Source organism: Camellia sinensis, chromosome 12, assembly GCF_055761805.1.
Source record: "Camellia sinensis isolate YWXY chromosome 12, ASM5576180v1, whole genome shotgun sequence".
In the NCBI taxonomy this organism is placed as follows: Eukaryota; Viridiplantae; Streptophyta; class Magnoliopsida; order Ericales; family Theaceae; genus Camellia; species Camellia sinensis.
In genome coordinates this window covers 148,459,496-148,531,584 of record NC_138972.1, presented here as the reverse complement: position 1 = coordinate 148,531,584, position 72,089 = coordinate 148,459,496, and the positions used below count along the sequence as shown (strand labels likewise).

Genomic DNA, 72,089 nt, shown 5'->3' with positions numbered 1-72,089 from the left:
CATAGCCCTTCATTAAACCAAAGGGCTCTTTCAGAAGTAGAGGACAAGCCACAAAAATCTCTTAATGAGAAACAGCAAGAGAATCAAGAGCTTCTTATCCGATGTATTGGACAACACCTAGGCTTCGCAGGGAACAGACCAATTGCTGCTTGTATCATCTACAAATGCCTTCTACAGTGGAGATCTTTTGAAGTTGAGCAGACTAGTGTGTATGACGGAATCATTCGAACCATAAGCCATGCTATCGAGGTTTGAATAATCTAATCCTATATGCTACTAGTGTGTCTTGTTTTCGCTTTTTGTCATAATTGGCTTCTCATAACTAAGTATTAGAATTTGGATTAAAGACCCAGCATAACAATGACATCTTAGTCTATTGGTTGTCCAATTCCTCATCTCTTCTGCTGCTACTCCAGCGTACATTGAAAGCAAGTGGTGCCGCTAGAATGGGCGCCGTCGATTATCCTTGGCTACTCTGTTTGGAAGGATGACACAGGTAATTTAAAGCTCCCATTTGAATTTCCATGTTCTGTCATCAAACGAAGTTTTAGTCCTTTCGTTATTTCAGATGTTTGCTATTATTTTTATTTGCAGAGTTTCCGAGGAACTCCACAAGGAGTTAATCTTTCCTTTGTAAATGATGGCCTGACTGGTGGAGCAGAAGCTTTACACCAAGTTGAAGCCAAATACCCAGCTTTGCTTTTCAAGCAGCAACTTACAGCATTTGTAGAAAAGATTTATGGAATGATTTGAGATAGCCTTAAGAAAGAGATTTCTCCATTGCTTGGGTTGTGCATCCAGGTAATTGAATCTGTTGGGTAATATGAGTCATTCATCTGCCCAGGTAAGAAATACTTCTTTACATATTTTTGGTCAATTCTCAGATCATGTCATTGTAGTTAATATACATTAATGGATCAAATTGATGGTTCTCATCACACACATACTCATTTAGTGTATGCTAATTCTTGAAATGGTGTGTGGCCTTGCTACATTCGGGGAGGTTTCTTCTATAACAAATATATGATGCACATCAGCAATCATTGCATTATTAATATGAATGATTGAAAATGGATTTTTTTATTTATTTATTTATTTTGACTATGATAGAATTTCCTTATTTTTAAGAAAAGGATTAAGAAGGTTTTTTTTCTTTATATGATAGAATTTCCTTGTTTTTATTATCAATTGACTTGAAGCTTCTTTGTTGACTCATTTATTTGGTATATTTTAATTTTTATTAGCAATGTCAAACATTATTTAGTTTTGTTATTTTAGTTAAAAACCTTCTTTATCCTTTTCTTTTTTCCTCATATTTTTTTCCCTCCAGCTCATTTGATACATGCTTATGGTTCTTTGAGTAACACAATTTTCTGCAGAATTCCAATCTTATAACATATTTCTAGATATTCTGTCACTAGTTCACCTTCATTCTTGAAAAATTCTCGTCACACTTTTCTGATCTACCTCGTAAGAAAACCAACAGAGCTAATTTTGAAAACAGAGAAATCTTTTAATGTTGAATACTTAATCACTACATCATATGAAGCTTGATTGTAGGGAATAACTTGCCAAAATATATTTAGTTTATGCTTTTCTTTCCTGTCTCAATCATCTAAAAATATTCTTTGCATACCTTCGGTTAAACATGGCGTTTTGCTTTTCACCCCTTGTTCACTTGGAATCTCACAACTACTTGGTAAAATTTAATTTAATTTTTGAACTTTCCTTCAGCAACCACTAAGGTTTTGGCTTCAGAACTCCCAAAGCACTGGAACAAAAAATGCACTGTCTTATAGCCTTCTTCAGCAAAAGCTAGCACTGAGATTAGTATGTGCAATGTTTCTGATTTTATGATGGCCCTTTCTTGTCAACTAAGTGTTTTTCCATTGCAGTGTTTATTCGATGTATTACCAGAGGACTGCAGACTTGATTTCTCTTCATTCTGGTTTGTATTTCTTCTTTATTAAAAAGACTACTGAAATTCAATTAAATCATATGACCTTTTTGGTTGCTTTGAATATCTAAAGAAAATAAAGGTAAAACCTTGGGTTTATATACATAAATTTGTTCTGCTTCTTGACAGCTTTTAGGAAACAATTGGAGCATTGGTAGAAAATTCAAAAAATTATTCCTCGTCTAGAGTCTCCAGAATTGATTACATCCTACAGAATTGATTACATCCTATATATGGTTTTTAAGGAAGTGGTTGTTTGGAAGAAAAAGTTTGTCTACCAAGAGAAGAACCAAGAAATAGAAAAGGCTCTAGGGGAATTTAGGAAAGCCATACAAGAATTGGCAAACAGTGATGGTTTTATTTCTTGTTCTACTTTTGTGATGCAGATAATCAAAATGAATAAGAAAGTGTGGTCTTTGTGATAAACAACTCTGTTAGATAGGCCAGGTTATTGGGACATTGTAATTCTTAAATTTGCCTTGATTTTGTTACTATTATTGACAAAGATAATTCTTGTACAAATTATGTATTTCTTAAATTTGCATCAATTGTTTTGGTTATGTACATTGTCTTAATTAGAGCATATTGGGGAAAATAATTCATGTAGCCCACTTGATTGAGACACAAGGATAGGCTTGGTTTGGTTTGGTATATGCATTATCTTATTTATACTTGAGCCTTTTATCAGTACAAAGCTTAACTTTGTGTTTCTTTGTTTGAACAGGCATTCATAGATTTAGAGCAGAAATACAACCATAAGGAGATGATTTACCACAAGTATTTTATACGAATTATATAAATATATATTTGCTTCTCTCCCAGCATTGGTTTCACCGTGTTGAGCATTTAGCAATGTACTTGCATAGTAATTAGTATCATTTATTTATTTGGATATGATAATGGTTGGTTTGCCTTATCTCAATTTGATTCTAAAAGGCAGATTTCCGTTATTAAATTCAATAACAAATGCTAATGTTGTAATTCAAATAGTTTTCTCTGTTTACTTAATTTTTTTGTAAATGTACTTGTTGAAGTTTTTAGATAACTGGATTCAGTTGTGGATAATAAAAAAATACTAACTTCACCAAGGTTATAATGACATAGCAGTTCTTTTTTCTTTTATTTATTTATTTTTAATTTCAAATTAGTTGGATTATGAATCAATGGAGTCGAGTTAAGTTGAGTTCTTGTCTACCAGAAACACTCTGTTTAGAGTGATTTGGTGAGAAATGAAAGAGAGAGGGGGGACTCTTTTTGTTATGTTTGGTTTATAATTTTAGATTTGTTGATTCTATATATATTTGGTTTTATGACTTTAAAATATATGGCCATACATTGAAGATTTTCATTTTGGATTTATTGATTCTATGTATATGTCATATTTATATATGGTAATACAGACATTTTATACTAGTAACAATCAAAGTCGTTATTCCTTCTCTATTGATACAGGAGATGAAGAGTCAGTGTGATGAGAAAATGTCTGATTTTGTCTTTTATAAGACAAGAACAGTCTCTACAAAAATAGTAAGTTTATTCATATGCTTCTAGTGATTTATGAATTAATTTGTGCTTTTATTTTTTAGGTCAAAAATTTTCTGGAAAGATGCAAAATATAGCGGTCCCGGTATTTCCTGTTGTTGTTTAACTATAATCCGGACTCGGTTCCGTAGATTCGTTGTTGTCTTATCCTCATTTCTATCCCTTACTCTTTTAATTAGAGTTTTGGGTTGTGTTGGGCAAGTTGGGAATAAGTTGGTCGTGTTTTAAAACTTAGAAATTTTGCCCAGGTTTTGGTCTCTCCGCTCGAGCGGCGATTTGACGCTCGAGCGGGGTTTTGTTGCTGCCTTTCCGCTCGAGCGGCAGTTTGGACGCTCAAGCGTGAATTTCCTTCTCTCAGCATTTTGGACATCCGCAGAAAATTCTGGGAGAGTGCGTCCGGCGCTCGAGCTGATCTTGGGACGCTCGAGCGTGAACCTGTGTCTGACGCTCGAGCGGGGTGTTGTACGCTCGAGCGGACCTATTTTTATATCAGTCCGTGAAATCACTTTTTTTTTTATCACTTTTTGATTTCCTTTCTCTCTCTTACTTTTTCAAAACCTCCATTGAAGAGCACCTCACTCTAAAACCCTAACTTCTCTCTTAGGATTGATCTAGTAGGAGTTGTTTTCTCACCTTGGGCCTTTACAAAAGTTGTGTTGATCGTAGAGGGCTATCTTTTAATCTGAAAATTTTAGGATTTGGAGCATTTCCGTTTCTTCATCTCCTTCGTTGAGCCCCATCATTCGAGGTAGGGATATCCTACTCCTCTTTATGAGCTTTGTCTTTGAATTTTAGCATTTTGATATGTCGAGGGTTGTTGGGTAATTTTGAGAAAGTTTGGGCCTTTGTGTAATTTTACAAAAGTTGGGGTTTTATTTATAATAAACCTAGAAGTATGTTTGGTATAGAGAAATGGAATAAATGTTGAATCATTGATGAAAATGGGACCTAAGGGTTGGGATGGTAATTATGGAAAATGACCTAATTACATTGTTTGATTAATTGAGATAATTAATTGTGAGAAATGAGGAAATGAAATGGAATTGTTGAGATTGGGAATGTATGGAAAAAAGGGTGTAGTTGAATTATTTATCACTCACCGAATTGAAATGTTGATTGAATATCCATTTGTGCATTTATTTCCTGCTTAGAAATAATTGCTTTGGGCTACCGGTAGAGGGTAGTGTTGATTGTTGTAGACAATGCATGATGATTAGGCAAACTAAAACTAATCAATCGGATGTGTCATAGAGTATGACGGTTGATAGAATACATTAATTTTATGTATTGAGTGATTGTGTATATGACCAATGTGTTTATATGCATTACGTGTAGACGGTTGGTAGAATACATTAATTTTATGTATTGATTGATTGTGTATAGAACCCTTGTATTTATATGCATTGTGTATAGAGGAGGAGATAGGGGATGTACTCCGCGGTTTAGGGGAAGATGGGGGATGTACCTCTAAACCGGATAGGATTGGGAGGAGATGGGGGATGAACTCCGTAGATACAGCTCATACGCTTGTCTAGAGAAGTGAAGATACAGCTCATATGCTTATCTTTGTGAAGTGTAGATACAGCTCATATGCTTGTCTAGTGAAGTGTAGATATAGCTCATAGGCTTGTCTAGTGAAGTGTGGATACAGCTAATATGCTTATCTGTTGATGTGTAACATGCTTATCTATTGGAAAGTCTGTTTGATTTGATATAGCATTAAAATGTATATCATCATCGTTTGTGAAGTATGGTAGTAGTTTATGTGTTATTGATACAACACCAAAATGTGTATCCACCGTGAATGTTGAAAATGTTCTAGTGATGAACTATAATCTCATCAAAATGTTTTGGCCAGAGTACTGAACCCCGTTTTCAAACTCAAAGTTGAATAAGAAATGAAAGATGAATTGTAACATAGGTTTGGTTGTCATGGAATTGAAATAAGATGTAAATGGAAGTGTAAGTATCGACCATCTATCAGTTGCTAATCTTTTAATCATTGTTCATAGTTGGTTTAGTATATCTCTGCTGGGCTGTGGCTCACCCTTTATGGGAACATCATTTTCAGGTACAGGTAGCATGCCGCCTCTAAGGACATAGCTTGGGAGGCTAGGGGCAAGACATACTTTTGTTGCCTTATTTTTCCTTTTGATGTATTACATGTAAATTCAAGCCAAGGGCTTAATGTGTAACCGAGTTAATACTCTCTTTTGTAACCAAGTGATAACTTGGAAAGCTGTAAGCCCGTAGGGCATTTTCTTTTGTTGTTGACGTGTAATACTTTTGTAATGAAGTACTCTGATTATTTGAGGGAATGTGGATCTTTTGTATATAAATGTATGTTTATATTGATGGGTTTAATATTATTTTTTTGAGGGCGTGACAACTTGGTATCAGAGCGTACCGGGTTCGAATACTTTGGGTACGTGGGAAGTGATTAGGATCACAATGGGTTTGTCTCACTTGATAGAGACTTAGATGTAGTGTCATATGCTATGTGCTTAATTAATAACATGCTTATGTGACTATGTGGGTATGGGATTTAGTTTCTAGGATGTTGATTGGATCCTTGGGTTTCTGCGAGTCCTGTTGGAAAGGCACTTGATCAATGCTGTTTCTGACCGGAACTCTAGTAACGCCTCGGGACTATCATTATCCAGAAATGAAATTCGTAAGTGCTTATGTGTTTATGTGCTTACGTGGAGTGAATTACAGTTGTCCATGTATTAGGACGTAAGTGTTTAGCTTCGGCACATGTATGAGTGTGCTAACGTGTCTCTGTTACTTTTACTAGGATGCCTAGGCGAGGAAGTTGTGATTTCCCTCCTTCCGCTCGGGAAGAGTTGCGGAAACAGTTTGTGGAGTTACACCAAGGTACTACACCTTTGGTGCGGTTCGAAAGGTGGTTTGCTAATCTGTCGAGGTTTGCTCCAGAATTAGTGGAGACGGAGGACTTGCGTTGTTTCGAATTTGAGAGTAAGCTGCGTGACGACATCCGTGTAAGGATAGTAGGGTCTTGGCATAAAAGATATAGTGTGCTTGTTGAGGCAGCTGCTCATGTAGAGGTTGCGGTGCTAGCAATGGGGCAGAGTGGGGAGGGAGCCATCTCAGCAACTCCCGTGACTCAGGGTGTTGGTAGACCTTTTAAGAGGCAAAGGGGTTTAAACCCGCAACAGGGAGGTCGGGCTAGAACCACCCTTCCAGTGTCGGATTTGGGTTCGGGAAAACGTAAACAGAGGGATGTCGTTTGTTTCAAATGTGGTCTTCTGGGCCACAAGGTTTCGGGTTGCCCACAGAGGAAGATGGCAGGGTTAGCAGTTCAACCAGTAGTCGTACCACCAGGATCATCCAACCAGCCGGGTTTTGGGTCGATCAAATGCTCAGTGGGGAGGCAGTTGTTGGGGTCTTCATCAGCCCAGATTCTGAACCAGTCTCGTGCTCAGGCACCGCCTACTTGTTGGATGTGTAATCAGCCGGGTCATATTCGGCGTTTCTGTACTCAGCCGGGGGCTTCTTTAGGGGTTTTGCAACCTAGCCAGGCTCAGTTTCATTCGACTGAGCAGGAACAGTATCGTTTTGGGGGACTAGCAGGCCAGATTGCGAGGGCCTCAGTAGAGTCGAGTTCCCAAGCCCCAGTTGGGGAAGTTCGTAGTTGTTCCAGGTGTGGACAGAGGGGGCACGTCGGTAGTTCTTGTCCGTGGTTAGTAAACTCGTAGGTTGTCTTGTGTTTGGAGATGACCAATTTTGGCGGTCCAGCGAGGGACGGCAGTGGTGGTAATACCGAGGGGTTGGTTTCGTTTTGGCTAATCCGTTTTGTAATCGGTGAATTATCGTTTGTGATCATTGGGTTCCGTTGTGTAACCAATGTGTTTTGGGAATGTTGAAACATCTAAACTGTTTGTTTGTCTATATATATACATATATGCTTGGTTTGTCAATTTCCCTGGAATGGGTGAATTGGAGCATGTTGTAGCTCTGAAGTTTTATTAATGTATAAAATTGTTGTAAAACCACAAATTTTTTTTTTTTTTTTTTTTTTGGTATTAGGCGTGTGACTTGATTGGGAAAGATGAAGGCTGAGGAACCATGTTTTCAAATTTGAAAGAACCACCGAGGGGTGCGTGTCCTAGCCAAGGCAATATTGGAGAGGATGTGAAGTGTGCGATTAGTACTAGATGTAGCACGTATTTGATATGGTGTCCTACGGGGGCATAGCGTATAATTTTGTTAAGGTTAGACTTGTACCTTCGTGGTAAGTAGCGTTGCCGAGACAACAGGTGTACTGATTGGCTGTTTTAAGCGAGGGGATGTTAGTCCCTATATAAGGTCGTGATTGTTGTGTCGAGGAGTGTTGTATTGTAAACAGTTGGTGCTATATTTCGGGCAGTAGTATATGGGTATTTCCTAAGTTTTGGGGCTCCTTTATTTTGATCGAATGTGATAGGTTTGTACCTTAACACTGGTTAGGTCGGGAGATGCCATCGTAAGGGTTGATTGGGTATACAGTCCGTAGTTGGGGTGTGATCCGTGGATGGAGTCACAGTAGTATGGTGTTTGCGGATGGAGATGTGGGTTAATGGCAAGGAGAGTGAGAACCTTTACTCTGCTGGATAGTTAGAAGAGTGAATCCTTGAAAGCCTTGTCGGCGACCTGTAGTGGTGTCGGGGTTTGGTTCATGATGGTTGCCTAGCGGTAGTTTTGACTAGTGGTTTAGCACGGAGGCTGGGCCTCTGGAGGGTACTCTCGGGATGGGTGGCAAGTAAGATGTGGAGATTTGATATGATGGTTAGATGTGATGGTTGCGAGAGTTGCGTGGTGTTGGCAAGGTTATGTGAGAATGTTCGAGGAAATGTGAGATTTGTATCTCGGGTTAGTGGAAATGGTACCTGTATGTTGGTTCGTGTTTTGGACTTTGCGAGTTAGCGAGTCCATGGTGACCCCATTGGTTGTATAGGGGTAACGTTCGTGTTGTGATTGGTTATCAACCGTTGGGTTTGGGTTGTGAGTGGATGCTGGCAACATTTTTTTTTGAAGGAAGAGCAGTTCATGTTCTAAGGTAATGAGTATAGCGTTGGTCAAAGTGGTCCTTCGTGTTTGGGTTGGGTTGTTGTGATTGAGGTTGACCATGTCGGTCTTCGATCAAGGAAGTGAGCAGGCTTGCTAGATAGCCATGGCGGGAAATGATGATTCCCTTGGACGCAGTGTTGATGCGGTTCAATTTTGGGAGATCCGGAGAGATTCCAAAATTTGTGGTTTGTGTAGAGAACTCCGTGGTTGGGGTTAGTGGTTTGAGTGGCACATCAGCGTGTGGATTACTGAGTATAGAGTTTATTGAGTTGATTAGTCAGCTTGCCGGTATCGGGTTTTGGGTTGGCATTGGTCACCTTGAGTTTAGTCTCGTTCGTTGTAGACTTCGTATGTTGATTTGGGAAAACTGAAACTAATCAAACATTTGTCGTTGAATCTGACGGTTGAAATAATACATCTAATATATGTATTGATTGATCATTGTGAATGATTGGCTTTTATACATTATGTATGTATGATGTTTGGTTTGATATTGATACAGCACTATAATGTGTATCATTTGTGTATTTCTAAGCCATGTTTATGATTATAAAGTGGTTAAGTAAAGGGAGGCGGGATAAAATTGAAAAACCATGAATTTCTTATACCTTATGTGTTGATAGTACTGTTGTTATTTCTATTAACTATCATTATAGAAATGTTGTGTCCCATGTTAGTTGTGGCATCACCATGTGAGTGATGGTTGTTGATAGTATCACTTTGGAAAGAAATGGAAAACAAACTTTTCCTAGTGCTTGGGACCATCTAGATGCATTGTTGAAAAGTTGATTTAATTCAAGGATTTTAAAGAACTCCCGATTAATCTTTTGGGCAAATAAACTGTGGATGACTCTGCGTTTTGGGTAACACCGTATTTGTGAAAAATGTTTGCAAAGCTTCTGAGTTTTCGTATGGAACATGCAAGATTTATTCCGGAACGTTAACGTTGAAAATTTAAACATCTTTGGGAAATACCTCTTGAACAAGAAAATGTTTTCTTATTATCTACTCTAAAGATTTGCTTTGGTCGTGTTGTTGAGTAGTGACTTAGCTTGGAGTGCTAGTCGGTTGTTAGTGAATTGTTTCGGGGGAGGTTTGGTTTGTTGAGGCTTGCGTACCTAAGGTGTGGTCGTTTAGAATGTGTTTCCTTGGTTAGTATCTTCCTTGCTAAGAGTAAGTCGGAGGTTTGTTGTGAAAGTAATTTCTTTCCTTGGGGCTCGATTGTTGAATGCTCTGTTATCAATTGGCCTTGTGTTTTGGCGTACCCTTAATTTCGCGGACGAAATTCTTTAAGGGGGGGAGGTTATAGCGGTCCCGGTATTTCCTGTTGTTGTTTAACTATAATCCGGACTCGGTTCCGTAGATTCGTTGTTGTCTTATCCTCATTTCTATCCCTTACTCTTTTAATTAGAGTTTTGGGTTGTATTGGGCAAGTTGGGAATAAGTTGGTCGTGTTTTAAAACTTAGAAATTTTGCCCAGGTTTTGGTCTCTCCGCTCGAGCGGCGATTTGACGCTCGAGCGGGGTTTTGTTGCTGCCTTTCCGCTCGAGCGGCAGTTTGGACGCTCGAGCGTGAATTTCCTTCTCTCAGCATTTTGGACATCCGCAGAAAATTCTGGGAGAGTGCGTCCGGCGCTCGAGCGGATCTTGGGACGCTCGAGCGTGAACCTGTGTCTGACGCTCGAGCGGGGTGTTGTACGCTCGAGCGGACTTGTTTTTATATCAGTCCGTGAAATCACTTTTTTTTTATCACTTTTTGATTTCCTTTCTCTCTCTTACTTTTTCAAAACCTCCATTGAAGAGCACCTCACTCTAAAACCCTAACTTCTCTCTTAGGATTGATCTAGTAGGAGTTGTTTTCTCACCTTGGGCCTTTACAAAAGTTGTGTTGATCGTAGAGGGCTATCTTTTAATCTGAAAATTTCAGGATTTGGAGCATTTCCGTTTCTTCATCTCCTTCGTTGAGCCCCATCATTCGAGGTAGGGATATCCTACTCCTCTTTATGAGCTTTGTCTTTGAATTTTATCATTTTGATATGTCGAGGGTTGTTGGGTAATTTTGAGAAAGTTTGGGCCTTTGTGTAATTTTACAAAAGTTGGGGTTTTATTTATAATAAACCTAGAAGTATGTTTGGTATAGAGAAATGGAATAAATGTTGAATCATTGATGAAAATGGGACCTAAGGGTTGGGATGGTAATTATGGAAAATGACCTAATTACATTGTTTGATTAATTGAGATAATTAATTGTGAGAAATGAGGAAATGAAATGGAATTGTTGAGATTGGGAATGTATGGAAAAAAGGGTGTAGTTGAATTATTTATCACTCACTGAATTGAAATGTTGATTGAATATCCATTTGTGCATTTATTTCCTGCTTAGAAATAATTGCTTTGGGCTACCGGTAGAGGGTAGTGTTGATTGTTGTAGACAATGCATGATGATTAGGCAAACTAAAACTAATCAATCGGATGTGTCATAGAGTATGACGGTTGATAGAATACATTAATTTTATGTATTGAGTGATTGTGTATATGACCAATGTGTTTATATGCATTACGTGTAGACGGTTGGTAGAATACATTAATTTTATGTATTGATTGATTGTGTATAGAACCCTTGTATTTATATGCATTGTGTATAGAGGAGGAGATAGGGGATGTACTCCGCGGTTTAGGGGAAGATGGGGGATGTACCTCTAAACCGGATAGGATTGGGAGGAGATGGGGATGAACTCCGTAGATACAGCTCATACGCTTGTCTAGAGAAGTGAAGATACAGCTCATATGCTTATCTTTGTGAAGTGTAGATACAGCTCATATGCTTGTCTAGTGAAGTGTAGATATAGCTCATAGGCTTGTCTAGTGAAGTGTGGATACAGCTAATATGCTTATCTGTTGATGTGTAACATGCTTATCTATTGGAAAGTCTGTTTGATTTGATATAGCATTAAAATGTATATCATCATCGTTTGTGAAGTATGGTAGTAGTTTATGTGTTATTGATACAACACCAAAATGTGTATCCACCGTGAATGTTGAAAATGTTCTAGTGATGAACTATAATCTCATCAAAATGTTTTGGCCAGAGTACTGAACCCCGTTTTCAAACTCAAAGTTGAATAAGAAATGAAAGATGAATTGTAACATAGGTTTGGTTGTCATGGAATTGAAATAAGATGTAAATGGAAGTGTAAGTATCGACCATCTATCAGTTGCTAATCTTTTAATCATTGTTCATAGTTGGTTTAGTATATCTCTGCTGGGCTGTGGCTCACCCTTTATGGGAACATCATTTTCAGGTACAGGTAGCATGCCGCCTCTAAGGACATAGCTTGGGAGGCTAGGGGCAAGACATACTTTTGTTGCCTTATTTTTCCTTTTGATGTATTACATGTAAATTCAAGCCAAGGGCTTAATGTGTAACCGAGTTAATACTCTCTTTTGTAACCAAGTGATAACTTGGAAAGCTGTAAGCCCGTAGGGCATTTTCTTTTGTTGTTAACGTGTAATACTTTTGTAATGAAGTACTCTGATTATTTGAGGGAATGTGGATCTTTTGTATATAAATGTATGTTTATATTGATGGGTTTAATATTATTTTTTTGAGGGCGTGACACAAAATATGGTCAAAGAATTCAAGAACTTAGTTTTTTCAAGTTTTTTTCATTTTTTAATATATGTAATCACAGTTAAAAACTTTTTATTAATTCCTTTGTATATACTTTTGAACATTAACTTTTATTTATGAAATATAGGACATTATTCCATTCAATATATGGTTGTGATTCAAAATGTAGTATATAGTGTGTATTACATTCTTTAAATACACGTACAAAAATAATATTGATTATTCTTCAAATATGTCAAATTTTTTTTATCACAGGTTTTATTAGTTATTAATCATACTTAAAAGATGTGATCTAAATGTTATTAAATGTTTTTAATCACACTTTAAAAGATGTGATCTAAATGTTTTTAATCACACTTAAAAAATGTGATATAATTGTTTTTAATCACAGTTAAAAGATGTGATTTAAATATTTTTAATCACATTTAAAAGATGTGATGAAATCATTTTTTAATGACACTTAAAAAATGTGATTAAAAATGACCCCTTTTAATCACACTCCCAAAGATCACACTTTAATAAAACTTAAAAGGTGTGATTAAAAAACATACATCACACAAAAAAGTGTAATTTTTATCTGTATTTGCAGTAGTGATTTAATCAAGTTTAACTTTTTTTTAATATAAATTATTAAAATTGCACTAAATATATATATATATATATATTAAACTAATAATTTAAAGAGATATTTACTAATAAATCCCGTCTTACAAATAAGTATTCCAATGATTCCCAATTTTTTTCTATTAATATGTTAAGTCCTATTAGTGGAGAGTTTCTTTCTGTGTGGTCCTATTTTTTTTTATTTTGGTGGTGTATTTGTGGACAGCTATACCTTTTATTAATATGACAGGCATTGAGAGGGTAATTTTTGAGAAAATTGGGCCGAGCTATGAGATGGACTATATGGCCCAAAATACGAAAGACTGGATAAAAAGGGCCGAAAGGTTACTCCGGCCCAAGAGAGATAAGGTTACTCCGGCCCAAGAGAGATAAGGTTACTCCGGCCCAAGAGAGATAAAGTTACTTTGGCACAGAAAAAATGTTATGTTACTTCGGTCTGGACAACTTGGAGTTAGTCCGGTCTCGGAGTTAGTCCGGTCATGACGTGTTCTGGATAGATCGGTCAGGACCTGCTACTCGGTAGTTCGGCCCAAACGCACCATGGTTCATACAAGGGAGAATCGAGATAAGGTGTAACGAGAGGCAGAACCGAACCAATGATAGTACGGCTTATTCTGTGGCTCAGCATAGCTATGGGTACTTCGGTCAAATGGTAGTTCGGCCATGGTAAAAACCATCCCACTTGGTTTAAGCAGTGGGGGGGTGTAAAAGGATAAGCATTATCCTTTAGGAGTATGAATCCTAGGAGGACTCTGCATGGAGGAGTAAAAGTCCTACTAGGATTATGCCACTCGAAACCTATAAAAGCTCACAAATACCAACTTGAAGGAGGTAACACAACACACAACTTTGCTTTCTGAATACAAAGAGCTTTGTCTATTTGTCAAGTTTGCTGACTTAGGCATCGGAGAGGTTTCCGGCACACACCCGCCGGCTAACTCACGTTTGTGTTTTCAGGTGACAAAGCGACGTCGTACGGAGGAGCACAGACTTAGTCAACAGGATTATACGATAAGATTTATTTCTTTCCCGTACAATTGGCGCCGTCTGTGGGAAAAACAGACAGAACAAAACCTCTTGATTAAAGCTTCTCCCCTTTATAATCAATGGCACACATTGAAGAATTGCCGCAATCCGCCGTCGACGGGCTAACTCCAGATGGAGGTGCAAGGCGTGAAGGATTACCTTCTGTCCCTCCCATGGCGGACTTGGAGTCCCAACGACAAAACTCCATGAGAGATACTAGGGGAAGACGGACTCACAGCCCCCGTCAATCTCATTCTCAAAGTCCCGACAGGCAAAGGCGGAGGATTGACCCTCAAGCTCTGGAAGATCGCGTGAAAGAGCAAGATGAATTGATAAGAAAGATGGCGGCGGACATGGAGGCCTTGAAACGCCAGATGAAGAAAAAAGAAGTGGCGACAGGAGAGGGGCGCAAAAACAACACGCCCCCTCGCCATTCAGAAAATCGTAGTAGGAATACTACACCCTCACAAGGAGAGAGCAGAAGCCTCAGGACAGGCGACACTCAATCCTGGTCTTCCAGAACTCGTCACTCCAGGTCTGAGAGAACGAGGTCTGAAAGATCATACACTGAAGGAAGCACGTATTGGCCCTCGCATTCGCACCAAACCAGGTCTAGACAGACGGAATTACCCAGATCATCCGACTTACGAACCGTGCTCGAAGAGAAAGCACGATGCAAGGAGGATGCCAGGGCGCGGGATCCACACAGAGTTTCTGCCTTACAGCGGTTGGCTCCTCGGAAGCATGGAAGCGTCGAGGTTGGAATGCCAATACCGCGCCCTGCCTACGAACCAACAGACAAGGCATTAGCAAGGCTACAGACTTCACCGTTTGTTCCGGCGATTGAAAACACGCCCCTACCATCAGGCTTCTTTCAGCCAAAATTCACTACATATGAAGGGAAGACGGATCCCTACTCACACTTGAGCCACTTTCGCCAAGTCATGGCTGTATACAGGCGAAACGAAGCCTTAATGTGCATACTCTTCCCATCAAGTCTTGGCGACCTAGGCTTGACGTGGTTCGAGAAACTACCAGAAGATAGCATAGCCTCTTGGGCACAATTGGCAGAAGCCTTCGTGACAAGGTTTCGAACAAATACTAAAACCCCGGTAGAGATCGACCAGCTACTCTCCATCGACATGGGCGATAAAGAGACCCTAAGATCCTACAACAGTCGCTACTGGGAGACATTCAATCAGATTGGGGACTGCCCCACCAATCTCGCCATCGCACAGTATAAAAGAGGCCTTCCAGTCGGGAACAGGCTACGGGACTCAATCACCATGACGCCACCTCTCACCATGGAAGCCCTGATGGAAAGAGTGCATCAGCACATCAGGGTAGAGGAGGATGGCGCACGTGCCAAAGCAAAATCTTGTGCGACCGCAGTACCAGAAAAGAAAACCTCAGCAAAGGTCAATACAGTGGATCGTTAGAATAGAAACGGACGTGGCAGACGAGATAACGGAGACGACCCGGATAAAAGATGGTTGAGAATCCGCACTACCATAACCACGATGTTCAAAAAACCGATATATCAGATTCTGAGCGAAATAAGAGATGAGCCTTTCGTCAAGTGGCCATCCAAGCTAGGAGAAGCTCAGAAGGACTATGACGAAAGATCGCGGTGCACCTTCCACAAAGAAAAGGGGCACCGAACTGAGAATTGCACACCATTGAGACAGCACCTGGAGGAGTTGGTGGCGGCAGGTCACTTGGACAAATACATTGAAGGAGGGACGCAGCCAGCCCCCCAGGATCACAATAACCCCAACGGAATGCCAATCGATGCCCCACCACAAGGCATTATCAATGTGATACATGGAGTCTTTGAACCTGAGCGTGTATGCGAGCTCAGGGGATCAATCAAAAAGGCTGAGCACTTTAGAGAGGTGCTAAGTGCCCAACCTGCCATCAAGAAGGGGAAAACAGAGGCAACAAACGTCATGTCTTTTTCGGATAAAGACTTAGATCGAATATACTGTCCTCACAATGATGCCCTAGTCGTCACTCTCCGAGTCAAGGATTTTGACGTCAAGCGGATTCTGATTGACCAGGGTAGTTCATGTGAAATCATGTACTACGAGACATTTAAACAATTAAAATTGCAAGACAAAGACTTGGCGCCTGCCGTATCTCCCCTAATTGGATTCAACTCCATGCCAGAATGGCCCGTCGGTAAGATAATTCTCCCAATTAGAGCAGGAAGGGTGACAAAATAAGTGGAGTTTTGGGTATTGAAGGTCCCCTCAACTTACAACATCATCTTGGGTAGAACATGGCTGCATGCCATGCGATCGGTGGCTTCGTCTTACCACCAAGTAATGCGGTTTCCCAACGACACCGGAGTAATCGAAGAAGTCTATGGAGATCAGATCATGTCAAAGCAATGTTTCGCCACGGTGAATGGCAGCCGCACTGCCAAAGGATACGTTCATTCGGTGGAAGAACCAGAAAGCAATGAATTATTCGCGGACATCGGCAAAGAGGCTGATCAGAAAGCGGTGGAGGACTTGGTGGAGGTCAAAATAGATGAAAAGAACCCGGATAAGTTCTTCTTGATCGACTCGTCATTGTCCAGCACAGAGAGATTAGAGGTCTTGGAATTCTTGACCTCTAACATCGAAGTGTTCGCCTGGACACCCTACGACATGCCAGGCATTGACCCAAACTTCATCAGTCACCAACTCAATGTCCACCCATCCGCCAGGCCGGTCATTCAACGCACTCGCCGATCGGCACTTCATCATGACGAAATAGTGGCGGAAGAAGTAGGTAACCTGCTGGAGGCAGGAGCAATTAGAGAAGTGCACTACCCAAGATGGATCTCCAACACGGTTGTAGTGTCAAAAAAGAATGGCAAATGGCGTGTCTGCGTCGACTACAAAATAGTCAACAAGGCATGCCCAAAAGACAATTTTCCTCTACCACGGATAGATCAACTGGTGGACCTAACGGCGGGGCACAACCGACTTAGCTTTCTGGATGTATACAGAGGCTACCACCAAATCGCCATGCATGAGCCAGACCAGGAGGTCACATCTTTTACAACTCCAAGAGGACTATACTGTTACAAGGTCATGCCCTTTGGCCTGAAAAACGCAGGGGCAACATTCCAACGGATGGTCACCAAGATGTTTGAACCATTGTTAGGCAGAACAATGGAGGCATACATCGACGACATGGTGGTCAAAAGCAAGGATGAGAATGACCATCTTAAGGACTTGGGGGAGATGTTTGAAATCTTGAAGAAACACAAGTTGCGCCTCAACGCTTCCAAGTGCGCATTCGGAGTAGGATCTGGCAAATTCTTGGGCTTCCTGGTGACCAACCGAGGTATAGAAGCAGACCCCTCCCAGATCAAAGCAATCCAAGATTTGGAGAGACCCAACTCTGTGAAAGAAGTGCAGCATCTCACCGGCATGGCGGCTGCACTCAACCGATTTATCAGCCGGTCGTCAGACAGACTACGACCATTTTTTCATGCCTTAAAGGCCAAGTTTGAGTGGGATGAAGAATGCGACCAAGCTCTGGAAAGCTTGAAGGAATATATGTCTTCCCCACCACTGCTTGTTACCCCAGTGCCTGGTGAAGAACTCTTCTTATACCTGGCGGTCTCTCAGCACACAGTTAGCGCAGTGTTGGTTCGTGCAGAAGGAATCCAACACTTGCCCATCTATTATGTCAGCAAGACGTTGCTGGGAGCCGAAACAAGGTATTTGCCACTGGAAAAACTGGCATTAGCCTTGATGATGGCCTCCAGGAAATTGGCACACTACTTTCATGCCCACACCATAGTCGTCCTCACAGCTTTCCCACTAAAAGCTTTGTTTGAGAGGGCGAACTTTTCTGGGCGAATTTTGAAGTGGGCAGTAGAGTTGGAACAATTCGACCTCAAGTTCCACCCCAGGACCGCAATAAAAGCCCAATCTTTGGCAGACTTCGTCGCAGAGTTTACTCCTAGAAGTCATCATATCTGCCCAGTCGACCTAACTGACACAACCGAACTAGGGACGGAAGTTGACGCCGGAATAGCGCAACCCCTAGTAGAAGGTACTCAGTCAGACCCCAAGGCAGACCAGACTAAAGACAACAAGGAAGAAACAAACCAAGGCTCACCAACAGTACAATCAGATGGCGAGCGGCAGACAACAAGCATGGACCTTGAAAAAAACACCATTCTTGACCCCACGACATCATCTGACCCCCCCACTTGCTGGAAGTTATTTGTTGGTGAGATGTGGAAGCTCTTTGTGGATGGAGCATCCAACCGGCATGGTGCAGGACTCGACATAGTCCTCATCTCACCAGACAGCCTGGTTATAGAGCAAGCAATCAACCTTGGCTTCCCAGCATCAAACAATAAAGCGGAGTACGAAGCGCTTCTCGCAGGACTCAAATCAGCATATTACATGAAGGCCACCAAACTAATGGTCTACAGCGACTCACAGCTGGTGGTAAATCAAATTTCTGGCGACTATGAAGCAAAGGATGTTAGGATGGCCAAGTACCAAGCGTTGGTCAGAACAAAGATCAAGAAATTTGAAGTAGTAAGGATAGAGCAAATCGGCAGGGAGGAAAACAGCAGAGCAGACGAACTAGCAGGCTTCGCCTCAATGGCAGATTCCTCCATACCTCATCCACTACTAATCGACTACCTACCTAGACCAAGCATAGAAGACCCCGAAGCAGAAGAAGTATGTTGCACAGAACTAGGCCCCTCTTGGATGGATCCCATCATCCTGTTCTTAAAAGACGGCATCCTACCAGAAGAGAAAAAAGAAGCCAACAGAATAAGAGCGAAATCGCAGCGATTTTGGCTCTCCCCATCCTTGGCATTATACAAGAAGTCATTCTCAGGACCCTACCTAAAGTGTGTACATCCCAGCAAAGTAGAAGCATTCTTGTACGAGATACACGAAGGGGTGTGTGGAAGCCATCAAGGAGGAAGATCGCTAGCTTACAGGACCATTTCACAAGGATACTGGTGGCCATACATGCAGGCAGACTCAGAAAAATAAGTGAAGAAGTGTGAGAAATGCCAAAAATTCGCACACCAAATACATCAACCAGCAAGAGAACTCCTACCATTAACCAGCCCATGGCCTTTCGCAATGTGGGGCTTGGACATAGTAGGACCACTTCCAACAGCACCCGGCGACAGGAAGTTCTTTCTTGCAGCAACTGACTACTTCACAAAGTGGGTGGAAGCAGAAGCATTGGCATCAATCAAAGAAAAAGATGTGAAGAAGTTCGTTTGGCAGAATATCATCACTCGGTTTGGCATACCAAAAGCCCTAATCTCGGACAATGGCACTCAGTTCAACGGCAGAATCTTCAGAGGCTTTTGTGAAGAGTACAAGATAGAGTTCTACAATTCTACACTGGCATATCCTCAAGCAAATGGCCAAGCAGAAGTATCAAATAAAGTCGTCTTGGATGGACTGAAGAAAAGGTTAGAAAAGGCAAAAGGCAAATGGGCGGATGAACTTTCTCATGTTTTATGGGCTTACTGAACCATACCTCGGCGATCGACAGGAGAAACACCATTCTCCTTAGCCTACGGAATGGAAGCAGTAATCCCATTAGAAGTTGGCCTCCCCACAATTCGAAGCGAAAAATTTTGATCCAGACTTGAATGGAGAAGCCATAGCATTAGAACTTGACCTTGCGGAAGAAAGAAGGGAAAGAGCACTGGTTCACATTGCCTCCTACCAACGAGAGTTGATCAGAAAATACAACAAAACGGTGCATCCAAGACAATTCAAGATCGGAGATTGGGTACTGCGCAAAGTGATAGGAAACACCTTGATACCAGGAGATGGAAAGTTAGGGCCGAACTGGGAAGGTCCTTACAAAGTGGTTGGGTTAGCAGGCAAAGGGGCATACCACCTAGAAGACAAGGACGGCAAAGCAATCCCTAGGCCATGGAACACGGCCAATCTCAAGTTATTTTATTTTTAGCTTTTTTCCTTTCAAACATGTGTAATTTCTTTTTCGTCAATAAAACAATCAATTCTTTTCAGCATGAGTTGTTCTTTGTAAAAGTTAGCTTTAGTGAAGTTAGGAATATTGCAAACATTATTATTCTAAGTTGGCTGAAAAAACTAACTTAGAGGTTGGCTGGAATAAACCAACACCCTTCCTAAGCCCAAGATAAGGATCCAAGCTGCAGGACGTTTGGTCGGAATAACCAAACATTATTCTAAGTTGGCTGAAAAAACTAACTTAGAGGTTGGCTGGAATAAACCAACACCCTTCCTAAGCCCAGGATAAGGATCCAGGCTGCAGGACGTTTGTTCGGAATAACCAAACATTATTCTAAGTTGGCTGAAAAAACTAACTTAGAGGTTGGCTAGAATAAACCAACACCCTTCCTAAGCCCAGGATAAGGATCCAGGCTGCAGGACGTTTGGTCGGAATAACCAAACATTATTCTAAGTTGGCTGAAAAAACTAACTTAGAGGTTGGCTGGAATAAACCAACACCCTTCCTAAGCCCAGGATAAGGATTCAGGCTGCAGGACGTTTGGTCGGAATAACCAAACAATATTCTAAGTTAGCTGGAAAAAACTAACTTAGAGGTTGGCTGGATTAAAACCAACTCTTTGTACTCCTCAGCCGAAGTAATTATGTCGGCTAAGGAGTGGTTGGCTGGAATAAACCAACTCCTGTTACTCTTCAACCGAAGTAAGGGTATGGCTGAAGAGTGGTTGGCTGGATTAAAACCAACTCTTTGTACTCTTCAGCCGAAGTAATTATGTCGGCTAAGGAGTGGTTGGCTGGAATAAACCAACTCCTGTTACTCTTCAGCCGAAGTAAGGGTATGGCTGAAGAGTGGTTGGCTGGACTAAACAAACTCTTTGTACTCTTCAGCCGAAGTAAGGGCGGCTGAAGAGTGGTTGGCTGGATTAAACCAAATCTGTGTACTCCTCAGCCGAAGTAATTATGTCGGCTAAGGAGTGGTTGGCTGGTAAGCATAAGTTAGTTCGAACAAGCAAAAACCGAGATAAATGTTGGACATGAAAAGATCAAATACAAGTGCAACCATACAAATCAAAACCGGAACAAGAGTTCAAGCAAAATTTTCATTCATGGAAAAGCAATTACAAAGGGGCTTAGCCCGGTTACAAAGATAAAAGGTAACAAAAAAGAGAAAAAGTACAAAATCAAGAGAAAATGTCTTCAATTTCGGCATCAAAAGCTGCATCGGCATCAACACGAAGACCGGTTTCAGACGGGAGCTCGCTCACGGTCGCAAGGGTGGTTTCAGTCGGAACCAGGGTTTCCTCAGGAAGTTCAATAGTCAGGTCTTCCACCATGGGCTCCAACCAAACCGTCTGATCCACGTTGACAACCGGAGTATCCTCAGAGGCAGAGTCTTCATCAGAGTCTGAGCCTTTAAGAAACTGCTGTTGCATAGCATTAGCATACTCCACAAGGGAGTTCGGTATGAAGTAGGCTGGAGGGTTGAAAACCTCGGTCTGTGGATCATGACCGAGCTTCTCAACGGCTGCCCTCCAGCCGCACTTAAAAAACAGTTCCTTGGCGGCTTCACACTGCTTGACATATACATCCTCTGCCTTCTTGAAGCCTTTCTTTTTGGCTCCTTTTGCGCTCTCTTTCAACAGGTTTATCTCGAAATCTTTCTTCTTTTCAAGCTTCACCAACTCGCGCAGGTACTTGTCCTTTAGAGCAATGGCAGCCTTCTGCTTTTCTGCTTCGGCCGAACTAACCAGTCCGGTCAGTCTGCCGTTCTCAGCTTGTAGCTCGGCCATTAGCTTTCTGGCCTCTTCTAGCTCGGCCGACTTCACTTCGGCTTCTGCCACGGCTTGCCTTGTTGTTTTCCTGAGCTCTAGCACTTTCCTATGAGTAATATGGTTTTTCTGAATGGCCTGACAAAACAAAGATTTCCCTTTAGCCGAAATAAAAGTTGAAAAAAGTATACAGAAAAATGACCGAAGTTACTTACCAGAATCATCGACTTTGTTGAAAACCGGATGGCCTTCAGTTCGGTGTTTAGTTGCTTTTGGTGGTGCTCCATGTCTTTGGGGAGGCACACACTCCTAGCCAGATTGAAGGCCAACTGGTGATCCTTCTCGGCAACAACCAAATCAGAATCTTGGATATCTCGGTTGTTGAAGGTAAGTTTTGGTACCCAGCAAGTGGAAGTTCGGTCAGAAGGCTCTGGTTGGGGGCTCGGTGGCAGGCTTGGTGGAAGTGCAGTTTCTTCTTCATCAACCAAACTTGGTTCGATTTCGGCAGTGCGGGCGCGCTTGGTTCGGCGGGATGAAGACGGTTGTTGAATGGGAAGAGCCACCACCGTTTCTTGGGTTTGACTTGTTGGTGGTACTTCGGCCCTGTTGGTTTCGGTCAGGAGAGCCCTTACCCTGTTCTTCTTGGCCATCTCCTCTTCAGTAGTGAGTGGAATTAGTCTGATTTGTGGCAAGGATGGGTCCGGCTCTGGGGCGTCTTCAAGAAGAAAATCAGTCACTCTGGCTTTTCGGCGACCACTGTATCTGTAGGACGGCTCGAACTTCAGCAACTTGGCCCAGCTACGTTCTGGATATCGTAGTGCGGCGCGCAAAGTGGCTAGGTTTGGGTAGCTGTATAAAGAGTGAAGGTGGGCAGAATCTGCAAAAGAAGACAACTGTTAGTCCGGCTAAAAAATTAAAAACTGAAATACAAAAAAATGCAAGGAAGAAGACCGAAGTAAATTTACCGGGCTCTCCTTTTTTCCAATTTATAGGTCGGCCAGGGATCTGGGCTTGATAATCCTCAAAGTTCCCAGAGACCCAGAAAAAATCGTCGTCGTTTAAGTCTTTGTCCGGTGTATTTTTTATTATCTTCTCTCGGCGGCGACGTATTCTAAGATAATAGACCCACCCATCTTCTTTTGAACCAATGGAATATTGGTGGAAGATTTCGGCCAGGCCAAGGTTTAGTCCGGCTTGGCGGTTCAGTTCGGCTATTCCCATAATGATGCGGTAGGAGTTGGTAGATAGTTGGGTTGGGCATAGTCTGGTTTGCCTAAGAAACTCACAAATTAATGGTTGGACCGGAAACCGTAGTCCGGTTTCTATTATGGATAAAAGGGTAAAGGGGACGAAGCCTTCATTACCCCAGGAAATGACGTCTTTTTCGGCCAAGATCAGGTGGACGTCATCGGGTATTTGGAAGTCTTTTCTGAATTCGGCTAGGCCGCCCGGAGTATTTACTAGGTACCTATACTTCCCCATCTATCATATAAGTTATTAATAAATTAGATCGGTGCAAACGTTGTGCTCAGTAGCTCGGTTGAGCGCACGGAGGAGTGCCTGGGCAACCTAAGTCTGCAAAGTATAAAACAAAGGGGTTAAGCACAGATCATAGGACCGTGCTACAAATTAAAAGCAAGGTAAAAGAGCCCTACTTCGTCTTTATGGACAGGTTCTATCTCGGTTCAGTGAAATGCTTCATAGCTTGGTTTGAACAGGGTTCTTATTAGCCAGATCTTGGCAAGCATCTCGGCATACTGGCTTTGGAAACAATTTTGCTAGACCGGTTCATCGTCTAGGGGCAGCTTTCTGAGTTCGGTCTAAAAAACTCAGAAAGCTGGTTTAGCCCCAAAGGCCTAAATCGGTTGAACGATGAGTTTTGTTACTTCGGTTGAGCCTCTAGGGGCAGCTTTCTGAGTTTGGTTCAGAAACTAGGAAAGCTGGTTTAGCCCCAAAGGCTTAGCTCGGTTGAAGACCGAGGTTCCTAGTTTAATGAGTTCAAACTTCGTTCGATGAGCTTATCTCAGCCAGAGTGATTCGGGAGTTGGTAACCTACTGAAACTACTGATATTTCTACAAGTTCTAGTTCGGTTATTGTCTAAAGTGATCTACCTATATAGGACGAATAGTATCCTAGTTCGGTTGCTACATGATTTTGGATCCAAGACTGGTTTTCTATAGAATAGTTCATGCACGCGTGAGTTCTGCTAATGTTTTTCCATGAAAGTACAAAAGCGAAACAGAAATGGAAGAAAATGTTTTGCAAAAATACAGTAAACAAAATGCGAAAACAATGAAAACAAGACAGATTTGCGTAGCTTACCAGGTCAAGAAGAGGGAACTGGAGATGAAAACAGTAGCGTCAATGGAGAGCACGAGCCTGGAAGTTGAAGAAATAGAGGCACAAGAAGAGAAGACAAAGAATTGTGTGGATGAATGATTCAAGAACAAGAAGGGGTTGTTTTGTGTAAATGAAGGGACGAAAAAGAAAAAAAGCGGGAACTGTTCAAATTTTTCGTGGTACGAGGGCGGCGTGACAGCTGCCCACAGCCTATCAGAGCCTGCCACGTGTCATTGGAAAGTGAAGCGTTACAGTCACTGTGATTGAAGAGATGTTTTGACCGAACGAGAAGAGCCTGGAGTGAAATAAGCTCGGCTGTAGAGGCTAAACGGTTTTTTAGCTCGGCTGGAAAGGCTTAAAAACTTCAGCTCGGCTGATAGACAGGTAATCTCAATCATGCTGTGCAGATGGAATTAAGGGGCAATTGAGAGGGTAATTTTTGAGAAAATTGGGCCGAGCTATGAGATGGACTATATGGCCCACTATATGGCCCAAAATACGAAAGACTGGATAAAAAGGGCCGAAAGGTTACTCCGGCCCAAGAGAGATAAGGTTACTCCGGCCCAAGAGAGATAAAGTTACTCCGGCACAGAAAAAATGTTATGTTACTTCGGTCTGGACAACTTGGAGTTAGTCCGGTCTCGGAGTTAGTCCGGTCTCGGAGTTAGTCCGGTCATGACGTATTCTGGATAGATCGGTCAGGACCTGCTACTCGGTAGTTCGGCCCAAACGCACCATGGTTCATACAAGGGAGAATCGAGATAAGGTGTAACAAGAGGCAGAACCGAACCAATGATAGTACGGCTTATTCTGTGGCTCAGCATAGCTATGGGTACTTCGGTCAAATGGTAGTTCGGCCATGGTAAAAACCATCCCACTTGGTTTAAGCAGTGGGGGGGGTGTAAAAGGATAAGCATTATCCTTTATAAGTATGAATCCTAGGAGGACTCTGCATGGAGGAATAAAAGTCCTACTAAGATGATGCCACTCGAAACCTATAAAAGCTCAAAACACCACCTTGAAGGAGGTAACACAACACACAACTTTGCTTTCTGAATACAAAGAGCTTTGTCTATTTGTCAAGTTTGCTGACTTAGGCATCGGAGAGGTTTCCGGCACACACCCGCCGGCTAACTCACGTTTGTGTTTTCAGGTGACAAAGCAACGTCGTATGAAGGAGCACAGACTTAGTCAACAGGATTATACGATAAGATTTATTTCTTTCCCGTATAGGTATGATGTGATATTTCAATGTGACAGGTATTAATGTGACACTCCAACGAAGTGACACTCTAAAAAAAATTAAAAACTCCTTAGTGTATTATTTTTTCTAAATGTAACAACATAGTGGGTATGATATGACACTCCAAAACTTTTACTCCAAAAAAATAAAAACTCCTTAGCGTACTTTTCCCAAATGTGACAACGTGGCAGATATAATGTGACATTTCAAAAAAAAAAAAACTCTTTAGAATACTTTTCTCAAATGTGACAACGTGCTGGGTATGAGATGACATTATAAAAAAATTTAAAAACTCCTTAGTGTACTTTTCCCAAATGTGACATGTAACGTTCCAACGCGGCGGGTATAATATGATATTCTAAAAAGATTAAAAACTATTTAGTGTATTTTTTTCAAATGTGACACTTTAACGAGGCGAGTATGATGTGATACTAAAAAACTCTTTAGTATACTTTTTCTAAATGTGACAGTCCAATATGGCGAGCAAATGAGTCATTATACATCCAAAAGAACTAAATGGATCACAAGAAAAATTATGGGACTACATGGATTACAAATCCAAAATATGGGACTTATTAGTCATTCTCCCTAATTTAAAAAGTTATAAACATAAAAGTTAACTTATAAATTTCATGTATACCGCAAAATAAAATATTAAATTACTTCAAGATAATTATAATGATTTTTTTTTAATCCATAAAGTCATGTGCATAGAATGGGTTACCACTAGCATATTATGTAAGTAAAAGTGGATCACAAGAAAAATTATGGGACTACATGGATTACAAATCCAAAATATGGGACTTATTAGTCATTCTCCCTAATTTAAAAAGTTATAAACATAAAAGTTAACTTATAAATTTCATGTATACCGCAAAATAAAATATTAAATTACTTCAAGATAATTATAATGATTTTTTTTTAATCCATAAAGTCATGTGCATAGAATGGGTTACCACTAGCATATTATGTAAGTAAAAGGGGATTTCTAACCCATAAGGTTTTTAAGAGCTCTAAATTCTCAATCTAAAAATTTCATAATTTTAAAAATTAAAAAATATATTTTATTGGCTAGCTATTATTCAAGCAATAAATAAACAAATAAATAAAAATAAAAATTAATATCCCTTAATTAATGACTTTCAAATAGAAAGTATATCAAATCTAAAAAAACATAAGAAGTATATTAATTCATTTCAAAATTTAAATTTGAGGGTCACTATATATGAAAAGTAATCTATTAATTTAAATTTAAGATTCGCACAATATAAATTTAAAATTATATATGATTTATAAGTTTTAAATACAAATTTAGAATTATCATAATTGGATCATAATTTTTGTATTAAGGAGCAATAAGAGTGACGTTAAAATTATTTATATATTTTTACAAAAGAATACTTTTAAAAAGAGATATTATGGGAGTTTCAAAACTCATACAAAATCTATATACTATTATAATTGTAAAACATTGTCATCTTATTAAAACTCAAAGTTGCAATTCTTTTTTTATTTTTTAGATTTTGTTTAATATGTGTCACAATACGATTGGTCTATAAATTAATTTTATATTCTTAAATAAAATTTTAAATTTAGATTCTTCCTTAAATTATGTTACTAGAAAAAGATTGATTTTTATTCCTTAATTTATGCAGCTTTTATTAGATTATAAAATAAAATTTAAAATTTAAATTATTTTTAAAATTATGTTACTATAATTAAAATTAGATCAATATTCACATGTGTCATAATATTATTGGTCTAAATATAATATGTTATTAAATTCACGTATTCAAATTATTAATCGCTATTAAAAGTTTATATTTTTATTTTTTTGTCATTTTTTATTTTAAATTTTATAAAAACAATAATACAATTTTTTTTTAACAAAAGACAAAAACAGTAAGAAAATGAATTACTTTTTTAACAATTGCCAAATATAATGGATTCTATTAATTTTTTTTTTTGGATTAATTACCTAAAAGCCCTATCTACATATTTAGTGGTAGCTTAGGTACTATCAAAAAGTTTTTGAAACAATAAGTCTCATTTAGAGGTAAAAAGACGTTTTGTCCTTTGTTCTCAAAACTGAGAATATTCTCAATTTATAATTATCAAAACTAAGAAATTTCTCAATTTTTTTCTAGAATGAATTGAAAATATTATCAAAATTAAGAAATTTATAATTATTAATTTTGAAAAATTTCTCAATTTTTTTTGATAATTAAAATTAAAAATATTATAAACTGAGAAGGTTCTCAATTTCCAAAAATCTTAGATCACATCCATAAACAGAGCACCTTGTTTTTCTGTCTTTCAAACTGGCTTCCTCGAGCCTGTGTCCTTCGAAATCGTGTGCTTTCTCGTGAGTCTTTCTTTTTCTCATTTTGAATCCCGTAATAGATCCGACTCATGCATACAGAATATTATATATAGTAAGATAGCACCACTGATCTTTCTTATCTGAGCTGACCTTTTCCTTTCTATAGCTTTCTTTCTTAGCTTTGCTTACTGCTATACTTTTCATTTCCATGGAATTCTTTCCTAGCCCCTTCTGCTTAATTATTTCCGCGTAGTGGTCGGCAAACGTCTGGTGTAAGAAAATACCTTCCCTAACGATACAGGCGCAAACGAAATCAACAAGCAGAACAAAACCAAACGTGTATTGATTACAATCCAACGAATCAATACGATTTTGCATTTTTCCTTTTAAAAAAGATTGTTGAATGCTTTAGAGAGAGAAAAAAACTAGTGAGAGAGTAAGAGAGAGAAGATTGAAGTGAGGTTTGGATGTGTTACCTCTAAATTGAGTTTTCTTTGGAGAAATCGCCGATGAATTTGGTGGAGAGGGAAGCGGGTTTGGATGGATAAATTGGTCTATTAAAAATTAATGGAACTTGAAAGAGTAAATAATTTTATTTAGGACCTAATGAATTATAAGTTCACAAAATAAGACTTGTAGGTAAATGCCCCCCCCCCCCTTTTTTTATATCTCAATTGTCAATTAAACAAATTAAAATAAAAAATAAATTTTTTTGAGTTAAATAGTCAATAAATGACTTTTGATAAAATTAAATAGAAATAAACATTTTTTTCCTATTAAAAGTGGTAGTTGGTGAAACTTATTTCTTTATATAATAATAATAATAATAAAAAATGAGAGTTACACGTGATAATTTATTGTTCTAACAATCTTGCCGACTTACACTTTCATCCACAATGATGTAGTAAGAGAGTTAGGCCCTATGTCATTAAGTGTAAGAGTTGACAAATATGATACCACATCATTGTGGATACAATTGTGGGTGTTTTTTTTGTAGGTCTCAAATATTTTTTTTTTCATTGTTCATCTAGATTTTTTTAGCACTTGCAAAACATGATGGATCTTATTAATTTTTTTTTTAAATCTAAATTGTCAATTAAACAAACTAAAATGATTAGAGGTGATAATTTATTGGTCATCTAAAATTATTTTCAGATCAAATGAGAATACAATTCTAAATTTTCTTCTTACTTTTTTTTTTATCCATATACTTTTATTTTGTAAGAAATTTAATTTTTTTTATATTTAAATATTTCATTGCAATTTTTAAATTAAAAATATTTTTTGAAAAATCATATTTAAATTATTTTATGCCATTATAAAATGTATATATTTTTTAATATCAACTTATTCAATGATCCCTTTCTAAAAGGTGTATTTTCTTTTGTTCATTAATATTAAATTTTTAATTAATCTTTATTTATTATTAAAAAACAAATTTACAAATAATTTTATATATTTATATAGACAATGTTATTTTGATTGCTCAAGTTATTTGGTATCTCTGTTCAAGTCCATTCAAATATATTCAAATTTTTGTGGGTTACGATTGAGTATATTTTGGTAAATTACAAATACACCACCTGAGGTTTGCTAAAAATACAGATTAGCTTCTGTGATTTGAAAAATTACAAATACTTCATTGTCATAATTTTTTATTTAACAGAATTAACTAAAAAAATAAAATTCAAAATTACTATATAATAATAATTTTATCTAAATTATTAATTAAAATATATTTATAACATTATTAAAAATTATTAATTGACTTGATAATTTATTAATAAAAACGGCGATTTGTTATGAAATTAGAAACTTCAAGGGGTGAAATATATTTTCTAGAACCATAAAAGTAATTCGTATTTTAATCAAATCTCAGAAGGTGTATTTGTAATTTGTCCTTAAAATATATAGGGCAAATTACCTACACCTCCCTTCAGGATTAACTAAATTACAAATTCCCCCTTGAGGTTTCAAAAATTCCATCCTGCCTCCCGAGGTTTATATTCGCATAACAATTTAACCCCTACCGTTGACTAAATGTTAAGAATGGTTAGCTCACATTATCAAAATATAAATTGATGGACAATATTACTTCTGCTGAAATCTTTTTGATAAATCAACAAAATTCATAAAAGAATTGCGTTAGATGGGGAAAAAATTAAGTTTTTGAAACCATATTTGATTTGTTGTTTAGAAAAAAATTTCAGAATTAAAAAAAAAAAAAACTAATTTAATAAAAATAAATATGATAAAATATATTTAATATGTAAATATTATTTCTAACCACTCAAAGGATAAAATTTTTTAAAATAATAATTATGTTTTATTTTTTATGTCTTAACCAAATTAATTTTTAATTTTTTTTAAAAAAATTCTAAAAATCAAACCAAACATATTCTAAGAATTTTTTGACAAGCCATTTATTGTGTTTTAACTTGTTTAATTGTTTGTTAATTTTATGATATTTTCACCATCTGACACTACAACATATAAGAGTTTTAGAGGAGTACTGCTATTAGCACCTGCCAAATTCTTTGGACCCCTATTTTATAATTTTTTTTATTACAATTATACCCTAAAGTAAAATTACATTAAAAGACATTATGAAATGGAACACCCACCTATCAATAATAACTAATACTCTATAATATTAGACCCCCACCCACACCCCCACCCCCACCCCCACCTCCAACTCCAACTCCAACTATACGTATTCCATGTCTGTAAACCCCAAACCTATTACTTTTCATAACCAATTAACATAAATCCTAAATTTATTATTTTTCATAATCATCTTAAATCCTGAATGTGTCATCTTCATCACTATCATTAACGCTATTGAACTTGAAAGTTTTGCTTCAAGTATAACGTATACTTCATCACTTATTTCACTTTATAGAGCAATGGAGGACGAGGACAACATTCTCGGTCGTTTATCTATCTTGTATTAACATTCTCGGTCGTTTTTGGTCGTTCTTGTTTCATTCGAGCTGTTCGGTACTGGTTTGCTGACTGTTACAATTATGTTCGGTAACACAGTACTGAACATAATCCTTTCGTTTAATACATAGGTTCCGAACATTAATGCAGATAGTCAGTTATGTAATTTTCTTTGTTAAACTAACTTAGAATGGAAAAGAGTGAATTGGAATGGATTTAAGTTATGTATTTTGAATGGATTTAATTCATGTTATTTTAAGTTGTGAATTAGAATGGATTCAAGTTACACAGTGATGAACAAATTTTGTTCAGACATACAGTGCTGACAAGATCATTATTGTTCGACAAAATAGTTCTGAACAAAATACATTTTTTCGGCTATACAGTGGTGAACAAATTGGGTGGGTGTGCATTTCATTGTGAAAATATGGAGATTAGTTTTCTATTATGAAAATATTATGGAAATATTATGGAGATTAGTTTTTCATATATATACATTATTTTCTATTCCTACAATTCGCATCAATCTTCACTTTCTCATATGAATTTCCCAATCAATGGCAAATTCCATAGAGACCCACGTCGTCGAAATCCTAATCGACGAAGAACACCAACCCCACAAGTAAATGCATTGTGTTTTCAAGAACAACTTTTTAGATGCGGTTAATGTCGGAGAGAGAAGAGAGAGAAAAAGCTAGCGTTTTGAAGGGTTTTGAGAGAGAGAGAGAAAAAAGAGAGAGGAGAGAGAGAGAAAAATTTTCACTTTCTCATATGAACAAAAGGGGTTTTGAGAGAGTGAGAGAAAAGAGAGAGAAGAGACATCACTGATGAGGAGAGAGAAGAGAGAGAGGCAGAGAGTGGGTGTGGTTGGGGGTGTGAATTGCGTGCATATGTTGGAATGGATTCAGGTGGGTGTGCATTTCGTTGTGAATATGGGTAGATTTGGTAATAAATGGGGTGTCCAAAAAAATATTATTAAAATTTAGGGTTTAGGGTTGGGGTCCAAAGAAATGGGGGGTTCAAAAAATTTTGGTAGGTGCTAATAGCATCACTCGTTTTAGAGACCAATTTTTTTGACCTCTAAAAGTGAAAATTTTGTTGCAAAAGATATTTATGGACTAATTTTTATCTTCGTGAAGATAACCGTTAAAAAGTCGCCCTGAAAAGTAAAATATAAGGCTTTTAGCAATAAAATTTTAAAAATGTCAATAATAAATAGATTTTTAGGGACAAAATAATTTACTCTGAAAATGGTTTATTTTTTGAGACAAATAATTTGATACCATAAAGATAATAATTAATCACTAATATTTAATTTTCGTTACTAAAAATATAATGACAACATTTTTCGTAACAAAAATATTTGATTCTCTAAAAATAATTTTGCCCCTAAATTTTGGTTTCTAAAACCTAATTTTTTGTAGTGTGATAAGTGTTTTTTCATTTTAATTTTACATTTCAGAATTTATTTAAAATTGATAATTTAGTTAAACCTCATTGGGAAATCTGTAATTTAGTTAAACCTCAGAAAAATCTGTAATTTAACTAAACCATAAGGGGGTGTAGATAATTTGCCCTTATTTGTTAAAAAGTCATTTTAATCAATTTATTATATCCATTGTTAATTGCAATGGAGCAAGATGTAATTTTTGAAACTTCAAAGAAAATTTGTAATTTTGTTAAAGTCAAGGGAGGTGTAGGTAATTTGTCCAAATATATATTGTGAGGATGGGTTTAAGAATAATACATTAAAATTTATATTCTGTGGATGGGTTCGTAGAATATTATATATATATTTTTTTAAATATTTTTTTTCCAGTTGTACGATTTAGTCCATAGTGTATAATTGTACGTCTTTTACCTGACAAAATGTCTTGCATTAAATTATTAGCAATGCTACGTCTAATTAAAAGTGATGTTTTAAAATATTATTAATGAGTTGTTATTTATTTTTAGTAAAAAAAAAAATAAAATACAAAAATATTGTAATACTGGGTGAAATTTACTACCACATCATTAATGATAACACTAATTAATACCCCCACCCATTTTCTTTAAATTATTATAGCCTTTCGATGGGCATTGGCTTGATGGCGTAGCCTTGTACTTGCGGATGGACATTAGTTTTACATTGGGAGGTGAGAAAAATTGATAAAATTGAGTTCAACTATTGAAATTGATTGAAATTTTAATTTTTGGTATATTTTTATAATATATAGTTTATTTTGATTTTAAAATTATCTATATCGATATAAATTGAACCGATTAAATATTATATTTAAATATTTTTATATTATAATTTCTTGAATATTGTATGAGAAGTAACTAACATAAAACACTTTTGTAATAAAAATTAGGGAGAAAAACATTTATAGTGCGATTTTCATATATTTTCTTCATTTATTTTTAATATAAAATTTTATAATCTGCTATAAAACATTTTAAAATTTCATTTAAATTTTTTTTTTTACGTCAAACCGACAAAACATATAAAACTAAACTATATCATATGGTCTGTATTAGTTTCTCAATCATAAAAATCAAAAAAATCGGTTTGGTACTAAATATACTCTTAATACTGACCGAACCGAACCGTTTACACTCCTAGTTTCACAGTAACATGTTATTTTTTTTTTTTAAAAAAAAAGACTTTGGTTATGTTTTCTGAGATGGAATAAATATTTGGTCCATTTATTAAATGGGCTGGTTTTGAAAATATTTTTTATAGTCAAGCTTAGAGGAAAATGATATACAAATTCACTTTTTAAATTCATTTTTGGGTAATGTTAGAGATATCAAATTTTTTACTAAATAAATTGTCAAATGTCTCATATGAGTGTGGAGTCTACAATTTTGTACACCTCATACCCATGTGAGACATTATGTCATTTATTTGGTAGAAAATTTGAAGTCTATATTATTTTCTTTCTTTTTTTAGACATAATGATGTGTTGTAAATGATATGATTAGTTGATAATTAGAAAAGATATGCAAGAGAGTGTTACATTTAATATTCTAATTCATTATGACATCACTGAGTTAGAAAATTTGATCTAATTTTTAATCTTGAATAACAATACTAATTTTACTTTTAGTGATTTTTTTCTTCTCTTTTTTTAAATTTAATAATGAAAATGCACCTTTCTAGAAAGAAAAAAAAAATGCCACCATCGTCAAGCCAGTGCCCATCCGTGTTTGGAAGGCAAACTTGCGGGATGCTGTTTCAATGTCATAATGAAGGTGAATTGACTCGATTATAAATGAGCTTAGCTTGGGTTGAGCCATTATTGTGTGGGATCAAATCCAACATGATTTATTCAAACTTAGGGATGATAATTTTTTTCATTTTACTCCGTTCTGTGTAAAAAAAGAATTCATAACAACATGGAAGTATGACGGGGACAATTTTCTTCCCCCTTTCTATTTGGTCTTTATCTTAATTATATTTATTAAATCTCTTTATATGTATATAATATAATATAATTTTTTTAAAAGTAATAAAAATTAAATATCAAAATACAATACTTAACATTCATTTACTTGTTGCTAGTCTTATTATGGAGGGGGAGAGAGAGAGAGTATTTTGTGGCTTTGGACTTGTAAGAGAAAATGATAGAGAGAAAAACAGAGAGAATGAATTATGTATTGATTGATATTATTGATTGATATTGTTACAAGATTGTTGTGTATATTGATGTGAAGGTACCTCTCCTTTTATAGAGGGGAGAGTGTTACAAAGGGGCCAAAAGAGTCAAAAGAAGAAAACATAATTATTAAACACTTTACATATTATATTCTAACAGCCCCCCTCAAACTCAAGGAGGATAGGAACCAACCAACTTGAGTTTGGAGAGAGTAACAAAACAGGAAAATAAAATAGGATAGGAGACACTGTATGGTCGTGTCAGACCGTTGTAGCAGATAATGTCTGGACAATTTACGAGGTCATGCTGGACCGTTGTAGAAGCTGACCGGAATCAATGTCGGGACAGTTTATGGGGTCATGCCGGACCGGTGTAGCAGGACAGTTTACGGGGTCATGTCGGACCGTTGTAGCAGACACTGTGTGGTCGTGTCAGACCGTTGTAGAAGACAGTTTATGGGGTCATGTCGGACCATTGTAGAAGGACAGTTTACGGGGTCATGTCGGACCGTTGTAGCAAGTTGTGGTGGTGTACCAAGGGGGCGACTTAGGGAGTGCGCCATGGGCGACTTATACATGATACGGTATAACCCCCCCTCAAACTCAAATAGGTGTGAAAACAGAAACCTATTTGAGGTTGAAACAAAGGGATTGATAAAGCTGACCGGTGTAGAAGACACTGTATGAGTGTGTATATAGGCTGCCCAAAAAATATACATGGATGTAGATATCGAGCCTTCAAAAGTCGTGCCCTCAAAAGGTGTGCCCAATCTGTCAAAAGGCGTGCCATCAAAAGGCGTGCCCGATGCATCAAAAGGCGTGCCAGATATGATGGCGAGGCACGTGAGTGCCTTGGCTGGCGTGCCCGGTTGGCTGGCGTCAAGAGGCGCGCGATGCGCGTGGCTGCTTTGGCTATATAACCAAGACGAAGGCAGAGGCTGAGGCAGAGACTGAGACAAAAAAAACTGAGAGAAACATCTGAAAAACTCTTCGTGTTCTGAGAGATTCGTGTTCTGAGAGAGAAACTCTCCGAAATCCTCTGTAAAACTCTTCGTTGTGCTGAGAGAGAGAGGCTGTAACACTGTTGTGCTGAGAGAGAGAGTCTGTAACACTCTGTTGCAAGAGAAAATGGCTTCGTCGTCCCGTGGTCTGCTGACTCTCTTTCACGACCTCAACGAGTCAACAAGAGAGATAACGGGTGCGGTGTCCCGTGAACCTCAACCAAATACCACTGGGTTTGCTCCGTTGAACTTTCCGATGCAGTCGGTGGAGCAAAAAATGGCAGTGCAAACGGATGTGGAGGCGAATCAGTATACTTTGAAGGCATGTGTGGAGTCCATGACGGCGGTGACAAACTTGTCGAACCGGCTACAGAGTAGGGCAAATGAGGTGCAGCAGTTAAACTCCCAGCTAGCTCTGCTCCAACGCATGTATAAGGATGCGCGAGCAGAGATAAGCGTGCTAAGGGCAGAAAACAAGGAGCTGAAGCGGAAGGCCACCGTGATGTTCCGATTTGGGGGGCCGCCATATGCCGCAGTGGAGGAGTATGGGGGAGTGAATGTGCTCGGCGGCGTGGAAAACACGGAGGCAACACCGGCAAGGGCCGCCCAGGACGGAGGCAAAAAGAAGAGACCGGCGGCAGAGTAGAGAAAAATCGCGCCTGTGGATGTAGTTGTTTTTTTTTTGTTTTGTTTTGTTTTTTTTTTTTTTTTTTGGTGTAAAATTGTGATCGGGGTTGATCCCTGAGAGGAATAAAATATGGGTGTTGTGCAAATTTATAAATGTTTTGGTTTTTTTTTTTTTTTTTTTTTTTGAGATATATATATTGTTAAACAAAAACAAATTGTGTAGATGGTGATTTAATAAAATATGATGGATATGAGTAAAGTGGGCGGAGGGAGAGAAAAGGGCGAGAAAGAGAAAAGTAAAGAAATAAAAAATACTGTAATGGAAAGCAAAGGATGGAGTGGAGAGAGCACCAACTAAATTTTTATAATAAAAAAAAAATTGGGCGGTGGATGGGTCAGAGAGAGAGTAAAGGGCATTGGGTAGTGGGATTATTGTTGGAGAGAATTGACTGGTGATGGGCACCTAGTGGGATGGGTCAGAGAGAGCTTGTTTTCTGGTGATGGGAATTGAGGGATGCCCAGATAAGAATTCTGCTGGTTTTGGCAATGACAATAAATTCAATACGGAATTTGAGAATTCCGACGAATGCAAAAAGGAGAAAATTGAGAAGGTCTCTGATGATATTCTTGATTTGTTGCCTTCTGATCCGTTTGATATGGGTTTGAATACTACTCTTACAGCAATTAGGGGTTGGCTTGAGGAAATTGAGAATGATTTGGAGTTACATGCTCTTGGGTTTGTTACTGATCAAGATGAGGTGGAGGTGGGAGAGGATCGGGTATTTGCGGGACTGAATTTGGTTTGGAATGGTGCTGTGAAGTTCCATCAGGAGGCTGATAATCCGAGGAGCCAAGAAGCATCAATTGGGTCTGTTAAAGAATTACAGTCTGGACTATGTGATGGTGGTGTTCTGTTGGATTATAATCCGAGGAGCCAAGAAGCATCAATTGGGTTTTGGGTGTTTATATATCTGATCCTTCTTCGACGAAAGTGACTGTAACAACAACGTTGCTGAACTCGGTGAGTGCGGGGAGAGGATTGGTGGGTTGAGTTCTAGTGAGTTGGTCGAGTTGACTCGGTGTTTGAAGAGATTGGAGGAGAGAGAGAGAGAGATGTCAGCGGCGGAGATGAAGCTGCAGGTGGTGGTGGAGAAGTGGATGACGGCAGCGAGGTGGTGTTGGTTTTGATGGATGAAAATCCGGCATGCAGAAATAGTTGGAAGATGAGTCTTGGAAGATTCTGCCATAGGGGTTTTGTTGATTGTATTGATTTTGGGTGTCCACGGATGTGACTGTGGAGGAAGATTCTATGGCGACGAGGAATGGATCGTCGACCGGGGGTGGAAATTCAGGAAGAGGGTTGAGCTCGGTGATCATGGATTCGAGCCAAGAAGATAGATCTGATGGGTTGTTGTGAACTGTATCGAAAGCGAGGTGAGACAGGTTTGTTGCTGATCTCTGTGATGCGACTAGGGCCATTCGATGTGAGTTTCGAGCTAGAAGAGCCATGGAGGTTGGTTGAACTTGCAGAACCTGCCGTTGGAGATGATGGATCAGAAGGTAATGGAGTTGATGGAGGTTTCAATAAGCATGGTTGGGGTCCGGCGGGCGGTGAAGGCAAGGTTGCCGCCCGCCGGAAGGTGAAGATCACCAAGAGCTAACCTATAGCTCTGATACCATGTAAGAGAAAATGATAGAGAGAAAAACAGAGAGAATGAATTATGTATTGATTAATATTATTGATTGATATTGTTACAAGATTGTTGTGTATATTGATGTGAAGGTACCTCTCCTTTTATAGAGGGGAGAGTGTTACAAAGGGGCCAAAAGAGTCAAAAGAAGAAAACATAATTATTAAACACTTTACATATTATATTCTAACAGGACTATTTTGTCCTTTTATAAAATTTGTGCAAGATTAGAAAGAAGAAAAAGATATAATAAATGTTAGCTAAGAAGCATAATATTATCTTCTATTCCAACTTTAATTCTAAAGCAAAATCTCACAACAAAAAGAAAAATACTTTATGAAAGTGCTTGGCTCGAAAGGGCTCGAAAGTGCTTGGCTCGAAAGGGCTCGAAATTGCGTTTTACTCACCTGTTGCGCTGCTGTAGCCATTGGGTACATACACCCCATTCATTTCACTTCAAAAACAAAACCAAAAAAAAAGAGAAATAAAGAACAGAGTAGAGAAGAGATACAGGAGCAACGTCTACGACCTAGCTTTTGCTACCGCCGCTGCTATTTCATCGGAGTGGAAGAGGAGGAAGTTTGCTTGAGTTGTGGATAAGGTATTTCCCCTTCAAACATTGCTCTGCCATTGTGGATGCCATGACAGCTACCTAAGATGATTGTCGCTGCCATGATTGCTCTTCCATTGGTCTATCATAAAATTAGGAAAATGATCCAGAGCTCAAAACTCTGTGGTTGCTCTTCCATTGGTTACTCTGTGAATCACATCCATTGGTCTATCATAAATCCAATCTGCTCGAAAATTTTCATTCAATAACAGATGTGATTCACAATGAAAATAACATTATTGTGAAAATAAGAGGTACCCAAAAATAAATTAGCAGATTGGATTTATTGCCATGTCTTCCATTGCTGTATTAGTTGAGGATTTTTTTTCAGATTCATTGTCTAAAAAAAAAAATAAATAAATAAACTCACACTTGATTGAGAATATCTCACAAGTCAGCTATTTGAACGGTGCTGATATAGCTTTGACAGTCCAATAGTGTATCATCTCATATACACTGCAGAGTCCACACTAATTTTGAAGCCAGCGTAGTGTGAAAGGTCATGTAATTAAGAGATTCCTCTATTAAATGTGTAACTGATAATACATTTAATGTAAAATTGTGTATTTCTGTCCACATACTTAGTTTGAAGACATTTGATGTTATTGATGTAAGGATAAAGATAAACTGTAAGTGCACAAATCTAAAAACACAAAATAATACACAGAAATAAATAAACTCACACTATCTGATTAATTTTCCAGATTATTAAAAAATCTTTATGTACCCTGAATCTTTCTAAAAAAATAAATAAATAAATCTGTTATGGCAAACAAATCTTTATGTACCCTGAATCTTTCTAAAGAACATATTGTCTGAGATTATTAAAAAAAAAAAATTGTGCCTTATAATGTGATACCTTCACACTATCTACTATTATTTAAAAAAAAAAAAAAAAAAAATTGGATTTATTTATTCTTTCACATGTATTGTCTGAGATTCAGATTTATTTATTCAAGTTAATCATCCACATATACGTTAACAGTATATTTTTGTGCCTTATAATGTGACCTTTGATCATGCTCAAGCTGCCAAAGAAATTTATGAGAAATTTCAACATCTGTTAGGTTGGCATTCGATTGGCATTAGGCAATCTAGATGTTGAGGCTACTCTCTCTCATGCTCCCAGTTATAAAAAGTTATTCAGTTTGCTCTTTTACTAATTTGTCTATTGTATTTAACTTTGAAGCTACAATGGATATTGATTCAAACAATAATTCATTGAATGGGAGTGAGGAAGTTGAAGAACAGGATAACAATCTTGATATTACTGAAATTGGCGAAGTTGAAGAACCCAAGAAGGGGATGTATTTTAGCTCAAAACAAGAAGTGTACGCATTTTATGCACAATATGTGAAACACTGTGGATTTGCTATAGCTTTTAGATCACAAAATCTAACAAGTGATGGGGAAGTGAAGTACTTTGGAATTGAATGTACTCGGGCGAGGTTGAGAACAAAAAGATCAGAAATCAATCCCTTGGAACCATCTTTGTCATCCAAAATTGATTGTAAAGCAAGGGTCAGAGCTAGTCTACAAAACGATGGCAGATATAAGTTAACCACAGTTGTGCTTGAGCACACTCATGATTTAGTTCCTACAGACTCACGACATTTTACAATGAATAAGAGGATTCGTACTCCAGTCAAGAGAAGACTAGAAGTGAACGATGCAGCAGGGATTGGGGTGGCAAGGAATTTTCATTCCATAGTTGTTGAAGCAGGGGGATATAAGGCATTAACGTTTGATGAACGAGATGCAAGGAATTATATTGAGAATGCTAGAAGATTGAGACTTGGGCTAGGAGACGCCGAATCAGTTACACTTTATTTCCATAAAATACAACAACAAAATTCGAACTTCTATTCGGCAATTGACCTTGATGAAGATGGTCGCATGCGAAACTTGTTTTGGGCAGATGCAAGGAGTAGGGCGGCTTATAAAGCATTTGGGGATGTTGTCTCATTTGACACAACCTATTTGACAAACAAGTATGATATGCCATTTGCTCCGTTTGTAGGAGTTAATCACCATGGACAGTCGATCTTGTTGGGATATGGGTTGTTATCTAATGAGAACACCGAGACATTTGTGTGGCTATTTAAAGAATGGTTAAGTTGCATGACAGATGCTCCTCCAAAAGCAATAATAACTGACCAGTGTAGAGCTATGCAAAATGCCATAGAAATAGTTTTCCCACAAGCTCGACATCGTTGGTGCTTATGGCATGTGATGAAGAAAATTCCGGAGAAACTTAGAGGATATTCACAATATGAAGGCATAAAGGTTGATTTGCAAAATATTGTTTATGATTCATTGACGAAAGATGAATTTGAGGGGAATTGGCTTACAATGGTTACAAAATTCAATTTGAATGATAACAAGTGGTTAGGGGTATTATACTGTGAGCGACATAGGTGGATTCCTGCCTATGTTAAAGACATATTTTGGGCTGGCATGTCAACTACCGGTAGAAGTGAGAGCATGAATGCATTTTTTGATGGATATGTGAACTCGAAGACTACCTTGAAGCAATTTGTTGAGCAATATGACAATGCCTTGAGAAGTAAGGTGGAAAAGGAGACAAAAGCAGATTTCAAATCTCGTAACCAATTGTATGATTGTCTAACGGTGTATCATTTTGAGAAGCAATTTCGTGCAGCTTACACAAATGCGAAATTTAAAGAAGTTCAAGCAGAAATGAAGCGTTTAGTGTATTGTCGTCCGAATCTTGCAAAAGAGGAGGGATCAATTTGTACGTATCATGTGAGGGAGGCTATTCTTTTGGGTGAGGGTATGAAGAAAGTGGAATTTATCGTGTATTGTAATTCAAGAGAATGTGAGCTCCAATGTATGTGTCGGTTGTTTGAGTTTAGAGGCATTATGTGTGCCCATTCACTTAGTGTGCTCATTGAGAGGTCCATATATGAGGTGCCACATAAATACATTGTGTCGAGATGGAGAAAAGATTTGGAACGAGGGTATACATGCATTCCAACCACATATACTAACTTCGGGGCTGCTATAAATCCAAAGTTGCATGATTCATATCACAAGACGTTAGATGAGATCCTAGAACTTGCCACCAATGACGATGCTAAACACAAAGTGATTCAACTTGGGTTGAGGGAAATCAAGGATCGAGTGAAAACTATTGAATCGGGTACTGCGAGTAATGTGCCATGTACTAGTACACTACAAGAATTTACACATTTGGCGACCATTTTTGCCGACCAAAAAAATTTTAGTCGCAAAAAAATGACATTTGGCGACCAAATTTTAATTAGTCGCGAATGATCATTGTTTTTGGCGACCAAATATTATTGGTCGCAGAAGGTTATATTTTGGCGACCAAAAAATGAGTTGGTCGCAGAAAGTGGTATACTTTTCCCAACTAACTACAAATTTGGTCGCGGAAGATCACATATTTTTTGGCGACCAAATTTTTGGTCGCCAAAAATTTATTTTCAACAACCAAAAAAAATTAGTCGCCAAATTTGTATTTTTAGCGACTAATATTTTAGTCGCCGTTGATTGAGATTTGGCGACTAAAAAAGTTTGTCGGCGAAGGTACTTTTTTTGCGACTAATTTGGTCTTTTGGTCGCCAAAAGTTTGGGAGGGAAATTTGAACAACCAGGAGGGGGGAAATGAAATTTTTTTGGCGACCAAAACAATTTGGTCGCCAATCAGAAAACGACGTCGTTTTGTACCTGCAAAACAGAAAAAAAAAATAAAAAATAAATAAAGGCAAATCCAGTGAGTAGCCTTTGTGTATGTGAGGCCGATTTGAACCCTTCTTCCTTCGTGGAATCTGTGGAAGGGTTGACGAGTGATATTATCGCGATGAATGAAAGAGAGAAAGGGGTTGCATCGTTGGGGTTAGCTTCGGTGGAGGTTGCACAGGGGGATCCGTTTCGGCGAGTTACTCAGTCGAAGCCCTTTGAGGAGTGAAGAGAGGAGCTTAATCGTATGAAGGCTTCCATGTCTGGTGTGGATCGGGAGTTTCTGATCCGTGTGATCTTACCCAAGAGGAAACTTCAACCCTAACAGCTTCTGCCCTAAATCTTCTCTGTTATACTCTAACAGCTTCTACCCTAACAACTTAATCGTATGGAGTTGGTGGTGGTATGGCTGATTCAAAGGTTTACACACCTATTGGAGGTCGATCTGGGTCAAGTGGTCGTGGAGGAAGGGGAGGCAGAGGCCAAAATCCTGTGGCCCTAAATCCTGAGTTGAATGTGGTTTCAGCTGTAGACAATGCGACTCTTGATTATCATGGGCTTCTATTTCTGATCTCTCTCGCTCTGTCTTTCTGGTATGTGTGTGCGCGTCTCTCTCTCCCTCTCTCCATCTATTTCTGATCTCTCTCGCTCTGTCTTTAAATCAACTTTTTTTTGTTCTTTTAGGGCTTAATGGATTGAACAGGTATCTCTCTCTCTCTCTCGCTACAACAGGTATCTCTCTCTCTCTCTCTCTCTCTCTCTCTCTCTCTTTCTCTCTGTTTTCGCCTCACTCTCTCTCCCTCTGCTCTCTTTTCATTTTTCCGAGCTCCCTCTCCCATCTTCTCGCTTTTCTGACCTCCATCTCCCATCTTCTCTATCTCGCTATCCCCTTTCTCGTCTCTCACTTTCATAATTCATTTTTCCCCAATTTGAACCCTAATTTGTTGGATGCTTCGCTGCCTGTGACCTCCCAACTTGGTTTTTCTCTAACCCTAATAAGTATCCTTCAAATAAAGATTTTTTTTGGTGTTTATTTTCCTGAATTTTTGAAGATCACAGCTTCAATTTTTGTATTGTAGCTCAATCTTCAAATCTCCATATTGATTTTTTTTTTTTTAATTACAAGTCAATTGTTTTGCTATTGGGTCTGAAAATTGCTTTGATTTTTCTTTGAATTTTTGGCCTTGGAATCCAATGAAACAGTTCTAAAATCCCAACTGAGAGAGCTACTTAAGCTCATTGTGAATTATTTTTGATGTTATTTGAATTAGTGTTTGTGGGTATTTGACTGCTTACTGGATATGTTCATAAAAAGTTCAATCAGCAATATAAAGCTACAATTGGGGCTGATTTTGTCACCAAAGAACTACAATTTGATGACAGGCTTGTCACTCTACAAGTGGGTTCTCAGTTCTATTTCAATTTTATTGTTCTGTGCCTGCTTTTGTTTAGAGCATGTTTGATCAATATCTCTCTATTTGCTGTGTGATTGTGTGCTTTGCTTTGGTAGATATAGGACACAGCTGGGCAGGAGAGGCTTCAAAGTCTCGGCGTTGCCTTTTATAAAGTGACAGATTGTTGTATTCTTGTATACGATGTTAATGTCATGAAATCATTTGATACTCTTAACAATTGGCATGAAGAATTTCTCAAACAGGTTAGTTATTCATCTTTATCTCATTGCTGCCAATGTTGAACAATTTGTCATGTATCTTTTATTTTTTGGTCTATTTGTCTTAGTGAGTGTGTGTAAGTGTAAACGCATCAATAAACAACCTCTGAGGCCCATTGTTTAAATTGCACATTATGCATAACTTACAAGATAGTTAATCAATCATTTCAGAATCTTGAAATATATGGAGCTGTTTTAGGCTGTCATTTTCTTTTTGTATCGAAGGATTCAATTAGAGGTACTTTGCTCTCAAATACTTGGTTCATTGATTCTTTTTGTCTATAGAATTTTTCACAACTACTAATTTTGAACAAATACGAGGGAGTGTAGTTGTTTCAAGTTTTATGAGGATCACATAACCATAAAATTGTCGATAACATTTTGGTCGTTTTGCTGTAGTGGCTATTTTTTGTATATAGGTTGATTCTTCCTACTTCATATATATTTTACAATGTTGTGGCTGTGGTTGTTATACATGTTAATTTTTTGCTTCATCAAGACTTTTGGGTCCATAGATAACTTGACTTCTTATCAACTCTTTTTATAGTAAGGGCTAATTGAGCTGTCATTGTTGTGCACCCCCTAAAGGAGACCTTTTCCAAGCCCCCCATGCCTAGCAGTTAAGCAATATGTGTCATCCTATCAAGCAATCCCATTCAAAGGGACCATTTAAGATTGAAAACTAAAAGAAGAAACAAATTCAATCACCAAAAGAAAAAACCGTAGACCGCGTTTGGGCTTGCAAAGCAATGGCAGTACCTTTGAAGGCCTTAAATTCCAAAATGTTCCTTTTGATTGCGAAGCAATGGTACTGCACACAAGGTGTTAAAAAAAAAAAAAAAAAAAAGAGCCCGAAACCGGACAAGATTTTAGGATTGTCAAACCTCACCTCAAACAATGTGTGAACTCCATTCTATATATGAATCTTCCTCCAATAAACTCTAGAAATTGAATTACTATCATCAAAATGGTTAATCACAATACAGTAACACACCTACATTTTGTCATAGTTCTTTGAAGAGAAGATTTGTTACCTGCAATGGTAAGGGATAAAAATAGAATTTGACAAGAACAATGAAATAATTAATGGAAAAGAAATACAAAAGCATAAATAAATAGTAGTTGCAGGGCATTACCAAGAACACCACCACCACACTTGAAATCAATAGTGACGTAAGTTAGATTCAGAATTTGAAGATTTTAGACATTGCCTAGGAACATGTCATAACTTTTTCCATTATAAATGAAGCAAAAATGCTAGAGACTAAGAAACCAACTTTGGAAAAATACAAAGAAAAAATTGTATGGCTTAGCTTTAACACTTGTATTGTAAGTCCACACTTGAAATAAATTTTTCCTCGTATTTTTTTTTTTTTGTTGGTAATTAGTTTCTTGATTTCTAACATTGTTATGAATGGAGTGGATCCAACTATAAAGAATGTGTTGGTGGGAGTTGAACATCCGACAAATAATTTTTTTTTTTTTTTTTTTGATGAGTTCGTAGCTTGGTCACTTCAAATGTTTCAAAGGATTCTGCATGTAAGGCAAAAGAAGCTAGTTTACATCATCATTGATTGAACCACCAATGAATTTTCATATGACCTTACTCTGATGTTGATTTGTAAGAGCAATCCTTCACAACTTTTTTCTTTGAATTCAAATTTGTAGTTAAAAAAATAAATTAAAAAAATATATCTTTTCTTGAAACTTATGGTAAATTAAAAAATAATTTTTTTATGAAATTAAGAATGAATCAAATCATTAAATTTAAAGAATTATATTTGTTCAAATTTAGTAAAATTTTAAAAACCATAAAGATTGGATGTGATTGAGACTCGTATAAGTATTTTATAAATTGGTGTTTCCCATTTTGTTGTTATGGATTTTCCATTCAAACTTGGAAGAAATAGAAAATTTCAAGTTGGTGGTATAGTGATGCAGGGCATTTTCATATAATTGGATCAATTGTCATAATCATCAAACCCAGAAAAAAAGTCTTACTTCTCAGGTGATATTGATCTAAGAGATACTTCTCAAGTGATATTGAAGCCAGTGAGTGTTTATTCAAAAATTCAAACTTCCAAATCATTGTTTTCTTATAAAGATTATTTGCTTGTCTTTCACTGTAAGGCTGAAGATGGGTCACACATGTGAACTTCCAAATCACTGTTTGCATTCTTGCAGAAATAGGGTCGGCTATGGCCTAGAAACATCTTAATAGTTTTCTAACGTGGATGCTTACACATATACCTTCCTACATAAGTATGATGTCTTTGACATTAACAGTTTTTTAATGATTACTGTGGAATAATATATTCCCAAAAATTCTATTGGTTTTTGTAAAAAAGAAAAAAGTAAAGTTTCTTATGATCTTTATCATGTTGGATAGGATGAGTTTCGAAAGGTTCCATAATTGTGGGGTTGTCCATTGTCTAGGGCTTAGAATTAGGAAAAAGTTGCAGAGATTATTTAGATGTAATCATTTTTTCTTTCATAATTGCTATTCTGTTTTTACATTTCTGTCCTGTCTGCTTTCTTTTAGTAGACACCGTCTTCAGTCAAATAGGAACTGAAGGAATGAATTGAGTGGCTGCGAAGTGTTTTCATTGTAATTCAGTGAGCTCAAGAATCTCTGTGGTTCTTTCTTGAATAATGGGTTCAAGAATTCAGATCTGTTTGCTGGTTGTTTCTGTCCAAATTTTACTTGTAGCAGCGCTGACGAATAATGACTGTAAGTTCCATTCTTATGCCTAAATTGTTAATAGTTATATTATTGTTGAATGATATATGCATATGAGAGGCTCCAATATGTGTTCTTTCTTGCTTTGATTAATACAATCAAGAATACATCCCTGCTCATCAGTTAATGCATCCTCCAAAAACACAAAGTATATGCTAGTCCTGTTTATGGTTTCTTTCTAACGCCTCATTTATTGTGGGGTTGATCACTGATAAAGGAGAAGAAACAAAAATGAAATAAAAAATTGTGTTTTATGTTGTTTCTTATAGTGAAAATTAAAATGATTTGCACTCCACTGCTGGATGTTATCTTCTCTTGGTTTCCAAATGACACAAGATTTGAGATTCAAAGTTTGAATAAATATACATTTTTACTTTTATTTTTAGCCCCAAGTCTTTCAGCAATCAAAGGAAAGCCTTACTCAAATAGGGTCTGGGTTTGAATATAGGCTGAAACATGAGTTGAAGGGTCCTAGCTATGGTCTTCTCGATTCACCACTGCGAGATTTTAAATGCATGTCCTTGACTGGGTTATAAGAAGCCATTTCTGTCTGGAGTTTTCTAATTTACCTGGGAATAATTTCCACAATGTAAGGATGTGAATCCCTTCCCACCTCTGGAATACATAGTTGCATTCCTACTATGTGTTAACTGCTTTCCGAAACTAGAAATCTTAGGTCTTATTTAGCATCAAGTTTTCAGCCTGCATACTAGTTTTGGGGTCACTTGGGAGCAAGCTTTAGATGTCCCAGTTCTTTAACCGAAATATCAAATGTTCTTTATTATTCAGAAGTGGTAATCCTTGAAATAATAATTCTTGGTCAAATGAAATCTGTTAAGAGGCTGAGCTCCAGAAAGCTGTTCCTCTTTTTTTGTTTTTTTTTTTTTGATTTCTGGCTGCTGTTGGTTTCTCACGTCTGTATTCCTGAATCCTCATGCAAAAATTCATTTGACCAAGTTGTTTAACAATTCATTTCTGGCTGCTGTTGGGATGAAATTCATTTGACCAAGTTGCGGTCGCATGAATTCATTTGGAATTCATTTGACCAAGTTTTTTTGGATTTCTGGCTGCTGTTGGGATGGAATTCGGTGCAACAATTCATCACATGGTTATTTTTGCATTGCCCAAATTGTTTAAGAAATGCCCACTGGAATTATGCACAGCACACTTGAATTATGCCACTACCAGAATTATGCACGCTTGAATTATCCCACTTGAATATTAAATTATGCAAACTTGAATTATGCCCTGTTTTTTTTTTTTTTAGGAAGTGCGCACACAATTAAATTGTGTTGAAAATTTGTAAACTTTTAAACAGCCAAACCGATTCGTATCTATCTGCCAATCCGCTCATCCGCTCAATCCGCATCCGCCAGAATGGCGGATGGATACGGATTGATTTTCTCCAATCCGCCAATCTGGCAGACGGATGGCGGATTAGAGGTTCCGTGGCCACAACCGATCCGCGCCCACCCCTAGCTAGTTGTCTCAATACGATGTACATGTTTATAGGATTTAATTGATTTTTGCAAAGATACGGGTTTGCAATCCAGTGTTGCTGCCACTATCATGCTTCTCTGATAAATTTTCCAATTCTGTTTCTTTATTAGGTGCCTTACATCACTACTGCTTTGATGGATGCGAAGCTTGGCACGGAAGGGCGCAAGGATCTTTTTTATTGGCTATCAAGGCAACTTAGTGGATTAAGCAATTTTTCTGATGCTGTAAATCTGAATTATGTATTGTTTTAATTTGTTATGCTAGATGGATGTGACGTGTGAATGAAAACTTAGAATAGTTGTATTGTATCGAATGTTAATGAATTATGTATTGTGTCAAATGTTAATGATTCAGTTAATTTGAATGATGCTTTAAAATTATAAGTTTATTATGGATTGAATGAATTATTAGGAATTACAGGTGTATTGTTTTCCTGCTTTGGCGACCAATTTATTAGTCGTGACAAATAAATTATTTTTTTTTGCAAAAAATGACAATTGCCGACCAAGAGTTTTGGTCGCAAAAGATACATCTATTGCCGACCAAAACAGCTCTTGGTCGTGGAAACTCACTTTTGCCGACCAAAAGTTTTGGTCGTGAAAATTAACAAATGGCGACCAAAACGTTTTTTGGTCGTGGAATGTCACAATTGACGATCAAATTTTTTGGTCGCGGAATGTCACGATTGGCGACCAAAAATTTTGGTCGCGGAATGTCACTATTGGCGACCAAATTTTTTGGTCGTTGAATGTGATAATTGGTGACCAAATTTTTTGGTCCGAAAAATATCACTTTTCGCGACCAAAGTGTTTTGGCGACAAAATAAATTAGTCGCGGTAATTAAATATTTAGCGACCAAAAATTTAGTCGCGAAATCCAACTTTTGGCGACCAACCACAATTTTGGTCGCGAATTACTTTTGCCGACCCTCAATTGGCGACCAAAGTAGCGACCAAAAAAATTGGTCGCGGATAACTTTTGCCGACCAAAAATTGACTTTTAGCGACCAATTTTTTTGTTGCTAAAAGTGTTAATTCTTGTAGTGGTACTCTACCACTTTTTACTAGTATTGTACCACCTTCGCATACTTCACCGAAAAGTCCGCCACATCTGAATACTACAAAAGCAAGCAACACTCGCAAGGTACTCAGTTCTTTGGTTGCTCGCCGAAGAGGACGTCCATGTACGAGGCGGAAGGTTAGCAAGGTTGATCAAATAGTTAATCGGTTGAAGAGAAAGAACAAGAAGACTACTCCCGCACAGGTATATACTTGGCATAGGTTGTTTCGTAACCTTTTTGTGGATTCATAGTTGAATGGTTACAATAAGTAATGAAATTGTGTTACTATTTCATGATAGGTGCTGGAAGATCAAGCTTACTATTTTCCTTCTATGGTTGGCACACAAGATAGTATGTATGTTCCGGTATGTGTTGAATGGACTTAAAATATTGTACTTTGCTTCTTGTTGGGTTTTATGTTAATGCTTCAAATTATTATTAACGTTGTCGTACTATATAATCATAAGGTGCCCCACGATGAAGCTTACTATTTTCCTTCTATGGTGGGCACAGAAGACAACATGTCTGTACCGGTACGTGTTCAATATTTGAGTACACATTTGTAACGATGAATGTATTGGTCAATATTTTTTAAAATCATTTTGTAATATGTACTTTGTTTTTATAGGCACGGGTTTGCACAATGGGAACGCCGGACAATATTGGAAGCACATCAGGAATGGTCAACAATCTAAGCAGTCAAAGTTCTACAGTACCATCACGATTGGATCCAAATGCCCCATTTTATTTTTAATGTAATACACTGTTCAATGTCCGTTCAATGTAATACACTGTTCAACCTGCTAAACAAATAGAAACCTGTTCAATGTCTATGTTCTACTATTTTTGTAAACAGGTTCTGTGTTGTAAACAGGTTCTGGATGATATGTAATTTCATGTCATATGGTCCCATTTGAATGGATGACTTGAATGGATGGTTTGGTTTTTATTTATTCTTGTGTCCCTGTTTTGATTAATGATGGATTTTAGATTATGGTCCTATAAAAACTGTTTTAATTTCATGTCATATGGTCCCATAAAACCTGTTTTAGATTAATCACTCAGCTTTTTGTGTGCTTGGGATCAGCGGACCTAGTTGTTTTTATGAGAATAGACGCATTATCTACTTTTGCTTTTGGTGACTGGTATATGCATTGTTTCTATTTGCAACTTGGGTGCTCTTGTGGCCAATTCTAATACCGTAAACAGTTTTTATATTTTTATCAGCAGGTGAAGATGCCCAATTTTCATAATCAGGTTGACCTGGTTTTTGAATGTACATGAGTTACACTTAACTGTCACTGGATGTATCAGAATCTGCATTTTTCACCGTGTCAAAACCACATGAACCAACATGAAAGACAATCTTCAAGCTACATTTTTTTTTTTAAAGTTTGCTTGCATTATATTCATGAATTTGGTACTGCTAAGAATTGAGTTTGTGGGATTTCACTCACAAAAAAATTGAGGGACACCAAGTATAGGTGCTGACATATTGAAACAATCATGATATACCAAAAATCCATTAGTCCAGCACCTGCTGTTTGTGCTTTCTAATAGTCACAACACAATCCAGCACAATCCATCATCAATAACTATCTACTACTATTATTCTATCACAATCAATAACAATCCATCACAACACGACATTCAATTCATAACAAAATTGAAGAGGTAACATATATTCTTGGTACCAAACCAACTCTTGGTACCAAATCATTTCAGAAGTATATGTAACAGGAACAAAATCATGAGAATCTATCCCCAATGCTTCCTGGGCTTCCTCCAACTTCTCCTCAAATGATTCAACACTTCTAATATTGAAATAATATTTATATTGGCTCTTGCTTGGATCAACAGGTCCTTGGACAACTGGTCCCTCAACGACATCATTGCTTGTTTGATTGCGTGGTGAGCTCCTTACATACACTTTTGCAACTGATTTATTCGAAACAACTACATGGTCTACTAAACCCGGTTCCAGGAGCTTGTTTTTGAACTCTTGGAAACTAATCTGCAAAGAATCATTTTCCAAAGTTTTAAGGCCCAAAAAGATAAAACAAAAATCTTAATTACATTCAAATTGCACATAAGGCAAACCAACCACAATATATATATATATATATATGTATCATTAACGGAAAACTTGAATATGCGACTCAGCTATATATCCTACTAACTATGAGTCTATGATTATAAAAGCCCCATACAACCAAGTCCTGAAATATATTCAAGCATATAACTTACCTGTTGTTGCTCAGGAGGACCAAATGAAAATGATGAAAGAAACAGGCCAATCACTAATATAGGGGTGATAAGATTTTGAAATTGCTTCAAGAAAGCTTCCTGAAAACTGCCATTATCACCTGTGTTTGCATCCTCTGCAAATAAAGAAATTAAAATATGCAAAAAGTTGTGAGATATTATGTATTATAATCAGTGTGGTGAACCATTTTTTAAACAAACATTCAGCATGAAGTTTTACTTAATAAATATATTTTTTGAAATATACACATGAAAATAATAACTTCTTCGTTTTTACTTTACAGATTCATTTATACATATATCTTTAGAAAACAAATAGAAAGAAATCTTTTTCACATTCCATATATTAGAAAAAGAAGGGTGGACCAAAATAGAAACTATTATCAATATTAGAAGAGGGTGTATATCATAGAATTTCTAATAATTTATTTGTTTCAAAATTGAGGAAATATAAATGCATATATGTTCTTATTTGTTTCAAAATTGAGGAATTTCCAACAGTTCTTACAGTCAAAGGATTGACATGGATTGCCAAACAAAATTTCATACAAAATTGACATGGCTTTTATGAGATGGAGAAATGTAAAGCTGTTAAATTGACATGGATTGACAAACAAAATTTCATACAGTCAAAGGATTCCCAAACAAAATTTTAGCAGCAAACAATATTTACCACCATAAATTCTTCACCAAACATTCAGAAGCAAACCGACATGTAGCAGCAGAACATTAGAGGCAACAAATTCAGTGGCAAAACAGAATGTTAGTAGCAAACATTCTTGGGGAAAAACTTCACCAATAAACCAATAGGTATTAGCAAAAAACATTGGGGAAAATTTTGGAAAATTTCACCATAAAAAAAATTTTAAAAAAAATTCTGGAAATGAACATCCCTACAAGCACATCACTAGAATTAATTTGAACATCCCACAAGAACTAACTCTACAACCCAAAGACTAGAAATCAAACCAATTAAGAAACCAATCACGAAACCCCAATTGAGAAAACATGATCTCAACAACTATAACTTATGGGTTAGCAGCAAAACATGATCAACTTATTCGAGCTACGAAACTTTTTCCTTTATTTTTGTATAGCAAAAGTCATAATTTGAGAAAAGGAATAAGATTTAAACCATTAGCTTTATAATAAGATATAAGGATTCTAATCAATTACAAGAAAATTGAATTGCTCAGTCAAAGATAATCTATAATTTATAACACAAGTCAAAGAAATGAAATGCATATCAAAATAGACAAATTGATTTCAGTTTCATTCGCCTTTTGATGGATAGGAATGAAGGTACTTGTTGAACTGAAGTCAAGAAATTAGTTGATGGTAACTGTGAATCTGGTATGACCTAGTTTGTCTCATTAAGGTCGTGTTTGGGTTGTTATTAATTAACCAAACCTAGTAAAAAATTACATCTCCATCAAGAATTTGTTATTAATTAACCAAACCTAGTAAAAAATTACATCTCCATCAAGAATTTATTGAGTGAGTCATATTTAACCAATTGGGACTGGTTCAACTGCACTCACCTAATGGGCTGGCCAAACAGAAAATGTCATTTCTTCAATGTTTGGGATTCGTATTCCTAGTACAAACTAACACCATATAATTCATATTCCAAATCAAACTAACACCATATTCTGTTTCATTTTCATTTTCTGTTTTCACTAACACCATATTCCAAATCAAACAAACTAACACCATATTCCAAATCAAACTAACACCATATAATTCATATTCCAAATCTCAGAACTAACTCAACAGAAAATGAAACTAAAATCTATCACAGTACAAATTCAAAACTTCATAAAACAGTATCATAAGAACCAATACCTTAATAACAGAATTTGGGATAACCCATGGTTTTACAAAAATTATTTTGGGATTTTAGGTTTACCTCCGAGGTGAGAGGGATCAAAGAAGTTAATCGCCTAATTTTCACAAACATTGAAGCCAAAACGTAAATCCTAGATTTGAGATTTTAGGTTTACCTCAGAAATTTTGATTTTCTTGTAGGTTTACCTCAAATTCCGTGTCGTTCACCGTCGTTCGGTCCCGTTCGTCTTCTTTCGTCGTCGATCACAGAGCATTAAGAGGTGAGAGGTATGACAGAGATCTAGGATAGGATCAAAGACTGCTGAGTAGAGGTGAGCATGGATAAGAGACTGCTGAGCATGCGTGAGCGTGATCTAAGATGAGAGAGCAGAGGTGAGCGTAATCTCAGATGAAAGAATGGTTTTTGGCTTCGGATAGAGGTAGTTGTTCGAAACAGAGATAAGAGAGAGAGAAGAGAAGATGTTTTTCGAGCTACTCGAGCCAAATAATTTCGAGCTACAAAGCTTTATCGAATTTTTACCTTTCATATTGGCTTTAATTTCAATGCAAAATGACCACAACATGACTCAATTTTTACAAAAGAAAAAAAAAATACTTTTGCAGATGTAATTTTCCTAGATAAATGTAGGTGAGAATCATATATTTATGGTAAAAAAATTCAACTTGGTTAATCAAGCTAAATCCATAAGTTTAAATTATAATTAAAATTTCCTGAATCATGTAAAAAAAAAAAAAAAAAGACTATATGTGGATATATATGCAAGTTAGACCATTTCCAACGTTGCCTCAGATTTAAATTGATAAAAAAAAAAAATCATTTTTTCTCTCTCAAATGGTTTCACTAAACTGATATCAAATTGGGAATGAAGCAAAAGTTTCACCAAACTGAGGACGTGGGTGAGATTTCACCATTTCACTGTGCGTTTACGTTGGAGGTGGGTCCCACTAGTCAACTAGCCAGACGTCCGGCGGTTGACCCACTGGTCGACCAACGCATACATAGCTACTTCAATCTGCGTCAATTTTTGGTTGGCCTGCAAACTGCTTCTGTGACAACCCTCACCACTGATTAGTGCTAATCCATGATTAAGCATGTTAACTGAATTACTAAACTAATTGATTGATTGTGCTAGTTTGAATGCAATCCTATCTGTTGACTATTAAATTATCTGTTCATGTTTTATGCTTTAAACTGCAAATTAAAGGCCTTATCGGCGACCGAATCTGAAATTGATTGATATTTTGTGCTAATTAAGATTTATATGATTTTATGGCATATTTAATTGAAATGTGATTTGGTATGATTAAATTAGATTTAATAAAGCTAAATTACAAGAGTTGGACTTAATTGCCATTTTGCCATTAGCGGGCTTTGCTAGACAATTATTTAGTCTTGACTTATCTATGCTATACATCATCCTTGTTCATTTGTGAGAGACCAAAACTGACTTGAGTGAGAGAGTGGGAGAAATTGGGTTCAACTTGAAAGTTTTGCTTGGAAATTATAGGAATTGAAGAGTAATTTTCTTAATTGAGCTCCCTTATCTTGCATTCAAGACTTGAGGTAGGAGATTCATCCTCTCATTTGTGTATTTGAGTTGTTCTAGCATGGTCCATGGTGACATTAGTGATTCAAAGTCTAGAATTGGTTAAGATTGTTGAATTAAGTTGTAATTCATGCATGCATGTATATATTGTGAGGTTTTAAGGTTGTAGTTCATAAATTCCTCACATACATGTTCATATCTTGAGCTTAGTTCATGAATTCATCTTATTTTTGAGGTAATGAGCTCATTTGAGCATGTATTTGAAGCCTTGAATTTATTGAACACATGCATGTAAAGTTCTTATTTCGTTCATAAAGTTTTGTTTGAAATTGGGTTTAATTGACTCACCTTTGGGCCTTGATTTTACAAATTGAGCTTTGAATCATGTTATATTATGAGTTTTAAAGTGTTTTCTAGAAAAATAGTCCAAATGGATCGAATTTGATATATTGAAACTTGATTTTGAGCTTGAGGTTCAAATATGGAAATTCCTGATTTTGGACTCCCGCTCGAGCGGGGTAAGTGGCACTTGAGCGGGAAATTCGTGTATCCAGCACTTTTGTTATGTTTACAGTCCGCTCGAGCGGGGTTTTGCACGCTCGAGCGAGGACTTGTGTCACACGCTCGAGCGGGTGTCGAGTGCCCATCGAGCGTGATTTTCACACATCCAGTACTTTTGCAGTCCGCTCAAGCGGGAAAGTTTAAGCTCGAGCGAAGACTTTTGTTTGTATGTCCGCTCGAGCGGGGAAACCCACGCTCGAGCGGGACCTCTGTTTTCTGAAAATTTTGAAAATATTTTTAAAGTGCATCTTTACATCCTCATTCCATTCTAGGCATTCTTAGGCCTAGTTTAAGGCATCTTAATGAGGATATTGATGTAGAACCACACCGAGTCAAGATAGGGATTAAGTTATTATTTCCCAACTGTGTAGCTTAGTGTGTGTTCACTCTGTAACTGTGTAGGGTTGGCATCCGAGGGCGCGTACTAGCTTATCTATAGCCTAGAACTCTGTGAGTAACAATATTGTAAATATATGTTCAATTGAGATTATTTTCTGAACAAATGACTGTACTGCTTTATGAAATGACACTGTTTACTGAATGAATGTTTGTCCTATTTGTGAACTGTATTCGTGGCATCCATAGCAATATACTGTTACTGAACTGTTACTGCTACTGTTACAGAGACCTTTGTCAGTTCTCATGTTTGGAACCATTACTGATGGCCATCATTTACTGCTCGGTCTGTTAAGACCTACTGTACTGCTATGTTGTTGGATGTACCACATATGACTATTATAGTTTCTGAATGACTATTATGGCATGAATTATGAGCCACAAACTGAATGACTGATATACAGTTTAAATGACTGTTTTCAATACTGAAAGGACATTCATTCTTAACCTCTTTATGCATATGTTATTCACTGGACTTTAGCTCACTGCTCATATATATATGTAGGTGTTCAGGCACCGGACCGTTGCTAGGGGCATCAAGCTTAACTCCTGTTTTGTCAAGCCAACCTTTGTGCCTCACTTTGAGGTTCCAGAACTGTTCAAGCTGAGGCTGCTTGGGGTGTTTTAGTTTTCCCCATCTTTGTTTATGTTTTGTATAGACTAAATGATGTTGTATTGTACTGTTCTATTAGAGATTAAGTCCCCGTCCTGAATGATTGTATATATTATACATACTGTTTTGGTACTGATTGTAGATGTGTATTGAAAAGTCTTTTTGCATATAGACTGTCACAGCTCATTGGACATCTTTTAATTACTGTTTTGGCTTCCGCCAGCCCCTGTACTCTGTATCACTGTATTACTGTTAAGCAGGCCTTCGGTAATCTCGGATTATTAGCCGGTTACGGTGCTAAACCCATAAGGGCGGGTTTGGATCGTGACAGCTTCAAATAGGAAGGTTTCTTTTGTGGCACTACAAATAAATTGAAGGTTGATATAAATTTAAATTTCTATCAAAATGCAACATGGAAAAGTTACATCGTATATACATATAAATTTTGAGTTGAGAAGCAGCCGTTTTGCACTAGCAATTCCAATAACTTACCGTTGGTGTGACAGAGTATTTTAAAAACTTACCGTTCTGTTGTGCTCTATAAAATATACCAATTTTTTAATTTCACTATATCATTACAATTTCTATTTTGTTTGTGAGCTTTAGTGTATATTATCTGTTTTTCAGATTCAATTTCTTTGTGAGCTGCAGTTTGATAATAGCATTACAATTTTTATAGAATGAATATTATCTGTTTCTCAAGTTTAATTTCTTTGTGAGTTTCAGTTTGATAATATTAGTATAATTTCTATTTTCTTTGTGAGCTTTAGTGTATATTATCTAATTTTAAGGTTCAGTGTATATCATTACAATATATTTCACTGTCTAAGTTAGATATTCTATTCTACTGAATTTGCTTCAAACTATGAAAGTTTTTGAAATGTTTGAGGAATCACAAACTTCAGAGCACAACACTGATATTAATTTTATTTCGAAAACTTCACGAGAGCGCAACACTGATATTAATTTTATTTCGAAAACTTTTTGTGTTTCTCGTGGTAAAACATTCACAATTATAGAAGATGAAACTTTATGTAGATCTTGGTTGGCAGTCTCTCAAGATCCCATTACTAGTAATAGTCAGACCATAGAAATATTTTGGGAATGAGTACTTGTTTATTTTAATTCATAATTGAACGGTGAATCAAATTTAAACCGTATTTTAATCGAAATCGTATTTCTTCCTAACATACTCGGAAACCCCCAAACCTCCCCAATAGCAAGTAATCTAGCAATATCAGTTGATGTTGGAGATCTCAAGTATTCTGGTTCGAAGATTTCAATTACTGAATTACAAAAGTGTTGCAAACTTTGAATTGCAGTGCTTTCCCTAATACGTATATAATCATCAACTACATCTGCTGCCACTCCATATGACAATATTCTCATTGTTGAAGTCATCTTTTGTAGGGGAGACAATCCAAGAATATGAGTTGCATCTTGTTTTTGAACAAAATATGGATCGTGTGCTTCGATGGCATTCAAAATTCGCAGATACAAATGACGATGCATTTGAAAACGTCTCTAAAATGTTGCATGTGAATAAACTGATTTGCCGCAAAATAATTCGCAAACAATCGCTCATGACCCTTCCTTCTATCGCGACGTATGTACTTACGGCCCACAACGGAACCACCTCTTTTCTTTGATCCATCAGCTGATTGCAGAATCTGAATCATACTAACATTATTCATCTCATAAGCTCGAAAAAATGTGACCATTTTTTCATCATCAGACTCATCATCAGGGGATAGGGAAGAAGAAGAGGATGAAAATGAAGTGAACATCATGGAATTCAAGATACTCATTATGCTCTACTTTCAATTATGGTGCCTTTCAGATATAACGTACCACTTGTCTGCTATATGGCACATGAATAATGTGTTTATATTAGGTTTTGGAAGGAAATCATTATTAGAGGCAACCAAAAATGGAAATTATGTAATGGAGGGAAAAAGAAATAAGAAACGAATTGAGAACAGAAAGGGAGGAAAAAAAATTTTGAGTTGGCTGGCTCGGTCGACCGGCTGGTTGTCCCACTGGACGTCCCCTTTATTTTGATGCACGCTACAGTGGAACAGTTGGAGCTACTCGTATCAAATTGAGAAAATTACCTTTCTTTTACTCAGATTTGGTGAAAATTTTACTAAACCGTTGGAGATGCTCTCAATAAGATGTTCAATACACTTTTGCTTTGGTACTTAATTAATTAATATGATGGTTATTCCTTGATCAATGGCATTACACTTTGTCAAAAAGACAAATTTGTTTTGAGTACGTAATCCTTAACTACGATAGTTGAGACACGAAAACATTAAGAAAAAAAAAAATCAGAATGATCAATTATACATACACTAAACACAAAGTTTGCATAATTGATTCAAAACTAAGGTTACATTTATGATTATTGTACTTTTCACTATAATCAAAAACTTTACAAGTGATTATAAAAATAATCACATCCCTTCAACTATAAATACATAAAAATTATGATAACAAATCATAAATGAAAAAATACCAAAAAAAAAAAACTCTTATTTTAAAGTTGAATCTACAATCAAGTGATTAATGACTTTTATTATCAAATTTCAATTAATCAAAATTCACATTGCCCAACACAGTTGTTTTTTTTTTTTTCTGATCAACAAAAAAAGAAACTTTATTGATGGAATAAATAAGTGTAAGGTACAAGGCAAATTACATCAATAAAGAAAAAAGAAAGTTCAAAAGCATCACAATAAGCTAAATCATCCCAACTAGGTTGGCACCAAAAAGCTCATCCTAGCATTTGCTAGCACCCATAGAGTTAGTAAGAGACCAACGGATAAAAAAAACAAACCAACCAACATAACAAACATCAGGACAAACCAACTAACACAGCAAACTTAGACAATCCTCTCACTACAACAAAAAGCATTTTTGGCGACGTTTTTTAGCAACCAAATTAAATTTAGTTGCCAATTGTATGTTTTTGGCGACAATATACATGTTCGTTGCCAAAAAATACACCATTAGCAACAAATATCTCAATTTGTCACCAAAAATGGTTGGCGCCAATTTAATTTTTTGCGCGGGAGTGCTAAAAAAGTTTTGGCGACGAAATTAATATATGGCGATGAAAATGTTTGTCGCCAATTTGGACTTTTTGGTGACGAAATTAAAATAGTCGCTGAAAGGTGAATGATATTTATGGCAACATAATAATTTTCGTCGCCAATAAATTTCTTTGTCAAAACGACGTCGTTTTGAATCTGTCTTTTTTTTTTTTTTTTTAATGACCGAATAAACAAGATTGACCTAAAATGAGTCTTTTTCGTCTTCTCATTCCACAACCTGAAGCTGCACAACAGAAGACAGAGGTATGTCTTCTCTCTCTCTTCTTCGTCTCCCTCTCCTTCTCCCTCTCACTCTCACTCTCTCACACTGTCTCATCTTCCTCTCTTTTTTCTTTATCATCAATTTCATTCGGCATTGCAAAACACAACACAATCAATGGGACTGATTTTTCCCTCATACTCTCACACTCTCTCATCTTCCTCTTTTTCTTCTTTGTCATCAATCTAATTTTTTGGATTGGTATTCTAATTTTTCGGACTGATATTGTGATTTTTGGACTGATATATTCTAATTTTTGGACTGATTTTGGAACTGATTTTCGGAACTGGCATATTCTGAATTTCGAACTGATTTTGTAACTGATTTTGTATTTTTTTGGGAACTGATATTATAATTTTGGGTATCGATCACACAAATTTGCTGGCATGGAAAGGTGCGCTCAGATTTTTCGATATATCACCTTATAGATTTTGATTCTTGTGAAATCTGGTTTGAGTTTGGTAGTTTGATCATTTGTTGAACCAATGTTTTGTGCTAGGCATTAAGCTTTGATTTTTGTGAATATTTTGAAATTTTGATGATTTCAGAGACATCAGAGTAATTATAGGTGATCTTGAGTAATTGTTTTTTGGTGTGCATTTTGTAAGTGGTTTTTTCACACTCACCACGTGTTTGTGTGTTAGTTTGAAAAAGACAAAAAGTTGCAGTGGACTAGAATTTGTATGAGCAATTTCTTTGACTATGTGACTAATTAGAGTCATTTTCATTGTTTTCTGTTTTTATATTTTCTGGGTTGTGGATGTGAACTAGAATTTGAATTTTTTTACTGGATTCTCGGCTTTTTTGATCACTCCCTAATAATATATATATACTAATATACACATAACAAACAAGCCAATGCTATCTATATATAAAGCTTCTTTTTTTTTTCTCATTGTATAAACAAGTTGGCTAGCCTTTATAATTTGTTGAAATGGCTAATTATTCACATCAAGTGTTTTCTGTGAAAACATTTGTTACTACAAGTTGATGTAACTTTTGATTATCATAGAGCACTCTCATATTTTTTGGGGTTTCAATTTTTACTCTTTTTCATAAAGATTCTTTAGATGATATTATTTTAGATATATAATAGTACATACACATTATTCTTGAACTTTTTTCTTTTTTTCAGTTTCTTATCTAGTTTTGGATGAAGAATTTCTAAAAATAGAGTTTTGAAAAAACTTGAATTATGAGACCTTTTTATTGAGATGCACTATATTTATATACAAGAATTACATTTAATCGTACATAATTTACTGAAATTCTGTACATATTTAACACGTGATAAATAAGGAGTCAACTACAAGATTCTCATTCATAAGCTTCATCTTTGAATAGTTCTTCTCCTTGATTTCAAGATATAGATTGTCTATATTCTGCAGCATATTTTCAGCACACTGCTGCTGATTTTTAGCACTTGTTTTATAAGAGAAGTTTCTTTAGATGTAGAGATTGTATTGTACACGGCTGTTCTGTTAATGAAGGATTTATGGACAGCCAATACAAAAGTGTCACATCAGCCAAAATACTCTCTATTATTATCTGGTTAGTGGATCTTGTCTTCTCTCCAGTCATACCACCGCCAAACGCCTCTTTCTTTTTCCTGCAAGAACAATTATTCAAAGACTATATAATTGATGATAAGTTGAAGGAGATTTGTACAGGAAACAAAGACGGCATTCCTTTTTATCACTCTTTTGAAACATTTATTTCTACTGCTCGTTTTAGAGTTCGGATTAGAAGATTGAGTTGAGTTGAGTTTCCTAGTCAGAGTTGAGTTTCCTTTTCCCACCATTTAACCTGAAATTGCTGTTAGAATGAGTGTAGTATGTGTAAAAGCTTATTTTTTTGCTGTGTAGTCTGAAATTATGTGACAAAATCTTGATAGTCAAACTGTGTGCATCTTTGTTCCAAAAAAAAAACTGTGTGCATCTTGATTTAAAATTTTCCATAATTTTTAGTTTCTGAAAGATTTTTTAATGCCAAAGTCTGTTAAAACTTTGTACAAATTTCTATTTTCTATGATTATTGTGTGATTGATGGACATGATTTTCTCTTGTTCCATGTGTTTTTTCATTGTTTTATCTTTTATGATGAAGGAATTAACTTGGTATTCAGGGGCATGCCTTTTTTTATCAGCTCATTCCTCATTATTAGTTTATCAGTTCATTTTCTGTGTGAACATCACAAAGGCATTGGTAAGATGAAGTGTGTAATTTGAAATTAGCAAGTTTGACAGATTAGAGGTTCTAATGTATGAGTTCTGATGGGTTAAAATGAGTTGGGCATTTAAAATAACTCAAATGTGCAAGTTTTAGTCTTTGGGGTTAAATTTGATACGAATTGGACAAATTAATCCGACCAACCCTCTTATTCTAAAGCTCCTAATAAAATTATAGATATTTTGTGTATCGGTGACCCTTTTAATAATTTCATTATATAACATTCATTTCATGTCCACTCTCCATTAATTTCATGTATAGTGCGATTTTAATTTAAACTTTGATTTACAATTCAAATGTTATAGGTTATTGGCTAATGCAAAGAGATAAAAAAGCTGCAATCATTTGTTGGGGGCAATTACTACATCAAGTAAGCTTTGACTATATTTTAGGGCATTTTTAATTTATTTATCAAGTTAGTCATTTTAGTTTCTACACCTATGATCTTGAAACTATATAACCTTATTAAATTTAATAAGTCTATGGTTTTTCTGAGTTTGGAAGATATGAAAATAAGGAAGGAGTTGCACTTAAAAAGGCGTGCCGATGGATCTTTTGAAATGCCCCCAGCATTGTACACTTTGTCCTCAGATGAAAGATATGATTTTTGTGAGTTTTTAAAGTCAATTAAGTATCCTGATGGTTATGCAGCAAACATCTCAAGGTGTGTGAACACAAAAGGTGATAAGTTAACAGGCCTAAAAAGTCATGATTGTCATGTCCTCATACAGCGACTTCTTCCCATTCAAGAGCTGAAATTGCGAAATGACCACCGAAACCACCGAAACTTGGCACGAACAGCTTGTTCAAGCCTAAATAGACTTGTAGGAACAAACGGGACCTTGATTGAATCTCCGATTAGAAAATTAGAAGGAAAATTGTAAAACACAAGACTTAAAAGGCCCGTTCGGGGGCCAAAATTACGAAATGACCACCGAAACCACTGAAACTTGGCACGGACAGCTTGTTCAAGCCTAAATAGACTTGAAGGAACAAACGGGACCTCGATTGGATCTCCGGTTAGAAAATTAGATGGAAAATTGTAAAATAGAAGACTTAAAAGGCCCGTTCAGGGGCCGAAATTGCGAAATGACCACCAAAACCACTGAAACTTGGCACGGATAGCTTGTTCAAGCCTAAATAGACTTGTAAGAATAAACGGGACCTCGATTGGATCTCCAATTAGAAAATTAGAAGGAAAATTGTAAAACACAAGACTTAAAAGGCCCGTTCGGGGGTCAAAATTGCGAAATGACCACCAAAACCACCAAAACATGGCATGGATGGATTTTTCAAGCCTAAATAGACTTGTAGGAACAAACAGGACCTCGATTGGATTTTCAGTTAAAAAATTAAATGAAAAAATGTAAAACACAAGACTTAAAAGGCCCGTTCGGGGGCCGAAATTTCGAAACGACCACCGAAACCACCGAAATTTGGCACAGACAACTTGTTCAAGCCTAAATAGACTTGTAAGAACAAACGGGACCTCAATTGGATCTCCAGTTAGAAAATTAGAAGGAAAATTGTAAAACACAAGACTTAAAAGGCCCGTTCGGGGGCTAAAATTACGAAATAACCATCGAAATCACTGAAACTTGGCACAGACAGCTTGTTCAAGCCTAAATAGACTTGTAAGAACAAACAGGGCCTCGATTGGATTTCCAGTTAAAAAATTAGAAGGAAAAATGTAAAACACAAGGCTTAAAAGGCCCGTTTGGGGGCCGAAATTTCAAAATGACCACCAAAACCACCAAAACTTGGCACGGACAGCCTTTTCAAGCCTAAATAGACGTGTAAGAACAAACGGGACCTCTATTGGATCTCCGGTTGAAAAATTAGAAGGAAAATTGTAATACACAAGACTTAAAAGGCTCGTTCAGGAGCCGAAATTGCGAAATGACAACCGAAACCACCAAAACTTGGCACGGACAGCTTGTTCAAATCAAAATAAACTTGTAGGAACAAACAGGACCTCGATTGGATTTCCGGTTAGAAAATTACAAGAAAAAATGTAAAACACAAGACTAAACAGGCCCGTTCGGGGGCCAAAATTGCAAAATGACCACTGAAACTACCGAAACTTTGCACGGACAGCTTGTTCAAGCCTAAATAGACTTGTATGAGCAAACTTGTATGAGCAAACAGCACCCGATTGGACTTCCCGTTACAAAATTAAAATCAAAATTGTGAAGTTCATATCGAGGTTTTTTTTTTTTTTTTTGTCAATCTAATATTGTTTTTTGTTTTTTCATGTGACAGATTGACAATGGTAAAAAATAGTTTGGGCTGCATCAGAAGATTTGATTTTGTGTTTTTGGAAATATTTTGACATAGGATTTTGGTAAATGATTTATGGATTAAATGTTTAGCATCAAAATATTTGGTGTTGTATTTTTGTAAATATTTTGGCATAGGATTTTAGTAAATGACATGGTGCTTAGATGTTTAACATCAAAATATTTGGTTGTAATTTTGAAAATATTTTGACATAGCATTTGGTAATGTATTTATGGGTTTCATATTAGTAGTTTGTAAGTACTTTGGTATGCATGTTTTAGATTGTCAGAGAATTGTAATTATGTTTATTGGGATTTTCATAGCTATTAATTTTGAATTAGTATGAATGTCTTGCATAGGTGTATTATTATATACATTACATTTGTGTATATATTGTGCACAGGAATATAGGTGTTTTGGATTATTTTGAACAAGAAAATTATTAAAATCAAAATTTGTGTACTAAATTTTTAGTGACAGGTGGTATTTTGGTCGCTATTAATATATTTGGCGACAGCATATTGTTTTTGTTGCTAAAAGTTAGTGGTTATTCCAAGAACTTTTAGCAATCAAAACTTACTCGTCGCTAAAAACGTGATTTTTAGCGACCAAATTAATTTTGTCGTTAAATAGTATTTTTGGCGACACATTTATTTGTCGCTAAAACTACATTGCCTATCCAAATTTTAACCTTTCAGCAACAAATTGTAATTTTATAGTGACAAAATATATGATTTTTGGCGATCAATTTTTCTTGTCGCTAAATGTCTACATACGGTGACAATTTCTGATTTCGTCGCCAATACTTTTAGTGACAGGTCTTTGGTGACAAATTGTATATTTGTCGCCGATTCTTTTGGCGACGAAATTTGTAGGCGACCAATTTTTGGGTCGCCAAATGTGTTTTTTGTTGTAGTCTGATACGGACCAACCCAAACTAGCCATACAACCATCCCACCATTGCTAGCACCTAAGCATAGTAGTCCAGCATCTAGCAGAGACAACAACTAGATACAACTTCCAAAGCTTAGACAAACACTACCCTAAACTTCACCTAACAAACACTGCTAGTCAAACAAAACAAAACCAACAAGTGAAGACAAACAATACACCTAACCACTTCTCTGATGTAGACCACTAGATTTTAGTTTGGCAATCACCATGGCAATCACCTTATCAATTCAGCAATCAACAAATGAGCATAGAAAGCACAGAACAGATAGCCTTCTCTACAACAAGAGCACAGTCTAGCCAGTTATTATAACAGTTCAGACCATGACCATTATAGCAATCCTGGTTTTACCCCGACCTTTATTGTGTTCCGGACTCGGGTTCCGTGATTGTGTATTGTTGTCTATGTCATGTTTCCTTCCTTTAATTCTTTGAATTTGAGTTTTGGGACTTATTGGGCGAGTTTGGAACAAGTTGGTTGTCTTTTGGTACAAATGGTTGTTGCCCAGATTTTGGCCTCTTCGTTCGAGCGAGGCTTCTTGCGCTTGAGCGTGCGTTTGCGTTGGTGATAGACCTGAAGCTTTGCATCCTACGCTCGAACGACACTTCTTGCGCTCGAGCGAGGCGACCTTTTTGTGTCTGGTTGCTCGAGCGAGAACTTCTTCGCTCGAGTGAGCCTGGTGTACATCAGTTCACAGCAGCGCCGTTTTGCTTCATTTTTCTGATCCCTTTTTACTCAAAAACCCTAAATCAGCTCCTTCTCTCTCTAGGGTTCAACTTCTCTCTACAAATACACCTAGACTTAAGGATCTCTTCACCCTAGGGTCTTTGAAAAAGGGTAGAGGGCCACAAGAGTTTTGTTTTGATCCAAGAAGAAATTGGTTTTGTCATCTTTGAAGTTCCACCTTGTTGCTTGGGATTTCTACACTTGAGGTAGGGATTTTCTACACTCTAATATGGCTTTTAGCGTAGTTATTTACTATTGTGTATAGATGATGAGATTTGGTTGTAGTTTGGACAAATCTAAGATTTGGGTGTTATATGGAAAAGAGGGGTTTTTGATGAATACGGGATAAATGAGTATGATGCTTGAATATAAGATCATGTTGTGCCAAAATAACTGTTTTTGGTGTTTGGGTTGAGATTTGGTAAAGGGAGATTTTTGCCCTAATTTGATTAAATCATTATCTTGCATAAATAAGTGGGATTAACATCGAAAATGTGAAATTGGAAGATTGTGATTATAAATGGTGATATTGAATATGTATTATCTCACCTATGGAAGTTTTGAATAAGCTATCTATTTTGATATTGGTCATCTCTTTTGAAATAATTGCATTGGGCTATTGGTAGAGGATAGCTATGATTGTTGTAGAAATTACATGAGGATTAGGCGATTTAATGCTAATCCATTGTTGGTGTCATTAAATATGACCATGTTATAAATACATTATTTATGTATGTTTATTGGGAGGAGAAAGGGGATGTACTCCATATGTGATTATGTTTATAAATACATTGCATATGTATATTTGTTTAGGAGGAGAAAGGGAATAGACTCCATTTAAAGCAAGTTGGCCAGAGTGTCCTAGGTGAAAGACCTGAAATTTCATATATAAATGGGTGTCGATTCCTTCGGACGAAATATCCGTAAAATGACAGGTTTGAAGTGTTTATGTATGTTTTACATAATTGGAAAACCATTGAGTTGTAGACTCATTTTGGTTGTTTAAAGATAATGAATTTAACTGATGAATTGAGTAGTAAATATGAACTGGAAATGAATTGAAGGAAAATGGAACGAAGTTAGGTCTTAGTGGCATATGAACATGCAGGCCTTGTGGATGTTTTAGTATCGGTATTGTTTATGCACGTAGTATTTATACCTTTACTCATATATTGTGTTAGATTATCTCTACTGGGCTATTGGCTTACCCTATACGGGAATACCATTTTCAGGTGCGGGTGAGATGTTTCCTCCAAGGCAATAGTGTGGATAGACTGTCGGGAAGCAAGAGCTTCTTAATTATGCCTTATGTGTGTATGTTTGTTATTTGTAAAGCTAGGGGCTTAAGATGTAATAAGCGAGACTCAATTTGTGTAATCAAGTAATGACTTAGAAAGATGTAAGCCTACAGGGAATTTAACTGGTTGTTAAACAGTGAACTCTAATATATGAAAGTATGTTGTTTCTCATATTTATTCCGCATATGAGTTATCTTTATTGTATTATTTTGGGGGCGTTACAATTTGGTATCAAAGTGTACCGGGTTTGAATACTTTGGGTATGTAGGAAGTGGTTAGTACCCCAATGGGTTTGTCTCGCTTGATTGAGACGTTAGCATGTATTGTATACTTATGTGATAACATGCTTATGTGCTTATGTGAGTATGGGATTTAATTCTTAAGATGTTGATTGAGTCTACGGTTTTCTGGAAGTCCTATTGGAAGAGCACTTGATCACTGCGAATTCTAATTAGAACTCTAGCAACGCCGCTTGACAGTCATTATCTGGGAATAAAATTCATATGTGTTTATGTGACTATGTGCATACATGGAATGATTTATTGTTGTCCAATGTATTAGGCCGTGAGTGAGTTAAATTTGGTACGTTATAAATGCGCTAATCCTGTTATTACCTTTTTAAGGATGTCAGGACGTGGACGTGGTAGTAATAGGTGTGGTAGGCCTAGGAGGCATGAGGTGCCTTTACCAGATGATATTTCGGCACAGGAAGAAGGAGTTGGTCAAGCCAATGAACTGGTTAATCAACAAGCCATAGGAGCCTTAGCCTGCGAAATAGCTGGAGCATTTAGGGAGTCCATGGACATTCTCCGAGCCGAGAATCAAGTACAAGCCCAAGTAGCTGAAGCAGGGCCATTTTTCTTAAAGAGGGAGTTTTTCTGGTCGAATTCGGATGAGTTTTTAGGTGATCTTAAGAAGCCATTGAAAGCAGATGCATGGCTAGAGTGGTTGTTGAAAACATTCGAGATGCTTGGCATCGAGGAGGATCATTTGAGAGTGACCTTGGCATCGTTCCAACTGAAGGGAGATGCGGTCAGTGGTGGAAGTACACGCGTGGACGCATTGAGATGACTTGGGAGGCCTTTGTCAATGCTTTTCAAGACAAGTTTCTACCTCTCACAGTTAGGGAGAGGTTGAGAGATCAATTCTCTAAATTGGCACAATTAAGTACACCTGTGGCTGAATTTAAGGCAACCTTTACTAGCTTGTCTAGGTTCACACCGGAGTTGGTGGCGATTGAGGAGCACTGTTGTTTGGAATTTGAGAAGCAGTTGAGGACCGGACTCAAGCTTCGAGTGGTCCGGTCCATGCTTAGAGATTTTAGGCGCCCTGTTGAGGCAGCTGCCTATCTCGAGATTATTATGCAAGAAGAGGAGGAAATTAGGGCCTCCAGGAGGAGTCAGAATAATCAGGCGGACAGTAAGAGGCAAAGGGGTTTTAACTCTCAGCAGTCCCAGGGGTTTCAATCGAGGTCCACTTTTCCAGTACCGAGTTTGGGTTCTAGAAGGGGTGGCCAGGGAAATTTCACTTGTTTTAAGTGTGGTCAGTTGCGCCACAAGTCTCCAGCTTGTCCTAAGAGAGGGGAAGGGTAGCAAGCAGCATCATCTTCAGCTCGTTTTTAGAGCCAAAGTTAAGGGAAAGGCCAGTCGCTCACTTGTTACCAGTGCAGGCAGGCAGGGTATCTGAAGAGGTTTTGTCCACAGTTGGGTGGCACACCTGGTGCGTCTAGTTCGAGACAGACACAGAGTCACCAGCCTGCATAGTCAGTACAAGCCTCAAAGGCCAATTAGGGAGCTTTTTCAGCTCAGTCAATGCATTAGGCGTATGGTCCGAGAGGTGAGCAAGTTGAGCAGAGACCTACTGGGCGTATGTACACAGTTGCAGCGCCAGATCTGGTACCTGCTCCTTCTATTGTGAGAGGTACCTTCTTGTTTTACAATTCAATTGCTAATGTGTTGATTGATACGGGTACAACCTATTCTTTCATTTCGTCTACATTTGTATCTATTTTGGCTTTGGAGTTGGCACAGTTAGCATCTCCTATTTGTGTAGAGTCACCAATTGGTGGTGAGGTTATTTTGAAATAGAGATGTTGGGGTTGTGACATCGAGGTTGCTGGTCGTCGATTACTTTTAGCATTCGTATTACTTAACATGCTTAATTTTGATGTCATATTGGGTATGGACTGGTTATCATCATGCTGGACTGTTATAGATTGTTACCGTTAGAAGGTTACTGTATGTACCTTGAGCGGTGATTGCTTTTATTTCTTGGGTGACCGTATGGATAGAGTTTTATCACCGGTGTATGATCCGCGTGGGCGGAATGAACTTAGTTGCCTTCTTGCTAGCTTTATGAGTAGTGCGTGTAATGAAGTCCAAGTTGAGTTGCCAAGAGTGGTTTGCTAATACTCAGATGTTTTTCTTGAGAATCTTACTAGTTTACCACCTCACCGAAAGATCGAGTTCTTTATTGATTTAGTGCCTAGTACGGCACCGGTTTATATGGCTCCATATAGATTTGCGTCAGCTGAATTGAGTGAGTTGAAGATTCAAATCCAGGAATTGCTACACAAGGGTTTTATTTTCCCTAGTACTTCACCTTGGGAAGCACCGGCTCTCTTTGCCAAAAAGAAAGATGGAGCATTGCGACTTTATATTGATTACTGTAGACACCCCATTTTTGACCGCCCTTAAGACTTGGGCGCCACTGATGTTGTGCTTGGCGGAGAAAGGTGTGCAGGGCAAATGTTCAGTTTCTTTGGCAAGGAGAGAGGCAAATCCTTCAAAACACTTTGTTTAGGGGTTTGGAGTTGAAGAAGAGAGGAAAGGAGAGGAGAAAACTAGTTTGGGAAAAGTTCGGCATGAATCCGGGTAGAAGCAAGTTGAGCAGCCCTCACTGAATCGGGCTTATCTATCTGTACACTTGGAGTTTAGCTATGAGGCCCCCACCATCGGAAATCTTACTTCCGGGGCTTCATTTTTCACTCAAGAATCTCTTAAAGCCAAGTTCGGGTGGGGGAGATATGATTGGTTGAAGTTGGGTATCATCCCGGTTGGATTGAATCTGCGCGGCTTCACCAAAATGGGCATAACGTTTTCCACAGGAGGAATTTTAATGCAAGGTTTGCGCCATTGGAAAGCTAACTTCTGGGGCTTCAATTTGGACACCAACCAGCCATTTTTTGACCTTACGGGCCATCCACCGGCACTATATTTATTCGACCGGCCAGTATAAATTGCAGGTCGGAAATATATTGTGCCGGCCGGCCATTTATTTTGCCGATGACCTCCTTTCATGGCCGATATGCCCCTTTTTCATCCCTCAAGCATGGTGCATGCCAGCTGTGCCAGCTGGGATGCACAGAACCTACTCCCCGTGCATATATGTGGCTATTTTGCACCTTGGACCACCCTTTGACCCCTTTTCTTGCACCCTTTGCTCAAGGCTTCTTGAGGAAGCCTTGACCCCTTTATCTTGGCTTCCTTAAGAAGCTTACCAGCTGTCCTAGCTTCTCCAATAAGCCTTGACCTCCCCTTAGCCCCCTTTGCCCCTTTGTAGCTTGTCTTAGAAGCTTAGTCTTGCCTATATAAGGGGCCTCTCCTCCTCCATTGTTTTGGTTGGATTTTTGGAACAAAAAACCAGAGATATATAGATATATCTGATATATACATACATATATCCCTTCATCTCTCACCATATCTCTCCCATTCAACCATCAAACACCCTTGTTCTTGGGCCATTTCTTCATCAACTCATAGCACAAGGCATCCTTACTCCATTGCAGCAACTTGAGGCTGTTCTTCAGAGCTTAGGAGCACCTAAACTTGGTCCAAGAGGTGCTGGTTTGCTGGTCTTCAAGGGTGAGTCCTCCTCTTCCCTTTTCTAGTCTTTTCTTGCTTCATATCTAAGCCATGGTTTCTTGCATTTTTGGGCTCCGACCCAAACTGTAAATCATCATATTTTGAGGTCCTCTTCATGTTTGATTGAGGACCTCTTGCTGTTTGAGGACAGTAGCTTGCACTTGCTTCATTACCCCTCTTAAATGCCATTATCTTGCATGTTATTTTTGGCTTGCGTGTGATCTGTTTTGGAGCATGATGTAAACTGTAAATAGGCTTATTTTGAGCCCCTCTTCAACATTGAAGAAGGGCTCAGCACTGTTTGGGACCTCCATGTGCCACTTCATGTTATATCCTCTCTTTGGTCCCCATTTTTGCATGCTTTGGCAGCCTATCATGCTTCTGTTTTTGGTCTTTTTACAGGCCTAGAAATGGCCTTATTTTGACCTTCTTAACATGTTTTATTAAGGGTCTTTGCTCGTTTGGTGAATGCTTTGCATACCTCATGTTATAGCCTCTTTTGAGCCTCATTTTGCATTGCATTTCTAGCATGTTTGTATACTGTTTTGGGATTTTTATAGTTCTGTAAATGTGCATATTTTTGGCCCCTCTTCAATGTTGTTGAAGGGCCCTAACCTGTTTGGAGTTAGCAGCTGTGAGTTGCTTCATAACCTCATGTTTAGGGCCATTTTTGCATGCCATTGTTGCCCTATCTTTGCTTGCTGTTTGGCCATGATTTGTACTGGTAAAATGCTTATTTTGGGGCTGTCTTGCTTCGGTCTTTTCATTCCATGTACCAATTATGCATGCTTTGTATAGCTATAGGCCATTCCGGGTGCCTAATTTTGCATTTTGGGAGAGATTCCATGCATCGGGTGTGTTTTCGCCTCATTTCGGGGCTGTTTTCCCCCACATTTCAGTGCTGAAATCCCATTAGCATGTTTGCATATCACTTTCCATGCCATTGCATTGCATATGCCATTGCCTCGGTTTGCGTGCCCGTGTGCACGTATTTCGAGGCACTTCATTTTCATCCATCGGCCTCTTATGTGAGTGTGGATGAGGCTCTCTCATGTTAGTATAAGTTCATGTTGCATTCTATATGCCATTTTAGCCATTGCATTGCATATGCCATTGCCTCGGTTTGCGTGCCCGTGTACACGCATTTCGAGGCACTTCATTTTCATCTTATGGCCTCCTATGTGAGTGTGGCTGAGGTCCACTTGTATTGGTGTAAGCCCATCTTGCATTGTGTATGCCATGTTTCAAAGCGTTGCGCATGTTATGTTGTTAGCATTGTGTATGCCATGTAGTTGCATAGCATGCTTGTATTCTTGTTTGCATACCTAGGTTGCATTGCATTGGCATGCATGCCTTGCCTCTTGATCATGTGATAGAGGTTGGGCTTTATGTGTTTGTTTGGTTTGCATGAC

General features: G+C 37.4%; 2 protein-coding genes and 1 non-coding gene across 3 annotated transcripts; 2 read left to right on the top strand and 1 right to left on the bottom strand.

The window, feature by feature from the left end:
• The first annotated feature begins 39,224 nt into the window (after positions 1-39,224).
• LOC145803968 (protein FAR-RED IMPAIRED RESPONSE 1-like) lies at positions 39,225-42,444 on the top strand. The gene is made up of 3 exons (XM_082897368.1): positions 39,225-41,202; positions 42,148-42,346; positions 42,438-42,444. Exons 1-3 carry the CDS (start codon positions 39,225-39,227, stop codon positions 42,442-42,444), a joined length of 2,184 nt encoding a protein of 727 aa, XP_082753494.1.
• A 3,706-nt stretch (positions 42,445-46,150) lies between these two features.
• LOC114312950 (uncharacterized) lies at positions 46,151-49,678 on the top strand. The gene is made up of 6 exons (XM_082897367.1): positions 46,151-46,156; positions 47,776-47,855; positions 48,733-48,928; positions 49,025-49,090; positions 49,193-49,258; positions 49,354-49,678. The coding sequence occupies exons 1-6, from the start codon at positions 46,151-46,153 to the stop codon at positions 49,477-49,479; spliced, it is 540 nt and encodes a 179-aa protein (XP_082753493.1). The 3' UTR covers positions 49,480-49,678.
• Positions 49,679-50,482: 804 nt separating this feature from the next.
• LOC114308554 (uncharacterized) lies at positions 50,483-53,317 on the bottom strand. The gene is made up of 3 exons (XR_014345929.1): positions 53,025-53,317; positions 50,973-51,106; positions 50,483-50,739 (listed from the first exon to the last, which is right to left on the bottom strand). It is a non-coding gene; the product is annotated as an uncharacterized LOC114308554 (transcript).
• Between the last annotated feature and the right edge of the window lie 18,772 nt (positions 53,318-72,089).

Excerpts from the sequence above, each read along its gene's own strand:
- LOC114312950 (XM_082897367.1), top strand. Across the intron at positions 47,856-48,732 it reads CTTTTTTATTGGCTATCAAG|TATTGTACCACCTTCGCATA; the intron begins GCAACTTAGTGG and ends ACTTTTTACTAG. Across the intron at positions 48,929-49,024 it reads AGAAGACTACTCCCGCACAG|GTGCTGGAAGATCAAGCTTA; the intron begins GTATATACTTGG and ends ATTTCATGATAG.
- LOC145803968 (XM_082897368.1), top strand. The coding sequence starts at position 39,225 with ATGGATATTGATTCAAACAATAATTCATTGAATGGGAGTGAGGAAGTT. Across the intron at positions 41,203-42,147 it reads TATTGAATCGGGTACTGCGA|TTGGTGGTGGTATGGCTGAT; the intron begins GTAATGTGCCAT and ends AATCGTATGGAG.